At 38.0% G+C, this 63,397-nt stretch overlaps 4 protein-coding genes across 7 annotated transcripts; 2 read left to right on the plus strand and 2 right to left on the minus strand.

Annotated features, from left to right (window-relative positions):
- Nucleotides 1-6,586: 6,586 nt before the first annotated feature.
- On the minus strand, nt 6,587-10,759 carry cnbpb (CCHC-type zinc finger, nucleic acid binding protein b). 3 transcript variants are annotated; one of them, XM_007229621.4, is made up of 5 exons: nt 10,632-10,759; nt 8,556-8,674; nt 8,391-8,456; nt 8,055-8,253; nt 6,587-7,660 (listed from the first exon to the last, which is right to left on the minus strand). In XM_007229621.4, exons 2-5 carry the CDS (start codon nt 8,656-8,658, stop codon nt 7,543-7,545), a joined length of 486 nt encoding a protein of 161 aa, XP_007229683.1. In that variant the 5' UTR covers nt 8,659-8,674; nt 10,632-10,759; the 3' UTR covers nt 6,587-7,542. The 3 variants fall into 3 exon arrangements, with proteins under 3 accessions (XP_007229683.1, XP_022538122.1, XP_022538123.1); XM_022682401.2 differs by having other exon boundaries at nt 8,391-8,674; XM_022682402.2 differs by lacking the exon at nt 10,632-10,759 and adding an exon at nt 10,228-10,625 and having other exon boundaries at nt 8,391-8,674.
- Nucleotides 10,760-13,793: 3,034 nt separating this feature from the next.
- On the plus strand, nt 13,794-43,779 carry raf1b (Raf-1 proto-oncogene, serine/threonine kinase b). Of its 2 annotated transcripts, none has more exons than XM_022682404.2 (17): nt 13,794-14,158; nt 25,168-25,391; nt 25,541-25,656; nt 26,179-26,281; nt 26,615-26,772; nt 29,245-29,337; nt 31,560-31,713; nt 31,833-31,857; nt 32,924-33,030; nt 33,271-33,388; nt 35,056-35,140; nt 35,671-35,847; nt 37,015-37,061; nt 37,799-37,917; nt 39,310-39,441; nt 40,529-40,663; nt 41,558-43,779. In XM_022682404.2, the coding sequence occupies exons 2-17, from the start codon at nt 25,191-25,193 to the stop codon at nt 41,696-41,698; spliced, it is 1,911 nt and encodes a 636-aa protein (XP_022538125.2). In that variant the 5' UTR covers nt 13,794-14,158; nt 25,168-25,190; the 3' UTR covers nt 41,699-43,779. The 2 variants fall into 2 exon arrangements, with proteins under 2 accessions (XP_022538125.2, XP_007229685.3); XM_007229623.4 differs by lacking the exon at nt 13,794-14,158 and adding an exon at nt 15,443-15,868.
- Nucleotides 43,780-44,975: 1,196 nt separating this feature from the next.
- Nucleotides 44,976-54,381, minus strand: mkrn2 (makorin, ring finger protein, 2). The gene is made up of 8 exons (XM_049471648.1): nt 54,274-54,381; nt 53,162-53,290; nt 52,325-52,476; nt 51,810-52,123; nt 50,093-50,307; nt 49,243-49,353; nt 48,061-48,205; nt 44,976-45,979 (listed from the first exon to the last, which is right to left on the minus strand). The coding sequence occupies exons 1-8, from the start codon at nt 54,297-54,299 to the stop codon at nt 45,830-45,832; spliced, it is 1,242 nt and encodes a 413-aa protein (XP_049327605.1). The 5' UTR covers nt 54,300-54,381; the 3' UTR covers nt 44,976-45,829.
- A 954-nt stretch (nt 54,382-55,335) lies between these two features.
- Nucleotides 55,336-60,747, plus strand: mkrn2os.1 (MKRN2 opposite strand, tandem duplicate 1). The gene is made up of 4 exons (XM_007229626.4): nt 55,336-55,620; nt 56,050-56,096; nt 56,517-56,679; nt 57,493-60,747. The coding sequence occupies exons 1-4, from the start codon at nt 55,400-55,402 to the stop codon at nt 57,698-57,700; spliced, it is 639 nt and encodes a 212-aa protein (XP_007229688.3). The 5' UTR covers nt 55,336-55,399; the 3' UTR covers nt 57,701-60,747.
- Nucleotides 60,748-63,397: the final 2,650 nt, after the last annotated feature.

The following is a 63,397-nucleotide window of genomic DNA, read 5'->3' on the forward strand; positions in this document are numbered from 1 at the left end:
CACATTTTATCTGAACTCACCCAATTTTCGTGTGAGCAAAAGTATTGGAACAGATGAACTTTAAATAGGGTAAAGTCAAAAATACTTAATATTTAGTAATCCTTTTCTTTCAGTAACTGCATCACACCTGTGACCCACTGACATCACTAAACCTTTGCATTCTTCTTTTGTGAAGCTTCTCCTTGCAGAAGGTTTTGGGTCATTATTTTGCTGCATAATGAAGGATCTGCTGATCAGTTTGGTTTCATCTTTCATTAAACTGACAGACAAAATGTTTTTAAAGACTTCTGAGTTCAGTTTAAATCAATGAATATTAATCAGCCCGTCCCAGAAGAAGCCATGCAAGCCTTTAAGCAGATTCTTTCTTTATCCAAACTTTAGCCTCATCACCTTTGTAACGGTTAATCTTTGTCTCATCAGTCCATAATCAGTCCACAGGCTTGTCTCTGTAATTCTTGGTAAAAACCAGCCTGGTCTTCCTATTCTTTTTGTTAAAAGTGTTTTTATCTTTTCGTGAAGCCTGTGTACAGTGGTGTGAAAAAGTGCTTGCCCCCTTCCTGATTTCCTGATGTTTTGCATGTTTGTCACACTTAAATGTTTCGGAACATCTAACCAATTTAATTATTAGTCAAAGACGACACAGGTAAACACAAAATTCTATTTTTAAATGAAGGTGTTTATTTTTGATGGAGAAAAAAAATCCAAACCTACATGGCCCTGTGTGAAAAAGTAATTGCCCCCTAAACCTAATAGCTGGTCGAGCCGCCCTTAGCAGCAACAACTGCAACCAAGCGTTTGCGTTTGCGATAACTTACAGATAACTTACACTCATATTTGCAGAATTGTTGTAATTCTACCTCACTGGAGGGTTTTTGAGCATGAACGACCTTTTTAAGGTCATGCCACAGTATCTCAATAGGATTCAGGTCAGGACTTTGACTAGGCCACGTCAAATTCTTCATTTTGTTTTTTTTTTTCAGGCATTTAGAGGTGAACTCGCTGGTGTGTTTTGGATCATTGTCCTGCTGCAGAACCCAAGTTCATTTTAGCTTGAGGTCACGAACAGATGGTCGGACATTCTCCTTCAGGATCTTTTGGTAGAGAGCAGAATTCATAGTTCCATTTATCACAGCAAATCTTCCAGGTCCTGACGCAGCAAAACAGCCACAGACCATCACACTACCACCACCATGTTTTACTGTTGGTATAATGTTCTATTTCTGGAATACAGTGTTTCGCCGGATGTACTGGGACACACACCTTCCGAAGAGTTCAACTTTTGTCTCGTCGGTCCACAGAATGTTTTACCAAAAGTCTTGGGGATCATTAAGATGTGTTCTGGAAAAATTGAGACAAGCTTTAATGTTCTTTTTGCTCAGCAGTGGTTTTTGTCTAGGAACTCTGCCATGTCGGCCATATTTGCCCAGTCTCTTTCTGATGGTGGAGGCATGAACACGGACCTTAACTGAGGCAAGTAAGGCCTGCAGTGCTTTGGATGTTGTTGTGGGTTTTTTGTGACCTCTTGAATGAGTTGTCGCTGTGCTCTTGCGGTAATTTTGGGCAGCCGGTCACACCTGGGAAGGTTCACCACTGTTTCATGTCTTTGCCATTTGTGGATAATGGCTCTTACTGTGGTTCCCTGGATTCCCAAAGCTTTGGAAATGGCTTTATAGCCCTTTCCAGACTGGGTGTTGCTAGAGACAGTGTACTCAGGTGTCAGAAACCACAGTGACGGTATGGTTTAACAAAAATATTTTTTTTACACAGGGCCATGTAGGTTTTTTTTTTCTCCCTTAATAATAAACACCTCAATTAAAAAAATTGTGTTTACCTGTGTTGTCTTTGACTAATATTTAAATTGGTTTGATGTTCCGAAGCATTTAAGTGAGACAAGCATGCAAACAATCAGGAAATCAGGAAGGGGGCAAACACTTTTTCACACCACTGTACTTTTAAACATGAAGTCTCCTGTAAACAGTAGATTGTGATACCTCCCCTCTGGAAGCTGTTGCTGATGCCACTAACAGTTGTTTTAGGGTCTTTCATTACAGCATTCACAATGTTTCTGTCATCGGCTTAATACACCAGTTATGACTTTCCTTTTCAGGACATTCCATACAGTTGTACTGGCTATAAATTATATTTGTGCAATTGCTCTGATTGATTTTTCATCTTTTCTCAGCTTCACAATTGTTTGTCAAACATAGACAGCTCTCTGGTTACTCCTCTAACTATAAATGCACAGATAATACCCAAATCTGAAACTGAACGATATTTAATGCTAATAATTGTTTGAATAATCAATGTAGCAGGACTCACCTGGACAATAAAACACACCTGAGAGTTCCAATACTTTTGTTCACAAGAACAAATAGTGTGTTCAGACAAAAGGTGCTTCTGAACTTTGTATCTGGTCCAGATGATACCTGGAAATAAAAGCTAAAATGTTATTCTTTTGACTCATATTCATATTTTAATGTCAAACACAATTTTGTTTAGCCTACAGCAGAAATAATTGAATTAGCCTCACTGTTACAATACTTTTAGAGGGCACTGTATGTAGTGTTAATGTTTTGATACTTAATTCATTCACACATAAGTCATTTTTGCACAAGTGGGTGGTTGACATATTTGAGAATGAGCAAAACCATTATGGATCAGAAAGCTGTTGATGTATTGTTAAAAACAGTGTGCCAATAAACATTGTGACACATTTGGCTTTTACTTTAAAAAACAAACAGAAGAACCATGTGTTTATAATATATGCATTTCCTGGTTTTGTGCTGAAACTGGATGTTCAGGTGTGCTACAGTGAACCGCAACTGCGTCAGATTGAACTTTTCCTTTTGCGTTCAGGAGTAACTGAGTCTGAATAAGTGAATTAATCTGCAGGAATAAGTTTGTGTTTCTGTATAAATATTACATTTGTTTAAGTATTTAATAAACTTAGCTATTAGCTATAACATATGTATCTTATAGCATTATTTATGTATTTAAATGCAGTTTAAATAATATAGTGTGACAAAATAATCATATGGTGTGACAAGATAACCCTGTCACACCATATGACACTGTGTCACACCGTATGACATTTCATGTACTTAACATGACTTTAAGCAATGTGGCTTTATGCTAGCATCAAAAAACCATGTTAACTACAATATGGCAACATAGTTTTAAAGGTAATATTGACTGAAAAGTAATTTTATTTGGGCATTTTTGTGTAAAATGTGTCAGACCATATGACCTTGCAAAATGGAACTGAAGCAGGAGTGCTAGAATTACTTGATTTTTCTGAAAGAATAAAGAGCGAAAATTCACCCTGTACCTTTCAGTGTCTTTCTGAGGTGTTGTTCTTCCTCCTGAAAGAAGGAGGACCCCCACTCTCTAAAGGTCTCCAAATAATTGCCCGTTTAAAAAGAGACTATGGCTTCACAACATTTGATATTAATTTTTGGGGCAAAATGTTTTAGTTAAGTGTGTATTTAAAATATTATGCTAGAACTTTTAGCCAAGCAGAATCATAAGTAGGCATCTAGGTTATTAATATATGATTGAATAAACACAAAATAAATTAATTTGCTTGTTATTGTTCAAAATCTAACTTTGTGAAATGTGATTGGAACAGCCATATGAGCTTTTTCTGGTTTGACTGAAAATTGTAAAAAAAAAAAAAAAGTAAATGTTAATGCCATGAATGCTCTAAAAATTCATATAAAACAGCACTTTCTGAACAATATAATCACAGTGTTTGACATATTCTTCTAAAATGTACATAGATTTGACACACTAGACCAAAAAAGGCCACATCATGTCAACCACCCATATACAGATAAAATAAACCTGTACTTGTAATATTTTACCAAGTATATGTTTATATTTTTTATACACATGTAGTATCTTACCAAGAGTTCTATTTTAGCAAAAATACATCCACATTTAATCAAATACAGGTGTACTATACTTTACTCATCTTTGCAATTTTGCCTATGTAAAAGCTTCATTTAGTATTTAAATAGCCAGATTATTTTAGATATTGCGATATTCTAAGGCCTATCCTATATGATTAATTTTACGTCTAATCTATGAGAGAGAAATTGAGCACTCTTACCTTCACCTGGTGCAGATCATACAGTACTGGTTTCTCATCAGCGCTCATCTCATTCAGTGTTAGTCTGTTTGGGAGGACAGTGATCTTGGTGTTGAAAAACTGATCACAAGGTCTTTGGGTTCAGGTTACATCAAGCCTATAGATCAACCCTCAGCCTCCCGTCTCATCAAGTTCATTCTAAAACCAACAATGTTTGGACTAAAGGGATTATTATTATTATTATTATATTAATTAGTCCATCCATAAAACTCACAAGTAGTAAAGTTAGAAGTTTAAGAGTCAAGAGGTCCCTTAAGGGTAGCTCCAATTAGATTAGTTGTTCTGTTTATTTGGGTAAAGACTGCAAACACAGTTCATATATATATATATATATATATATATATATATATATATATATATATATATACACACACAATAATATAATAATAAGTTAATTTTTTATTGCACCTTCCACAAACCAATGGAGAGTGAAAGAAACAAAACATGCAACATTAAATACATCCTGTTTTAGTTTTTTAAATGTATTAAATTCAATATAGAAATAGGGATAAAATGCCATTTTAAAGTGTTTTTAAACAGTAAAGGCCAACCTTTTCCCTAAGGTTAACATTAACCCATTCAGTACATTTACTCTAAAGTCAATACTGTATGCATTGCTTTAGACTAGGCCTTCAATTATTTATTGATGAAATTAATACCATGAAAATTACCCTTGCTCAAATATCCCAAATGCCAGCTGTTGAGCCGGGCGAGTCCCATTCAGGAGCTTCTGTCTCTCTCAGTGAAAGACATTCTCGTCATGTCTTAAATTTCAACAGTGTAACTTTTTATATGGCCCTTAATCCATCAATAACAAAATGTATTATAATCAAATGTCGCTTAGTAATTATAAATGATTGACAGCAATCAGCCATAATATTAAAACCATCTGTCTTTACCACAGGACAGATTCAGACATTTGACACTTTTTAAATCGGGGATAGGTCTGGTGATGCGACTGGCCATGGCATAGTATCTCTGTCTTCTCCTGGTCTTGAGACAGCAGCAGTATGCAGACGAGCATTGTCCTGTTGGAACTGCACTCCAAAGTATGCAATTAGAATAGGTAGTGCCACTGGTTGCAGGTCCTCATTAAGCTGTTAAATCATGTGTAATAAAGATTATATTACCCAAATTAGGACACCAGGTCTTTTGGACATGTGGCAACAAACTGTTGATCTTGACGCTGATCACAGTGACTACTCACATGGATTTGTTGTTTGTCTCAATGCAGAGATGTCTGGCGTGTTGCGTTACACACAACTTGTGTATGTTCAGCTCGGTTGGTCTTATTTTAAACATTATCATATGTTGTTTCCTCTAAACATTATTGCAACCAGATACTAAATTCTGGGTGCATAGCTTTTATGTAGTGAGGCTTCACCATCACAGTAGAAACATCAGAGGCCAGAGGCTTTTTATAGGTTGGCTATTTATATGAGGGAGTCATAGGGAAGGCCCGTCGCTGAAATTGATCCTAACTTTCGACAGTACCCTCAGTTCTAATATAGCACAGCTTCTTCTGTTCACTTTCTTTTGAAGGAAAGATGAGCCAATTCTCAGAAAACCAGTCAACTGCTTTTCACTGAAGCTTTGGGTAGTGGTTGTATATATGATTACAGCAATTCATCTTGTAATGCTAAACATATAACCTAGATTTGGCATCGGTAGAACCTGCATTATCTTACACTTTCTTTTCCAATAAAGAGTGACTACCAATATTTATTTTTTTATAAGAATATAAAAGTCACATTATAACTACTCCAACATAGAATGAATACGTGATGTTTTAGAGTAAAATTGGTACTGGATTGGAAGCATTTAATTTTTCACTTCAATAACCAAATCAACAATGTCCCAAGCTATGTTTGCAAACATTGAGATTGCTGCACAATTTTTTCTTGTTATTACGGTTTGTACATCAAATCTTAAATTAACAAGAGAAATTATTTGGTTGAAGTGTTTTTAATAGAGTTACAAACCAAATCTGTTTATTAATGGATATCTATGTAAAACGTGTCACTTTTGATAAATAAGAAAGCTGCACTTGAGGTGAAGCTCTTATGAACTAGTTTATTTGCTAATCAGCTAATGATTACTTCCACTATGGCTTAATCATTTCAGTTAATTCATTTTTCCCCACAAACCACTATTAGGCAACTATACATGTCATGCTTATCAATTTTCATATGACAGTACACATAATGGTATACCACTGCATTTACACGAATGTTGCACCTCTAATACATATTTTTAATGTTACTGGGAGTCTCCCATATATTTTGAAAGAATTTTCTAGCCTTTTAACATGCCAGTTCGTTTAAATCAAAAAGACAAAAAAGAGACAGCAAAACTGTATGATGTGAAAAAGATTAAAGTCCATGGATATTTTTAGTGGTGCTGAAAACACAAGATCAAAAGAGACAACTCAGAAAATAAGCTTTAGTCTCACTCCCCTTCTTCCTCCAGCTTTATTGATAGTTTAAAAGTACATTTCTATGTTCTAGGACTTCAGTTGCATTTACCTTCCCACTTAAAAACTGAGTACAAGCAAATGATATTTTTTTACAGTAGTCTAAGTGATATTGTACAAAAATAACATTTTTGATTTCTGTGAAAACATTCACCTTTACTCCCAACTCCAAATCTTATTTATCCCTCCTACGCATATTGCGTTTTAAGTTTTGTTTTTATTTTCATTTTTCCATCTGCGCTGCAATCATGGGTTCATACACCTGATATTTCTCGAACAACTTATATGCTCTGCACAGTCCAACAACTTGCGCATAACAAAGAATGTAGTTTTCTGAAATAATTCCATGTTTATCCTCAGAATGTGCTGTAAACTTGCTCGTCATTAGCATGTTTCATTAATGTGTTCTCCACTTAGCTGCGTACTGCTGGTTGGGCCCGGACAGATCTGACCGCTGAGTCCTGTACTGCTTCATCCAGGTCAATCACTCTTAGCCTAAGCCATCCCCACTGATAAAACCACAAACGCAAAAATCATCCCCAGAAGTTCACACTTCTTTTTTTCCCCCTCCTCAATCTCTCAACGAGGCTTCGTTCGACGAGCTCGGAGAGACTGAATCGACATCATTTCTTTCCACTAAACTCATTCATCCCTGTTAACCAGTGGCATGGAAAGGGGGTTCTTTAACAAAGCATTATACATAACACCTCTACCAAACTAAACATAAACTTTTTTTGTATTAAATGCAAGAAAGTGGAAATTTTGTTTTCTTTTTCCACCCCTTTCCTCCTTTTACGTGTCAAGAGCTCACTGGCCTGGGACTAGCCTCTATCTGCCAACCTTTGGCCAGTGAAGAGGATTCAGAGAAAATAATACAACCATCAATCAGAAAAAAGGAGGGGCAACCAAGGAAATGGGATTAAGCAGTGGCCTCGATGGTGCATTCTTTTGCCAGGTGACCGGATTTGCCGCAGTTGTAGCAGTTGACTTCGCTCGCCTTACTGCACTGCACAGCAACGTGGCCGATCTCGCCACACCTATAAGAAATACATAATTTGACAGATCAATACATTTGACTAAGGAACAAAACATTTAACTTCATCAAAGCTAATTCATTAAGTAAAACATTAAAAAATAAAAGGGCATTTGTGGTTCTAAGGAGTTAAGAAAGGTTAAAAAGGTTAACTGCCAGAAACTGTTGTACACTTGCATGTATACATTCCCATCACAATTCGTTATTCTAACACCTTTGTACTTTATTGGCTACTGTACTGTGTGAAATAATAGTCATCTATTTACCTACCTACAAAAATGTAATTCTAATACTTCCTGCTCAAACATGTTAATTGAGCTGTCAGGCATATGAAAAAAAAGTGTTCAATAAAACTTCAATAGCATCATATGTAAGTATTATAATGTTATTATTTTCACCTGTAGCACTTGACTTTTTCACAGCCTTTCTGAATGTGTCCAAATCCTCCACAAGAGTAACACTTCTGCTCATTGGCGTGGTCACAGTCGCGAGCCACATGGCCGGCCTTGCCACAGTTGTAGCACACCTGCTCCCTCTCCTTTTTGGGCTCCTTGCAGTCTCTGGAGATGTGGCCTCCCCTGCCACAGTTGTAGCAGGCTGCAAAACATGTCCATAAAAGTTAGTAACCAAGCTAGCCTCTTTTTATTTTAAGTTTATTATTTCTTAGATGAAGAATTAAAAAAATATATACAAGTTTTAACAAAATATAATAAGCACTTCACAGTTAACCTTACCATCCTCAGTTCTTTCACAGTCTCGAGCAACATGGCCAGGCTCTCCACAGCGGTAACAGAAAAGATCTAGAACCAAAAAATGGAAATTTAGTGATAATCGTCTAAACAGTGCAGAAATATCAATACGCAAGCCTATAAACAGCAAGTAATATGAGAAGCTCTCACCTTTTCCTCTTCCGCGACCTTTGCCACGTCCCCGTCCAGCATTTGGACAGTTCTTGATCCAGTGGCCAGTGCGGCCGCACCCAAAGCACTCGTTGCTGCTCATCCTTTCAACCTATGAACTAAAAGTGTTGAAAAAAGATTCCATGTTACACTGTACCTGTTGTAGGACTGACTGAGAATGGAATGGGACAGGGCAGAGTGAGCACATGGGCAGGCTGAAAAACCATGTGTTGAAATTAGCTGCTTTGGGGGGTGTAAGCAAATGGGCAATGACATCAGTCAGTCAGTCATTACCACATGTCTCCATGTGTCAGTTGGGCTTAATATATTTGTTTGAAAGTGTATGACAACTTAAGAAGCATAAAAGGTAAGTAACAGTAGGAAACAACAAAAAAAGTCTAAGCACCTTAACACTGCAGTGATGTCAAAATAGCTAACTTGCAAGATTGAAGTCATTCTATTTTAGAATTGAAGTTATTATTTTTTTTTTCAGAACACAAACAGCAAATACATATTTAAATACAGATTTAACTAGAACCAGTAATTCTGATTTTGAACTCTGATATAATAGCATGCACAGGTTTAATGCAGTGTCCTTTTAGAGTACAGCAACCTGACTAGGTAGCTTCCCAGATAGCAAAAGTATGCAGAATCAACGTTCATTTTTCCAGCTCTAATTCACTTTTGTGAAAACAGACTCAGTGTTATGGTTTTATATTATATTATATATGTATTGTTTGCATTAAACATGCTTTTTAATTTACATTAAATATGCAGATCTTATTTGTATACTATTTTTATAGCCTGCACTGTTCTGTGACAAAAGGGACACTTAAATTAAAACAAGTATTATTGCACCAATTATTATTTAACGGAAGCACTGTATGTGTAGAAGAGCCTCAACTATTCAATGCCTTTAAGTAAACGTTGCTTCAATGTCAGGATTTCAACACTATCAAAAAGAACATTAGGCAAGGGACGTAAAAGTTATTTTAAAGGTTGTTTTTCAATAACCAACATTATAAGACCTAATAAAACTAAATAATATTTATTAAATTGCCTTTACTGTCAAATAGAATTATGTTAATCTTCTGCATATATAAAAAACTGCAAAGATACTGCAAAACACCATATTACTCTTACTGTTAGAATACAGTCGACACTAAAATACACAGCTTAGGTTAATGGAACAAAAAAAACACGTTTATTTAAAGTTCTTTGCTACCTTCTACTCAGCTTTTGTATATATAAATATAACTGCAAAATGCCACATTGATATTACTGTTCAGTGACAGTAAAATATCAGCCAGATGTTTAATAAATAATGAAACTAAGACACAAATGAGATAATAAAATTATCAATGTCAGAACTTAAACACTAACCGATGAATACAAGGGAATACGTTAAATAAATGTTCTTTGCTATGAGAGTCAGCATGCTGCTGTGGAAACTGAGGGGAAACTATGCTAAGCTAACAGTCCGCTGAAGTGCCAGTCCGTTTAGGTCACCGCTCAAGTTGTTTTTGCCCTTTTTCAAGCAGTAGAATAAGAGTTTTTTTCGCTTTCAAATCGGGATAAACTGACCTAGTGAAAGAAATACAGGAATAAACCCCCTTTTCTGACAGAACTGACATTATTTCATTATTTCTCTCCTTCTCCTCTGTCGACTCACCGCGTTCAGGTTGGTTTCGGTCGGTTCCCCGCAGAGTTCCACCCACGGACCCCCGTAAACACTGCCAGTCCCGCGGCGTCGTGTTAAAGCTATTCCTCGGAAACCCGCCTCCTCCCTCAGCCCCACTCCCTCAGGATTATTAAAAAGCCCACGGAGACATTTTAGCTCCGTATCAGCTCAGCCATCGTCTCCCTTTTCCCGCGCAGAGCCTGAAAAAACACGCACGGTAGGCCGAAAACGTGCGTTCACATGTTTACCTCCTCCACACATTCCGCCACAGCGGCTTGGTTCGGCTCTGTTCGCCGTTTCTCGGCTGTTCTACCAGAGCGCCGACCCCCTCGGACCGGGCCGCGGGGCCGCGCACCGTGTATTTTTGCCGTTTTCGTCCTTTTAAAGCCACTCACCTCGGCTACGTGAGTCGTCGCTGTTTATGTTCGGTTCCTCCTCTCCGCGCTGCGCCACACGCGGTTTGCGCACGGCCCGCTCGCGCTCCCCCTCCCGCGCGCTCCCGCCCATCGCGTTTTTGCGCACGGCCCGCAGGGCAGGCGGCTCTCCAGCGGGGTTCGGTTTCTTACCCCGCCTCTATTCAGACAAGTCCCGCCCTCCTGCGCTCGGATTGGCTGCAAGCATCATGCCCCCTGCGTTTGGATGGGCTAAAAGTTCATATTCACACTCACAGCCATGAAATGGGTTTACTGTGTTTATTACTTTTAAATATTCGTTTTTAAATGATGTTTAATAATAAATAGTAAGAACACTACTGGTAAAAAGTTTTAGAACACCCCCATTTTTCCCCTTTATTTTTGCCATTTAAGCTCTTGGGGTTCAATCAATAACTGGAAACGGCAAAAAATTCACCATACAAAATTTTGTACACTTAGTAAACTGCCAAGGCCTTTAAGGAAAACAAATAGTAAATTACTGAAACTAGACTCTAACGACTCTTGGAAACTGAAGGAAACTGGTACAGGATAAGGTCTGGCTGACTCACTTGGCAACGTCTTTATCTTAGCTTAACATTGGACTCAATTTCAGCAGTGAAGGGAAAACGTAGATTTTTAACAAGTGAAGTTCAGCAATAAAGTCATTACTGAGAAAATAAAGTCATTACTGGGCCATGCAGCACTGGACAACTTATAAAATAGCAGTGTTCTAAAATTTTGACTGGTACTGTGTATAAATTCAATCTTGTTTTTCTCCCTTTTTTATTTTTTTGTGACTTCGGTCAGCGTAAATCAACCCTATGTTCCACCCTGTTATTTTACCTCAACACAAACATAGTGACAAACAAAAACTTTAAACAATCAATACATTCTTCAAAATTTAGTTTAGTGGCTGCCTAATAAACTCACAGTTTGGAGGTATAACAATAGTTAAAAAAAAACATTTAAAATTATGATAAACAATTAATAATAATAATAATAATTTAATGTTTAATTTAAATTAAACCTAAGAAAGTATGTTTGTAAAAAGTGCATTGGGCCTGGCTACCTAATAAACTCACAGTTTGGAATAATAATAATAAAAATATATATATAAAATATATGATCAACAATTAATAATAATAATAAAGTGTTGGAACACAAAACTTTTTTTCTCTTTTACTCTTTTTAGAGGTTTTTAAATCTCCAAATCAACTTTGGTGAAAATTATGCACAGCTTGTGAGCGAACTAGCCAATACCAGCACAGGGGGCGTGGCTTGTGCGAATACAGGTGGGAAAAATAACACCACCTGAAATTCGTTGATTCAAACAGAAGCAAAACGTAAACAAACGTAACCCGCAGTGGGGTGTGTGTGTGTGTGTGTGTGTGTGTGTGTGTGTGTGTATGTGTGTGTGTGTGTGTGTGTATGTGTGTATGGGGCAGTGTTTACTCTGTACTATATTTAATTTCATGATGGAAAACCTTAAATTAGTGCTAATAGTGGCGATAAAAGCCGAGTATCCGACAGAGTTTCCACACAGCTGGATGATTTCAACAAGAACTGACAGAATTTCTCCAGTGTATACTGACGCTAATGTAAACAGAAGGAAAGGCAGTTGTAAAAACTCATTTCTTGAGTCAAAATTAATTAATAATGCTAAAATGTTGCTATTTTTGGGATCTAAGAATAGCATCGTTGACTAAATAATGACTGGGCTGCACCTTAATCCGTTTATTCCTTCTTAGGGAGTCTTGTAGCAAAAATAATTGCAGTACACGTTTATTGTCATTTTAATAAAATTACCATTTTATGCCACCAATATAAGCATAGCAAAATAGCATAATAATTATGAAATTACCCTGGTTAAAACATCAATTAACTTTTAATTATTAAGAACATTCACACATTGGAAAACATCGCTGCAGATCAATAAAAACGTATATTTCGATATTTTTTGTCTATTGCTTGAACCATGGAGTTGTTCTCTGCACTGTGTAAATAATTGTGAAATAATCAATTGAAATTCTTGAAAAATAATTTGAAGAATATTTATTCACCTTCGACACAAACAACAGAGAAAAATAAGCTTTAGTAAAAACGTTTTTTAACCTAATGCCTCAATTCATGATTATTTACAAAATTTTAAGGCATACGTGTAATAATGAATAACAATTTATAAATGTCAATTTATAAATTAGTTTAGACATTACTTAAACATTTAACAATGTTTATTATTTGTCATCCTGTTATTTGTGACCCTGTGACCCTTATTTTAAAGTGTTACCAATAGGTCTAAATTTATAAGTCAATAAATGTGACAAGCCGACCTGTAGCAAATTGATGCTTAAATTATTAAATTAGGTTATTGTGGGTTAAGGTTTGCTCATGCGTATATATGAGTACTAAAGCATAAATCATGCACAATTTTATTCAGAATGGAACATAAAGAGAGATAGAGACAGTGAGAGAGATAGAGACAGTTAGAGAGATAGAGACAGTGAGAGAGAAATAGACAATGAGACAGAGAGGAGAGAGAAAGAGAGAGAGACAGTGAGAGAGATAGAGAAAGTAAGAGAGAGAAATAGACAGGAAGAGAGAGGAGAGAGAGAGAGGAGAGAGAGAGGAGAGAGAGACAGTGAGAGATATAGAGACAGTGAGAGATATAGAGACAGTGAGAGAGAAATAGACAGAGAGAGAGAGAGAGAGAGAGAGACAGTGAGAGAGAAATAGACAGGGAGAGAGAGAGGAGAGAGAGAGAGAGAGAGGAGAGCGAGACAGTGAGAGAGATAGAGACAGTGAGAGAGATAGAGACAGTGGGAGAAAGGAGAGAGAGAGAGAGAGATAGACCGTGAGGAGTCATCTTACTGATGGGACAGAATCTCACCCAGATCAATACAGCTGGTGCTGTGGTCATCGTCTACTGTTAAGGTGGTTTTGCCCATCCCAGCTTGCAGCACTATGGTAGGATTTTTTTGTATTTGTTTAGCAATGATCTGTTAACATAATTCAAAGTTAAGTTCACAATGTATATAAATCAGTTTGTTTAGCTAAATTTGTACTCAAATCCTTTTTTGTTTGGTGTGCAGGTCTACGCCTGTTCTGCAGTTGGTGCAGGCTTGAGGGAAGGCCTTAAATCTCAGTGGTGAGGATGTCGTCCCGCTGTCTCCGCCTCTGTCTCCGCCTCTGTCTCCATCCCTCTGGCCATGTGAGCTGGGTGCATTAGTGATGTCCTGGGATTTCCAGACAGGGCTTTCATTTACCTGCGAGTTGCATCTGCATTGGATTTGCTCTGGTTGTAATTCCTTCTGTTTTTTGTTACCTTTAATTAACAATGTTCTGGGTGCTTTTTTTTAAAGAGATGGTGAACTGAATTATTTATTGTTTTTTCTTTGTATCATCAGCATTTTTTTTATAGATTATGGATGGGGATCATCAAAGTGAGCAATGGTTCATGGTTCTTGGTTTGACTATCATGGACTGCTTCACCTGACCATTGAATCATTCTGGTATGTAGCATTTGCATGTGGAGGTACTAGATCTTGCATTGTTGCATGTTATTGTGGTCTATTTGTGGCCTTATCTGACATACTAGAAGCTGAAGCATGAATTAAGTATATATATACATATATATACACATGTGTATTTATACTATATATATATATATATATATATATATATATATATATATATATATATATATATATATATATATATATAGTATAAATACACATTTAAATATATTTATGTATTGTATACTTATACACAGTATATATATAGTAATAAAACTGTTAGGCTAGATTTAAGTGCAGTAATAAGTAATATACTCGGACATTAACGCAAAAGCAAAAAGTGACAATACACAAGGTGAATAATGTAGTTGACCAAAGAAAAACACGTACCTCAATTTTTTTCTGTGCAAATATCTGTGCAGAAAAGTCCAATAAATTTAAAAAAAGGAAGGACAATGCAACACTATATTTCTATATATATATTTGAATAAATATAGAATAAAGTACAGAATAGAGTTATAGTACAAGCAGTCCTGTTTAAGATGTACATGTGGCCAGATGATGGCGCTTCTCATTCACGCAAAACATCAGCTTTCCATTTGGGCTGAATGAGCTGATTTTATGAGAACACAATAATACTTCTGGCTTTATTACTTTTCAAGTCAAAGCTATTCTTTCTCCATATTTCATTTTTGGACAAGAAGCAGAAAGATAACATAAACAAGAAATGACAGAACAATTTAAACATCTAAATAATTTATAACCTTATTACAGTGTCCATTCAAAATATCTGCTTCAAATGTCTCTGCAGAAATTTACAGGACACGTGTCTGCACCTCCTGCACAAGATCCAAACCATATCGCTTCATCTGTTAAACATGGTGGAGGGAGGGATGTAGAATCTGCAAGATGTTTCACCTTTACCAAATTAAATTTTAGAAGTCTGAGAGTTTTCTTCCTTCACTATCCAAATATTTGAGAATACTTAAATGATGTTGAAGTCTGGCAGCAGCTTCTGCATTTTGTTGGTTGCTTCTCAGTAAACATTTCTTGACCCTCTTCATTTCCTAATCTTTTCAGTATGTCTTTTTATCTTTTCATGTACTTAACTGCCTTGACTGGAAATCAAATAATGAAAAGACTTTTCCACAGCACTGTGCATTAAAACCATTAAAACAAACGTTAATAAATAAAGATAATAAAGAATTTAGCTGTGCTAGGAATTTACAGATATCTGAAGTTTAGTTAAATCTGGTTTCTCAAATATATCTTAAATCGGTTTTGGATATTTTTGGACACTTGTTATAAAATTTACCCTGAAAAAAGTGAAAGTGAGATGACGTCATGCCGTCGCCACCTCCCGCGCCAGCCCCGTAATCATGGCGGAGCTGCCCGAGCTGCTCTCCGAGCTTCTCTCTGAGGTCTGAGCGGTTACGGGGGTTCTGATGGGTCCGGTTCGGGAGAAGCTCCGGGCGGTTTAACGGAACCGGGTTGAACATGCGGAGCGAGCAGCTTAAGCACGAGAGCAGCGCGCGAGTTCCTGCAGCTGCGGATGAGTTACTGATCCTCCGGTCGGACCGGCGACCAGCTGCGCCCGGAGCCTCCGCGCGCTCCTGCTAGTCCTGCTGTGAACCACAGCCTGACTGAGTTCAGTACCTGCAGCTTCACCTCCCTGCAGAGCACGAGCGACCGGAGAGACACAGCGAGGTACTGCAGCGTTCCACCTGTTTCACACCTGTAGACTCCTGTACTGTAGACTTACAAACTTTGCAGGCTTGTAAACTTGTATGCCTTTGTGCTTATCTACTTGTAGACTTGTGTGCTTGCAGTCTTGCAAACCTTGTAGGCTTGTATACTTCCGGACCTGCAGGCAGACATTGTACAGGTGCTGGTCAACGAATTAGAATAATTTGAAATAGTGCAATCATGAAATTCTTTGAATGCATTTTTTGTGCAGAAAGCAAATCAGGTGTTCACCGCACCTGTCCTACTCGTTAGACTAATCACAGAACTCGTTACCTGGAAAAAATTTGCTCAGCTGAGCTTTCCAAAAGGCCCATTTAGGCCATTTAACTGTGACACTGTTGTTTTATTGAATTAGAATAATGGAGAAACCGTTTCATTGAATTAGAATAAATGCTCAAATTTTTGTTTTCTGTGAAGAGTGTTCACTGTGCAGTATAAAGTCAGGGTTGAGTAGAATTTCTAAGTTGTAAAATCAATCATGGGTAAGCAGTGCGACCTCTCAACCGGAATAGTGGCTCAAATTCAAGCCCTTCGCCAACAAGGCTTGACCCAAACTAAAATTGCTGAGCAGCTCGGCATCAGCCAGTCTTCCGTCTGCAAAGCTCTCAAGAAAAACTGCAGCAAGCGCACCAACTGTTCCGGCGTCCGAAAAACTTCTGCTCGCGACAACAAGCAGCTGAGAAATATCGCAGTCAGCAACCGGTTCAAGTCCACTTCGGAGCTCACCGACTTGTGGAACAAGCAGACCGGCGCTGACGTCTCCAGATCAACCACTTACCGTCATCTGCGCGAACGCGGCTTCAAATCTCGCGTTCCAGCAGTAAAACCGATGCTGAACAAGAAACAAATGGAGAAACGGCTGAAGTGGGCCAAAGAACACGGCGAGTGGACTGCTGAAGACTGGCAGAAAGTGGTCTTCAGTGACGAATCACGCTTCTGCATCTCCTTCGGTGACCAAGGTCCTCGTGTCTGGTGTCGTGGTGGCGAAACCTACAACCACGAGTGCGTGAAAAGATCCGTCAAGTTTCCCCAGAGCGTTATGGTCTGGGGATGCATGTCCGCTCGAGGTGTAGGGAAACTCTGCTTCCTCAAGAAGACTGTCAATGCTGCCGTATATCAAGATGTTCTGGAAACGTTCCTGATTCCGACTGTTTAGGAACAGTTCGGCGAAGAAGACTTCATATTTCAACAGGATCTTGCACCGGCTCATGCGGCAAAGTCGACCAAAGATTGGTTCACTAAAAACAGCTTGAAGTTTTGGCATGGCCGGCCAACTCGCCTGACCTCAATGTCATTGAAAACCTTTGGGCCATCGTCAAGCGGAAAATTCGCGACAGAAAGCCTACTACGCTGGACCAACTGAAGCAGAACATCGCCACTGCCTGGGAAGCTGTGAGTGCAGAAACTTGCGACAAGCTGGTCAAATCGATGCCGCGGAGACTTCAGGCAGTCATACAAGCCAAGGGGGCAGCCACAAAATACTGAGAAAGTGATGATTGTAATTATAATAAAAATTATTCTAATTCAATGAAACGGTTTCTCCATTATTCTAATTCAATAAAACAACAGTGTCACAGTTAAATGGCCTAAATGGGCCTTTTGGAAAGCTCAGCTGAGCAAATTTTTTTCCAGGTAACGAGTTCTGTGATTAGGACAGGTGCGGTGAACACCTGATTTGCTTTCTGCACAAAAAATGCATTCAAAGAATTTCATGATTGCACTATTTCAAATTATTCTAATTCGTTGACCAGCACCTGTAGACATTTGTACTTATGTACTTGTAGACTTGTAGGTTGGTGTACTTGTATACTTGTGTACTTGTTTTCTTGTACACGTGTGTACTTGTAGACTTGCATACTTGTAGACTTGCATACTTGTAGACTTGCAGACTTAACAGGCTTATAAATGTGTAGAATTTCAGACTTTTGCACTTGTAGACTTGTGTACTTGTAGACTTTGCATAATTGATAGACTTTTATACTTGAATACAGACAGAGTTCACAAACTTTACAGGCCTGTATACTTGTCAGCTTGCTGACTCATAGGTTTGCAGACTTGTAGATTTGCAAACTTGCAGACATTGCAAACTTTGCATACTTGTTAACTTGTAGACTTGCAGCTTTGTGTACTTGTGTGTTTGTAGACTTGCAGACTTTTAGACTTGTATACTTGCAGACGTTGCACACTTAACAGGCTTATAAATGTGTAGACTTGCAGGCTTGTGCACTTGCACTTGTCTTGTAGAATTATGTACTTATGTACTTGTAGACTTGAGTACATGTAGACTTTGCAGACTTGTTAGACTTGTATACTTGAAGACAGACAGACTTCGCAAACTTTACAGGCTTGTATACTTGCTAACTTGTATACTTGCACACTTGTAGACTTGTGTACATGTAGATTTGAAGACTTGCAGACATTGCAAACTTTGCATACTTGTAGACTTGCAGCCTTGTGTACTTGAAGACTTGCAGACATAGCAGACTTAAAGGCTTGCAGATTTGTATACGTTGCAAGTTTTATACTTGTAGACTTGCAAGATGGCAGACTTGCAGGTGAGCAGACTTGTAGAATTAAACAGTGTTTCTTCGAGCAGCCACGCAGAGCATTCTGATAGAATTAACTAAACAGCTCTGAGTCCGTGGTTTCGGTTTAACTAAGCTTTAAGCTAAAAACAAAGCTTAAAACCTACTTTAAATCTCTACAGGATGCTTACAATGAAAAGAGCAAGGAACCATTCTTGTTTATCCACGAACCTTCCAAAACCTTGATATGGTTGACATCATGCAAATGTTATTTTTTCTTTTGGATTTGCTTGTTTGGGTTCTCCAAAAACCTTAAACAGTAGTTAATTTCTTGATTACTTAGACAAATATTTGACATGCTTTGATGTGTCTAACACAATCACCTTTGCAAAAAAAGTTTCTTTAATGGTTCTTTATTGAAGGCAGTGCTTATAGAAAACTGACATCTATGAACACAATTTTAGCAATAAGTGTTCTGTGCAACCTTAAGAAAACGTTATCTGAAGATGTCTGTGTGTGTCGAACCTCCACAAAAAGAAGTGGGTGACACTAGGTACAGTAAACTATATATATAAAAAAAAACTGCTGCACCTAATCCAGTTAAACAGGAAAATTTACACTGTTTGTGCTTTGTGTTCTTTAATGACTAATGTATTTAGAGTATTTAAAAGTGTATTTTGCATTACAATAACACAATTCATCCGAATGCAATAGAATATTGTCATATTGCCCAATCTTACTCAACAGAGATCCCATAAATTGGATACTGATATGGAAGCTGTTGGTTGAAATTTAAACAGCAACAATTTAAGCAATTTTCTGCCAACACTGACATGATTATGGTATACTGTACACTGTAATTTGTCATCCTTATATAGATGCAAAGCTTTGTTTAACCTTTTTATATCCTTTAAGCATTATGTGGGAATGTGTTAAAGGCAGGGGACGGGTAAATAAATGTGTCTTCTGTGTAAGATTTCTTCATGACCTTTTCTCTGTGTTTGTACAGGCTGATTGTGCACTTTTGCACCAAAACAAATGTTTCTTCTCTTTGGCCTACAGTTCTCCTACAGCATGACTTGCTTTTCTAATGCTAAGATGACTGGGTTGACTGGTATACAGCAACCATTCAACCATTCACAAGTCCTAATTGATAGGGCATGGACTTGGCTCAGGCCTAGCTAGATGTACTGTAGCTGCCAACATCAATGCAGCAATGTACTCGCTAAAGAGTTTTCCCCTCCCCTCAGCTCCCCTGAGGCCCCAGTTATTATTCCTTCTCAACTACTAGGAAGTAGAGCAAACATTAGCTATTTTAGCACTTGGCCTCATGCCTAATGTTCAAGTGGTCTGAAAGCTAATGGAGAGTTTAGAGTGGTGAACTGGGTTGTGTTCTGAGCTCTGTTGTTAAAAAGCACAATGGAGCTTTGAACCCTGTAATGCTTTATGTTGTTGGAAAATCTCTGTTTTCGTAATTAAATAAATGAGATTTTCACAATATGATAAACGTGTAAGAAGTATTATGATTTTACGGTGTCAGAGAGTACTATAATTCACTATTCTCCCTTATGTTTATGTTTTTTCTTACATTGGCCGTTAAAGAAATAGAAACAGGATATTCATTAGTTTTACAAAAGTTTTGTTATACTCATTGTTCCAGTATTACTGAAAGTTTATGTAAAATCTTTCCATTTTTACAGTAAATAAATGAGAAAGTTGCATGTAAGGTATGATCAGTGATAAAAGATTGATCTGCTGATTTCTCAGTTAATCAAATGATTGGTTGTTTTTTAAATTATAAAAATAGTATCAAATTGGTGGGGTTCTCTGCTCTATCAGATATTAATAGGGCTGTCTCTTGGCAAGAGATTGGCAACACAATACTTATTATGATATCATTAGCAAGGTAATATATAGAGATTGTTTAAATCTATTTTTTATACTAGTAGTGTAAAGAAAACACCATCATATTTATAAAGAGTAAAAGAAAAGTATACTAATTATAGTCAATCAGAACAGTGGAATTTACAGCATTAAATGAGCCACTTCTGACACCAATCTGTACTTCAGATTGGTCTGAAATCAATAAAAAAAACAATAGAAATCAATACTGTGTATTAAGTATTGCAAAACAAAATATCATGAACATTAATATATATCAGTATTTTCTGACATTCCTAGGTGTTAAGCAAATGTACAGTGTATGTTAACCATACATTTTTATATCATTCTCTTCCTAACAACTATATACTAGTGCAACCCTAGAATCTTTTCACATGAGTAAGGGGTCATTGGCCTTCATGTGCCAGCCAAAATCTGGAATGAATGCAGGCTAAGATTTTTGTTTGTTTAAAGTGAAATGTTCCCTCAGACTTCTTACTTTTGTTCCCTTTAGTTGTTTATTTGTTTTAACATCTCAGAAGTGCCATCTGCTTTCAGTGTTGGACGGAACAGTTGTACACACCCATGCTCTCTAGTATGGAACCGCTGAATCAGTGCCACCCCAGGATTTGCTATGGCTTTCCTAATTTACAGATGCAGAGCGAGTAAAGTATGTATTGTACATTTTAGCAGATGTGGTCTTCTTAGGCTTAAGTTCTTATTGCTGCTGCGTTTGGAACTGCTCTGGCTTGGCCTAGTTGACTTGTCCTGAATCGGTCTGCTCATTAAACAGTCAAAATACACTAATTGTCAAAAAATACTACTCACCCCGGATTGCTGCAATGATTAAAGGTGTGGTCTAACTAGACAATGGGTCTTGCCACTAAAGTGGGTATAAAAGTACTTCTGTCATTGGCCTATGAAACACTGTCGTAGGCTGATTTGGAGTGGTGTACCTCCTGGTGAAAGATCTTTGGCTGCTAGACATAACTCTTACATGTTTCCCCAACTGCTTATGTGATTATTCAGGGCCGCTGCTAAGGTTTTGGAGGCCCTAAGCATAGCTGGTCAGGGAGCCCCCCCCCCCCCCCCCCCCCAAAAAAAAAAAAAAAAAAAACACACACACACACACAAACACAAAAGGTTTACGCAAAATTTTACTATTTATTAAAATTACACATGTAACTGTGAATATTTACAACGTTATAAGTAAGGCCAATAACAGTGAAGAACAGCACAAGAGTACTATTTATAATGTATAAATAATAAATGAAACGATGCATGTCTATTTTAAGCAGTGGACACGTCATTTACACAAGCCAGCCTTAAAGGTTATGAAATTATCGTTTATATTCGTGGTGTATTTATATCAGCCTGTCAGAATCTATAGAGCTGTCTGATCCTGCTGTCATACAGACCATTTGGATAGTGCACTGACGGCATTAGTCAATAGGTAGGCTACTCTGTTTATTAATTTTTTAATAAAGTCACTAAAAATCTTCAAACTACACTACTACTATTTGCAAACGTGCCACGTGCCTTGCAATACCCAGATTAGTTTCTAGTTAAGCGTTTAAAGCTACCAAATCAGCAAAGCCAACGTAGCTCAGGCAACACCACTGAACATGAAGTAATCAAAACTATTTAAACCTTTATCATCGAAGTTACTCACCAGAAAGGGATGCATGGGCCTCATCTTTCTGCTTCTTTTTCTTCTTCTCAGCTCCAGACTCAAACCGTCGCTTCATAGTTGAATTACCATTTAGTAGCAACTTCGCGCGGTGAACTTGTCTCCTGCCAAACTCAAGTAGCGTTGCTACTTTAGTTAGGACTAAGGTTGCCAGATAAGTTACGATTTTCCTATTTGTTTATTTTATTTTAAGTTTTTAACTTACACAAATATTGCACTGGACAAGTTTTTGTATAGAATGGCCACATACACTTTAAAAATGGTTAAACATGCGCAAGATTTAGCGCCTCCATGCATTTTTTGATTATTTATTTGACTGGAAAATGTCACATCTGGCAACAACCAACAGAGCAAACCGAGCCGTGCCATTTCAGGCAATAGGGGTGGGGGCATTATATTATGCACAAAAATAATAACGTGCCGCTTTTAAGTAGTAGAGTAGGTGCCCCATGCAATGTTTAAAGACAAAAAAGATGAGCGTATCATAAATAATTCACATTGGGTTTTAAATTTAATAATGTCATAATTTCAACACATTTCATTCTCAGTCAATTTGGCTCCCTGCAACTGCAAAATGGTTGAGGCCTAACGCTGGCTGCGTTGTCTGCGTATGCAGAGCGGCGGCCCTGGATTATTTGGGGAATCATTGCATACAACAGTTAGTTTCACACCCATAATAGTGATGCGTGGGACACTAACGGCTCAGCATTATGTATAGGACATCCTACTGCCACATGTGTTGCCCCTCATGGCAAGGCTTTCAACTGGCATTTCCTAATTCAGCAGGATAATGCTCGCCCACACACAGCAAGGGTTTCCTGGGAATGTTTCTGCCAGATTGCAACATTTTTTGCCCTGACCAGTCACCAGATTCAGCAACCTAAGGGTGTGCACAATCTACCGGCTTAGCTGCAACATATGTGGGTAAATGTGCTGCAGGAATAAAATATGGGTTTTCTCTGTTATCACTACAATAAACTTTTATAGAACTCTTTTTAAAGAGTGAAGGAATAAAAAAATCTGCATAAAAAGTTTCCGCCATGCATGCACTCCTCTAGCAAAGATAATTATTCGTTTTTCTACTTCTGCTTTTTATCTGCTGGATCAGGTTTGTGACGTTTAAGGCCCTGACTTGTAGTGAAACCACATGCTGATGGAAAGATCAACAGCGTGACTTTTGCCTTTTGGTTAGTGCACAGACCAGCTGAGCGAGTTTTAAATGTCGGACTGATGCATGAGCTGTGCACCTCTGCAGGCTGCAGGGAAAACAGGAGGAGCAGTTTAAACCGAGAACAGTTTCGTTTTGGTGGTGGTCCATTCTATCTTTTTTGTCTTGGCAATTGCTATCTTGGTTGAACGTTTTTTACGTAGCAACAGATTTTTTTTCCCGACATAAGAATGAATGGTGTGCAAAGGTCTCATCACCATTGTTATGTCAGAGTGATACAAATACACTAGTAACACCCAACTAACCACTTGGGACACCAAGCAACCATTTGGAAACATGAGACACCATAGCAACCATCACTAAGCTAACACCAGGCAACACAACAGTGATATCTCCTTGCAGCATTCTAACACCCATCTATCAAACACCTAGCAACATCATAGCAACCATCTGGAATACTATAGCCTACCTAACACATGGCAACAATGTAAACCACATACGATGCCAGCTAGCCAACTGGTTTCTATGGTAGCACAAACTGGTAGCATATTAGCAACCTCCTGGAATACCGTAGCTACCACTTAGCAATAATAAACAGCTGGAATATCATAGCAACAGTCTAGCAGGAAATTAAAACCATTCAAGCTGTTGCATCCTGTGGTCTTCTCGATTTTACACATCTTGCAATCAAATTCTTTCAGCAGTGCTCCAGAATCTAGAAGATCTAGTCTTCTCTGGACATTAGAGACAGTTACTCCAACAAAAGCAGGATTAACGCTTTATTAATACACTTGATTGATTTCTAAAGAAACAATGAATGAAGAGGTGTCCCAATACTTTTGTCCATATATTGTATGTGTAGAGCATGGGGTTATCAGCTGTGAGATTATGGTGAATAATATTCTTTTTAAGTATCATTACCATGTACAGTAGGGCAGGATGGTGAGAATGTTTTAAAATAAACCATATACTATCTTGTCTGTATTGCAAGCATCATTCTGAGCTGTTTGCAGATTAGATTGTCTCTGGAAACAAAAAGCAAGTAGAAAGTACATACAGAACCTAATGAAAGTTTAAGAATGTCCTCTAGCAAAACAAAACACTTTGCCAAAAAAAAGGCTTTGTATTAGTATGGTTAGATCGCAGTTTATCAGAACATCTTTGCGTGATAACAATCACCCTATCAGGCTCGTGGTGGTGGCACAGTGATTAAGCACTCCTGCATAGCGCTGCACTTTTTTAGCACAGCTGCAAGTGTGACAATGTGCACATCGCTTTTGGAAAGATCAGCCACTGGGATCAAGACATAATGTACAGACTTGGATTGCAGGCACGGTGGTGGTGATGTGGATTCAGACTTGTTATGTGTAGGGCTGCATGCTCTACACTTTCGAAATAAAGGTGCCAAAGAGGGTTCACACCTCTCGTTTTGTCAGCCAAAGCTACAGAAGAGCTTTTGGTTTCCTGAGGGAGGAGGCCCCAGATGGTATATGTTTTGCCAGTATCTGAGCTAGAACATCTGAGGGCCCTGAGTTACTGGTTTGATGAGACAAAAACAGCTTTTGGTTTAAAATGAGAAGCTTGTTGTGTTTGAATGTTTGTATGTCCTTTCCATCACATCTGTGAAAAATGGTGGTAGTTGAATTATGGTTTTAGGTTTAGGACGGCTTACCATCACTGATGGAACAATGAATTCTAAATTATTATACTAGTAAATTCTGAAAGTTAATGTCAGGACATCTATTCATGAACTGAACCTCAAGAAAACGTGACATATGCATTAGGGTAATGACATTTAGCACAGAAGTTGTTCTTTAGGAATTTTAATAAAAAAGTCTAGCCAATGTTTAGGTCAAATGTATGGAGAAATGTAGAGATTTCGCACATTTTCAAGGACGACTGCAAGCTTATGTAATTGACATTTGACTATTCAGTGGTTTGCAGTTGTTATTTATTTATTTATTGATCGTTGTTTTTTGGATCATTTCATCTGTAGATTGAAATCTGTGGCCCAGCATAATGGAGCACATTCAGGGAGCGTGGAGAACCCTGAGTAACGGGTTTGGATTGAAGGACTCTGTGTTTGAAGACACCGGTATGTCTCCCACCATTTCCAAGGGCTTTCCTTATCAGCGACGTTTGTCAGATGACGGGAAAATCCCAGACTCCTCAAAAGCAAGCACAATCCGTGTTTACCTGCCAAACAAGCAGCGCACCGTGGTAAGTACTAAAGTTTACTAAAGATTGATCACATTTGTGCACCAATTCTAAACCCATAGGCATTAGTTTGAAGTCTGTCTCACTTTGCACCTCTAAGAACAGGTGTGAAGGTGAGATTTTATAATCTGATTCATTTGTGTTATTGTCAGGTGAATGTTCGGCCAGGTATGACTCTGCACAACTGCCTAATCAAAGCGCTGAAAGTGCGGGGGCTTCAGCCAGAGTGCTGTGCTGTGTTCAGGCTTCATCCAGACCAGCCCAGAAGGTAAACTAGCGGTAGCTTTTTGGTAATGCTGGCATATATTGGCTAATTTTTATTTACATATCACTTTCTGGCCATTTGCCAGCTTATATCTGTTCTCTGATCTCAGTTAATAATAATAGATATTAGACACGCTCTATTGGCTGGATTACCTGACAGGAACAGAGAGTTTTTAGTGAACTGGGGAAAATCTGCTTTTAGCTACAGTGCACCAGAGAACTGGAGTTCACTACAAGAAACTTTAGCTCACTGGGATCATTAAATCATTTTAAATGTTTAGTTCTTAAACACCATCAGAAAAAAAATTTAGTTCCAATGTTAAAAGATTATTTTTTTCAATAATTTTAGAGTATTGGTTAATTCATCATGACATTTTTTGACATCCTGTTCAAACAGTAAACTATTGTGTTATTCTGCAGGGTGATATATTTTGGCTTGGAAGTTGATATAAAGAAACTATAATAATCTTCCCAATTCTGTCTTGTTCTGCCTCACGTTTAAAAACTGATCATTTTCTCAATTTAGCAAAAAATACCGTGTGGATTGGAATACAGATTCTACCTCACTGATTGGAGAAGAGCTGCTGGTGGAGGTTTTAGACCATGTACCCCTGACTACGCACAATTTTGTGAGTGTTTTAAAGTACAGTACATGCAGAAACATAATAATGTGTTGTGTCAAAATGTCTACGAAGGAATGCACTTATAATTAATTCATTTTTATGGCCAGTTTTTGAAGTCTTTTCCTGTGAGTCAAGTCTTGAGACTCTTGGGAGTAAGTGTGAGATTTAGTATAGTGTCTTTTTTGACATTCAAATAATCAGCCTTTTAATAAAGAATAACATTCAGTCAAGGAGAAATATCTTGTTAGCTTGAGAGTAAATCCAGCTTCTGTTTTAGACAGTTTTTCTTTGATGTTAATTGAAGCAACAACAAAAAGACAGTTTTATAACTTTCCACAGGTACGGAAAACGTTTCTGAAGCTGGCCTTCTGTGACATGTGCCAGAAGTTTCTCCTGCATGGCTTCAGATGCCAAACCTGTGGCTACAAATTCCATGAGCACTGCAGCACCAAAGTCCCCACCATGTGCGTCGACTGGAGCAACATTCGACAGCTGCTGTAAGTTTGAGGTTCTTTACTTTATACTGTTTTTTTTTAAACCAGGGGTGGAAAATATGTAAGACATTATTGAAGTGTGGGAAGTGTTCCAAGTCCTGCTAGAAAATACAATCTGCATCTCCATAAAGGTTGTCAGCAGAGGGATTTCCCGGGAAAACGCTGCACTGACTTCGTCCTTGATAGGACACAGTGGACCAACACCAGCAGATGACATGACTCTCCAAACCATCACTGATTGTTGAAACTTCAAGCAGTGTGGACTGTGTGTCTCTCCACTCTTTCTCCAGACTCTGATCCCTTGATTTACAAAAAGATGCTTTAAAGAGCCAGGTCATCTACTAGTGTTGGTCCACTGTGTTATATCAAGTCCAAAGTCACTTAATGCTTCTCTCTGCTGACAACGTTAATGGAGATGCAGATTTCTTTTCCCAGCAGGACTTGGCACACTAATCCATAATCATAAACAATAAAATAGATAATATATAAGTTTAACATTTTCAACTGAATTACTAAAATAAAGTTACTTTTCAAAGTTATTTAGGTTGTAATAATTTGTTCACAAGTGAATATAGGTTCAGTGAGTACAGTATCTAAAGTATAGAGTTTTGTCTGAGGATATAAAGATACAGTCGGCCTGTTCTCAGCTTGCTCACTCTTCAGTTCTGGGAATTGTACTGATGGTAGCTGTCATTAGAGCTGACAGCAGAGTTTTGCATACAGTCTGAAGCAGTACTGTGGTATACTGTACTGTGCAGATGGATATCAATGAAAATGAGCTGAGGCCTGACACACAATGGCCTATTATTCTGATAATGATTACAGCAGCAGCTGCAGTTCTGCTGTGTGTTTGCTTTTCTAACTAAACTCATCTCTCCTTTGGGTGTTTTAGTGGGACCAGTGAGTTGAAAAACAGCAATTTCTTTTTACCAGTTTTTGCATAAAGGTTGATAATTCCAGCCACACAGTATATGTTTATAGAATGTTAAGACTTAAATTTATATAGAATACAGAATTTTCTATATTTCTGCAAAAATATGACCAAAAACATTATGAAATTCCCTAAAAGTAGATAGAGAACCCAGTTAAACAAATGAGGGAAACCTATTATACTTAGTCAATTTATTTATTCAGAAAAATGATCCATATTCGTGTGTTGCAAACGTATATGAGACACACACACACACACACACACACACATCCATCTTTGCAACAATAACAATAAACAGTTTTAGCCCATTCAATTCCTCTGTACAGAACACCTAAAAATATAGGATGTTAACTGCTCACTTCAGGTCCTTCCACAACATTACAATTAAATTAAGGTCAGGACTTTGACTTGGCCCCATTACAAAACAATACCTTTATTCTTCTTGATTCATTCTTTGGTAGAACGACTTGTGGGCTTATTGTCATTGTCTAGTTGCACGACCCATCTTCTCTTGAGATTTAGTTCATGGAGAGATGTCCTGACATTTTTCTTTAGAATTCTCTGATATAATTCAGAATTCAGTCTACCATCAATGAAGGCAAGCCATCCTGGCCCAGATGCAGCAAAACAGGCTTAAACCATGATACTACCACCACCATGTTTCACAAATGGTACAAGGTTCTCACGCTGGAAAACTGTGTTTTCCGTTCTATAAACATAATGGTTTTCATTTAAACTAAAACTTTCTATTTTAGTCTCATCCATCCACAAAACATTCTTCCAATAGCCTTCTGGATATTCTTCTTCATCTTGTCCACATGATCTTTAGCAAACTGCATAAAAGCAACAATTTTCTATTGTTGAGGGCAGTGTCTTTTTGTTTGCAGGGTCTTGGGTCTCTGAATCTTATTTTAGGACTGTGAAACTGTGAAAATGTGATTTATGTTTTAGGCCACAGTTATGCAGAAACATATATAGTACAATATATGTTAACTATATATGCATGATGCACCAATTGCTGAGACAGATCTGCAAATGAACACATGCAGTTTGTCTAGTCCTTGTAGAAAAGTATTGCCAATAAATTAGGAATCACTGGACTGGATAAATATTAACGTGTCACAATGGCTTATACCAGGCGTGGGCTAGTGGGATATAAACCTTACAATATTATGCTGTGGAGGAGTAGAAATGTGTTCTCTGGAATGATTGAGCTCCGTCCAATACTTTTAAATGGGATGAGTGGGTGAGTTGGGTTTAAGCTAAGGTGCTAACATCCTGACCTACCTAATGCTTTTGTTGCTAAATGCAATCAAATCCAGACAGCAATGCTACAAAATGTAGTATTGAGCCTTCTAGGCTAGACACTAGAGACATTTACTCCAACAAAAGTGGGATAAATTCTTAAATATTCTTGATTCCAGAAGGAAACAAGAATAAAGCCCAATGTCCAAATACTTTTGTCTATATTGTCGTATGAAGTGGAATTATGAACTTCATGGAAGTTTATTGCATGCTTTTCCCATTTTCCTTTCCTCACCCAGGCTTTTCCCCACACCTGGAGAAGGTGGAACTCCTTCCCTACCATCACTTTCATCCCGGCGGATGCGAGATTCTTTATCCCGGTTTCCTGCCAGGTTAGTACCGTTGGTTCTGTCATCGCAGATGAAGGTTGCAAGGGATGTTTCTGAGGAACTCCACCATCAACATCCTGTGTAAGATATAAGATGCAGAAAAGGATAATTATTGTGACAAAAATCTGTATGTAGAATAAGAGGGCACCAAGAACCTAGCCTTGAGGAACACCTTTTTTTTTCTTTTTTTTTTTGAAGATTTGATTAGTATCAATGGAGAGCATAGTTCATGATGACCAAATAAAAAAATGTGGTGTTTATGCTGTCAGATGCGATAAGACAATAAGGCATGTTGAGGACTGAGGATAAGGCATGTTGGGGACTAAGGCGATATGGCTTTAGCATATAGCAGTTCAGGATTTGATGGTTGCTGGCTGGTTTGCTGATGAATGGAGTGGAGGGTGGACAATTTGTCGAAACGCGACCATCTTCTTATAATCCAATGGTGTACCACCTTAAAGTGGGCACAATGTCTTTGAGTGCATTGTAGAGGCATGTCTCGCAGTCAGGGATCTCTCACCAGGAGGTGCACTACCCAAAACTTAGCCTCTAAAATAATAATCGACCAATATATCAGCCGGCCAATTAATCTGGATGATTTTTTTAGATAATCAGCATCAGCCGATATGAGCACAAGAGGCCAATATTTACACAACGCACACGATATTTACACAAGGCACTGCTTTGGGCAGCTCTGTCATTCTAGCTCCTCCTGCGTCCATTTTGCCATCTTACAAGGAGGCATCAGTGAACTTAGAAGTACAGGAGTACAAAACTTCAACCTGTTGCTAACATTACATGCTGTCTCATCAGAGAAAACGGTAAGAGTTATCTTCTCTCCTTCAGCTCTCACTTACTGTTAGTGGCTGCTCTTTGTAAAATACAATCAATAATCTGCTATCATAAACAACTGAATTGATAACTGTAACCTAGATACTCAGCGTTATTTAGTATTTCTAGTTGGATGCGCTTACTGAGGCTGACTCGTTAGCTTATATTGACGGGAGTCCAAACACTAGCGTAACATGATTGACTAACCAACAAGTTTATTGGCTTTTAGATTCCGCATTATCTTTTCTCTCTCTTCGTCTTTCTCTGTGTGTGCGCATCTCTGTTGGCTTTACATATCATCCATATCTACTTGAACAATGAATAACTTGTCTTTCAATGGCTGTTTTAACTGGGAATTAAGCAAATGAAGAGTGGATGTTTCATGTTTGCACAGCACTGTCTATCACAGGTATAACTTCGTTTGGTAGCAGGTTGTGATATAAATCTAACATTAAGCATTTTCCTGCGTTTTGTGCAGTTTGCAGTTTGCAAATACCAGAAAAAAGCAGTTTTAACGTGAACACTGCAAGCACTGACGGGAACATAATGAAGCTGCTGGTGGAGGAGAGGTGCAATATTTCTCAGGGGCGTGTCTGTTAAACCAGAAATAGCCTCTCGGAAGTTAGTAGAGGAGCCTTGCAGCACAGCCATTACTGAACATATCAGGCTGTGGGAGTGCATTAGCTCTAATGAGCGGGATCTAATTAGTCCTCATATCTCGAAAAGGTTTGATTCAGAAGGGTGGATTAATCCATTTGATGCTCAGTCTGTGTTAAGTTGTGCTAAAAAATGAAAGTGCACTCTTGCAACTCATGTTCAAGAGTCTAATTATAATGTTATTGACTTACTGTACAGTATATGGACATAACCTTAGTGATTTTTAATAACCTCAGGGAGGTCTGGGTGAAATTCTACTGGAAAAATGTTGATGTCCTTCAAATTTGTGTGTAAATGTCAATAATGATTTAACTGACTTTGAAAGTTTTATTCATTTTTTGTTTATAAGTGTTGCAAAATAGTCAATAGCAAATGTAATATGCAAACTCCTCTTTCTTTTACATTTATGTTCAAGCACTATAAAAAATGTTTATTTTAGCATTTTTTAAGAATAGCATGCAGATTTATCGTGAACAAGATGCAAATATAATCTCATTATATTTTAGTTAAAGAAAAACAGTAAATCTATAAATTGGATTAATTTGATTAACCTTCCAGGACTAACCTCAGTATTGCACATCATGTTTATTTAGGAGAGCCCATTAATGTGAACACCCAGTGTTGATTTTGTAAAAAAAAAAAAAGTGTTTCATTTTATTTACATTGTATATTTTTTTTGAAGATTATTTTTTTTTATTTTAATTTAAAAAGCTATTGCCCTCTCTTTTCTATTTCAGCACCCATCACAGACACTCTACCCCTCATGCCTTCAACTACATTACACCTGTCCCGCCCCCAGAATGCTCTCTCTCGCAGAAGCAGCGCTCAACCTCCACGCCCAACGTCCACATGGTCAGCACCACCCTGCCTGTGGACGAGCTTGCAGCTGAGGTAATGCACATCTTTCTTACTGTACACATTTAACCAATAAAGGGGTTCTGTGTGTGTATATATATATCTCCTTATATCCATATTTAAGCAAAAGTTGTGCTTTGTTCTTTCTGCAACAGGATGGCTTTCAAAGACAGGACTCAGGTAAAAAGATACATACTTACATAATAATATAACATATTATCAAAAGAGTAATTGGCTGGTTTCACATGTCCTGGAGAAGGCATGTGAAATGGTTCCTCACACTCCTAGGGTTTGAAGCATTACTAGTGATATCAAGGAGTACTGTAATTTTCGCTCTATAAGGCGCACTGTATTATAAGGCACAAAATCAATGGATGTTTATTTTCTGGTCTTTTTAAATACATAAGGCACATTGGATTATAAGGCACTATAAGGAACTTATAATTAAGCAGGTCTTGCCACTAGGTTAATTAAAGCTAAGCTATGTAAACTGTAAAAAAAAAAAAAAAAGAAAGAAAGAAAAGAAAAAAAAGCGCTGGATGTTAACTTGCACAGATTTCTCTTTTAAAAACTGTTTATTTGGGTGAGTAAAGAGCTTTCATTTATTTACAGTAAGCTTAGATTCAGTACTAAGGCTGGAGCATTAGCATTAGCGACTAACCATTAGTGGGTAATGCTAATACTGTTTCAGCAGTGCTAGACAGGGTTAGAAGCAGGCTACAGGCCGATGATTCTCACCTCTGAACAGCGAAATAGCGAGAGCGGTTAGCGGGTAATGCTAATGCTACTCCACCAGTTCTAGCCGGGGTTAGCAGCAAGCTACAGGCAGATAATACTCCCCTCTAAATGGCGAAAGAGCGAGCGCGGTTAAGGGGTAATGCTAATGTTGCTCCACCAGCGCTAGCTGGGGTTAGGCTACAGGCCATTAATATTGAATAACTGAAACTCCCGTATAATGTTGTACTTCAGCAGAGTGGCTTTACAGCTTCTTACAACCTAACTGATAGAATTCATGCATAAGACTCACTGGCTTAAAAGGTACACTAAGAATTTTTGGGAAAATTATAGGATTTTAGGTGTGTACTTTATAGTGCGAAAATCCGGTAAATTTAATCAGTGATTGGGTATATGTCCTTAAATTGGGTAAAAATGGGAAAATTAAATCTCAAGATTGAAATTTGAATTTCAAATATTGGTGAAAAACAACATGTGATAACAGTGTCTCTTTTGGTCCTTTAATACACAGGGAGCCCCCCTAATCTCAGCCCAACTGGGTGGTCTCAGTCCAATCCCCCCGCTCCAGTTCACAGGGAGAAAACACCTTCGTCTAATATTCAGGAAAAACACAGAATAGTGAGTGTCGACATGTTTCTTTTTCCAATTCTTCTTATCTGTATATGCTCTGTGATGAGCTTAATTACAGTATAGAACATATGACCTGCGTCAAAGCTGACTGTTAGCAAGGATTGAACATTTTTTATAATTTTGCAGATATTAACAGAAAAAAAAACAGAATAACCATAATTGCTTTTAAATATTTTTTTTGTGTAGTTTGGTCATATAGTTGTTGGTTATCTACCCCTTGCCCCTCAGCGACCCAGGGAGAAGAGGGATTCCAGTTATTACTGGGAGATCGATGCCAGCGAGGTGGTTCTGCACTCCCGGATTGGCTCAGGGTCTTTTGGTACAGTCTATAAAGGGAAGTGGCATGGTAAGTATGAAGGCTCCTTAAGATAATGCTTGGTGTTTGGAGGTCTCCTCTGCAAAGATTTTGAACAGACAGAGCAAAACACCAGAGCTTTTCAAAGTAAAAGTCACTAATACAAATGAATTAATATTATTCAGGAGTATTAGTGAGGTCAGGATGTAAGACGATAATTACCACCCCTCATTCTGACACCCAAACTGATAGAGAACCATCATTCCAGAGAACGCTGGGAGCCCATCCCTGAAATTAGTCATGGTGCAAATTAGGTTCCTCCACAAGGTCCTATTTTATTGGTAGTACTACGCTACAGGGACTGGACAATGTGTGAGTGCGCATTTGATAAGATAAGTGAATGCATTTACATTTGGACATATAGTGAATATTTACTTGCCAGCTTATTTAATATATCGTGATTTTCCTTTATTTTCATGATTTTATTTATTTAAGAAGTGATATGAAGTATATAGCATTTACAGAAAGTTTGCAATAATTCTTTAAACAAAGTTAGGCAGGTGCATACATTTGGGCCCCAACAGAATAATTACATCTAGATCCTCATTTTGCAGAAATAACAGCCTCTAAAGAGTCTGGCTTCTGGTTGAAGGTATTTTGGATCGTTCTTCTTTACAAAACATCTCCAGTTCAGTCAGGTTTGATGGTTTCTGAGCATGAACAACCCGCTTTAAATCACACAAAATATTTTCTGTAATATTCAGGTCTGGGGACTGAGATGATCATTCCAGAACGTTGTACTTGTTCCTCTGCATGAATAGTGTTTTGGGGCATGTTTAGTGTTTAGGGTCGTTGTCTTGTTGAAGTATTCAGCCCCGGCACAACTTCAACTTTCTCACTGATTTTTTAACAAGAATCTGCTGATATGGACTAAAACCAATGCGACCCCTCAACTTTAACAAGATTCCCAGTACCTGCGCTGACCACACAGCCCCACAGCATGATGGAACTACCACTAAACTACTGTGGGTAGTAAGAGTTGTTCTTTTTTTCGTCATGCGTACGGCCCTCCAAATAACTCAATTTAAGTTTCATCAGTCCACAGCATCATATTCCAAAATGAAGCTGGCCTGTACAAATGTGCTTTAGCATACCTTAAGCGTCTCTGTTTGTGGTGCTCAGAAAAGGCTTCTTCTGCATTACTCTCCCATACAGCCTCTCCGTGTGTAAAGTGCGCTGAATAGTTGACCGATGCACAGTGACACCATCTGCAGCAAGATGATGTTGTAGATCTTTGGAGCTGCTCTGTATGTATCTGAGATTTTTTTTGAAAGGTCAATGAGCTTGCAAAATAAATTTTCCAATAATCAGTGCTAAAGGTATTCAAATTAACAAAACAACAAGGGTGCCCAAATTTATGCACCTGCCTAATTTTGTTTAAAGAATTATTGCACACTTTTTGTAAATCATATAAACCTTATTTCACTTCTTAAATATAACTGTGTTAATCTGATATATGAAATATTTAACAAAAATTCTGAACAATGATCCGAACAACCAATGATTTATAAAGGAAATTCATGATAATTATCAGGGGTGCCCAAACTTTTTCATACCACTGTACTGTACTAAAGCTTTGTTTTGAACTTTACTGATGGAATTGAATAAGGTTTTATTTCGTTTTGTATTTCCTCACCTAATGAATGCTCTTCTTTCAGGTGACGTAGCTGTGAAGATTTTGAAGGTCACAGATCCGACGCCAGAGCAGTTTCAGGCCTTTCGTAATGAGGTGGCCGTGCTAAGGTGAGAAACCTGAGGAGAAACATCAGCGAGATGTTCAGAGTAGTGAGGAAATAATTGGTCCACATGATAGGTCAGCTTTTTTGAGTTGACATTCTCCTTTAAGCCAAATTCTCATCAGGCTTCTTCGGCATCAGCAGCTGGAGTCAGAGTGAGCAAAAAGTATGCTATTCTCTCTCTGAGTGGGTAGATGGCGTTCTCTCCCCTCATCACTCTAATTTTGATGCTGACCGGCACAGGTGTCTGTTGCCTGATGTATTAGAGCTGGGGTCCTGGCACTTTCCTCTGAGTTCATTGTGAGGAGTGCATTGTTGAGGTTGCCTAGTGATGCTTAAACCATCTAAACCAGTTACCAGGGAATTTATTAATTGATTTATTTTCATTTGAAAGTGTCCCTTTACGTTATTTGGAGGTGGTGGTTGTTGTCACATTAACGTAAGAGTTAATGAGCTAGAGGGGAATTTTGTGGGATTTGGTGGCTTTTAGAAAAGAAGCAGGGCTAACTTAACATGTATTTTATATTTCCTTTACAGGAAGACCAGGCATGTCAACATCCTGCTGTTTATGGGATACATGACCAAAGACAACCTGGCCATTGTGACGCAGTGGTGTGAGGGCAGCAGCCTCTACAAACATCTGCATGTCCAGGAGACCAACCTGCAGATGTTCCAGCTGATTGATATCGCCAGGCAGGGTGCTCAAGGCATGGAGTGAGTTTAGGAGGGTTTTTGGAGTGCTGAAATCACATGTCAGTTTTTTTTGCTGTTTAGTTTGGTGTATTTTATTTGGCCTAATAATGTAAAATTATATGGCATAAAAATTTCAGATGGTTTTTAGTTTTCACTACAGTAAAATCCGCAAGGGCTTTAAGAATGTATATTGATGGGTGGTTACCTTTAATGAGCTTAAGAATACCTTTTATATTATGCTCAGACACAAAGCACTCAATGTGTTCACTGTTGATTTCCATAGATTTTCGCCTACGAAAAAAATCTATCCATCACCGTTAAGCAAAAATGAATCACTCTTTACACACCCCTACCTGATATATTTTGTATTGCTTAAAAAATATAGTCAATTATAAAATGCAATTGTATTGGGTTTTAAATAACAAAATTGTAGTTTTTAATATAGAAAAGTATTTAGAGGTTGTGGTAGACTATTCTACCCAGTCTACCCTATGCTCCCACTCACCATTCATAAGGTGGTCAACCTGGTTAAGATGTTTGAAGTGTAGCTCCTGACCAGTATAGAGTATGCTTTGCTATTTTAGATTTTGATTGTTAGCTCGTCTACAAGCATGATAAACCTGATCAAGCTAGACAACCAGCAAGACCAGCTTGGTCAAGAGCTGATTAACCAGCGGACTTACTAGTATAGCATATGTTTTTGCAGTGATGGCCATAATTTAACCACCATATTCATCAAAGACCAGCTTAAACCATCTAAACCAGTTACCAGGGAATTTATTAACTGATTTTTTTCATTTGAAAGTGTCCCTTTACATTATTTGGAGGTGGTGGTTGTTTTCACATTAACGTAAGAGTTAATGAGCCAGAGGGGATTTTTTAGAGAGCCTCACTTATTTCTATCAGTCTGCAGCATTTGTGTTTGTCATAACAAGTGAAATTTGGAGTTTTTCCACTCCATCAACAGCAAAATTAGCCTATTTTTAGACCCAGGCCAAAAGTTCACACTGACTCAAAATAGGGGTGTTTTACATGTAAACATGGAGGCATTTTTGCAGATGCTCAGAGATTGGATTGTTTGGATGGGAATATTGCAAAATTCTGCAGAATGCTGAAAAAACAAGACATAGCAGCGCTGAGTAATGGAACTGTGTCTCAAGGTTGTTAATGTTTTTCCCCTCATTTTAGTTATTTGCATGCAAAGAATATCATCCACCGGGACATGAAGTCAAACAGTATCCTTCAAAAAATGCTCAAATTGCTCTTTTTAAGTGTATTCAACCAAAAAAAAAAAAAAATAGTCGACCTGACGGAAATATTCCTGGGAAACTTTGCTGTGTGTGGACAGGCATTATCCAGCTAAAGAATGCCTGTTGGAAGCACTGGTACGAGAGGCAGTAGGATATTAGTGTCTCTTGTATCACTACTAAAGGTGACTGAGGGTGGTGTGTGATTGATGGCTCCCCTAATCTTCACACCAGTAGTTGGGGCAGTGTGTTACCTTCATACTTAAACCCTCTCCATCATCTCCCTTCAAACAGAACGTTGATTCTGACAATACAGACAGTACAGTTCCAGTCCATAGCAGTTAAGGTTTCTTCTTCACAACTCAACAGAAGACAAAGGGGACAGTGGTTGTCTGAGGGATGGCCTAGATGGCAGGCAATTTGTCCAAGTCCATTCCAGTGACTCTCCTCCTCTCTAAATTTGTTAACTGTGCACAATATTTTATATGGTGTTTTAAGAGGCATGCCTAGCAGTCATTAATCTCTCACCAAGAGCTAATAAGACCAGTCTAGACCATTGATTTGTTTTTTGTCAATCTGAATTTTTTGACCAAAAGTTTTTTTTTTTACTGATGTGTCTAAACAATTCATGTGATGTCTGTAAAGTCATATGCTAGCTCTGAGGTACAGTATTTTGTCAGTCATACTGTATTCAAACTCTATTACCCCTTAAGCTGAATCCTCAGATATCTTCCTACATGAAGGTCTGACTGTGAAGATTGGAGACTTTGGTTTGGCCACAGTGAAGACCAGGTGGAGCGGATCCCACCAATCGGGGCAGCCTTCAGGGTCCATCTTGTGGATGGTGGGTAGTAGGAACATCCTGTTCAACCAGAAAAATGCAGCCACAACACTTCGTTCAGTTCAGTTTGATGAAATGGGCCTAAGTGAGCATAGAATGCACATATTCACTTCTGTTTAAAAGTTTGGAATAACTGTTATACAGTGCTGGCCAAAAGTATTGGCACCCGTGCAATTCTGTCAGATAATACTCAATTTCTTCTAGAAAATGATTGCAATCACAAATGTTTTGGTATTAATATCTTCATGTATTTTGCTTGCAATGAAAAAACACAAAAGAGAATGAAAAAAAGGCAAATCAATTATCATTTTACCCAAAACTCCAAAAATGGGCCAAAAGTATTGGCAGCCTAATACTTGGTAGCACAACCTTTAGACAAAATAACTGCGAACAACCGCTTTCGGTAACCATAAATGAGTTTCTTACAATGCTCTGCTGGAATTTTAATGGAAAATTTATTGAATGTAATCAAGAGGAAGACAGATGGTCAAAAGCCATCAAACAAGCTGACTGCTTAAATATTTGCACCAACAGTGGCATATGGTCACCCAAAAGCAGTGTGAAAGTCTGGTGGAGACACAACAAAGCTGTGAATAGAATTCTGGGTTATTCTATCAATTATTTATTCTTAACTCTTCCTTAGATAAAACTTAAGTATTGTTGTTTTCTAAATAAATATGATCTTCTCATTTTTAGCAAATAAATACTCTAAAATAAAATAATTTAGCTTGGAATTTGGGAGAAATGTTGTCTGTAGTCTATAGAATAAAACCACAATGTTCATTTGACTCAAACATAAACCTATAAGCGGTTAAATCAGAGAAACTGATTATTTTGAAGTGGTCTCTTAACTGTATTTTACAACGTAAAAAAGAAATAAAGAAATAAAGAAAAAAAACACATTGAATGAGAAGAGTTGTATCTAAAATGTTGACTGGTACTGTATATATTTATTTTAAACTTGAAATATTATTTTTTAAATAAAAGATAGTCCAAGTTTTGGAAAATGGTAAGAAGTTAAATCGATTTTTTATGATAATTTCAAATTAAACACTTTTTTTTATTACTACCATCTAGGTGTTTTTAGGCTGCATTATGCAAGTTATTATGGAAATGAATGTATTTATTTGTTCAAAACATTTGAATTGTAACGAAACTTTTTCTTTTACTACATAATTATGCAATATACCTTAAGGGTATGTAATAAAAAAGTTTTTTTTATATAGTAAAATATAACTATTAATAATATCACAGCTGTAGAGATTAAGTAGTGCTGTAGTGTTTGTTTAGTACTGATATTGCTATTTACTCTTTCTGATATCCCAATAGATAAAAGAGTGCATATCAGAATTACTGATTTACATAGCATATTTATGCAACATTCCTGTGCTCCAGGCTCCTGAGGTCATCCGCATGCAGGACAATAACCCCTACAGTTTCCAGTCGGATGTGTATTCCTACGGGATCGTCTTGTATGAACTGATGACCGGAGAGCTGCCGTACTCCATGATTGCAAACAGAGATCAGGTAACATCATCAGCTGTATCTGAGTGAAATGTGATGATGATGATGATGATGATGATGATATGAAAGTTTTTACAATATTAGTGTAAGAAATATTAGTTTATTAAAGAAAACTGTATGATTGGTACAATATTAAAGGAGGCTCCACTACCCTGTTGCCTCTAGCCTGGATAAAAGATGAGATGTACCATGTGGTTGTGAGGTATACAGGTTCTGTATGGCATCCTGAAGCGCATTAACCCACAGATGCCCCTGCACACTTGCTGAAGCTGGCATCCTAGGTGCTTCCATAAATGCTTGATTGGGGTTCTACAGTATATGGTGATCCATATTATGTCAAGAACTGCTCAACGAAGTAAAAAAGAAAATGACTTAAGTAATTAAGGTCTGTCAACCTGAAATGTTTCAGTGTTTCTCTTTAAAAGTATCATCAAGTGCAGTCACAAAGACGATCAAAAACTTTGATTAAACTTGTTCTCATCAGTAAAGGAAGACCAAGAGTTTCCTGTGATGTACTAAATAAGTTTATCAAAGTTACCAGCCTTAGAAACCTCAAGTTTACAGCACCCCAGATTAGAGCACCTAAATGCTTCACAGAGTATTTTGGTTTGTTTAACACCTTTGTGTGTTTAAGTGATTACATAGTATTATTCTTTAACGTTAACTTCTAGTAGTGGCATGGAAGGCTGGAGATCCATGGTTTTTGAAGTTTGAGAGATATAGTTCTCACAGAGCAAGTTCAGACAGGGCCGTCACCCTGAAGCCCAGCTGCTAAATTTAGGCGCTGTTATCCCAAGGACTCGTACTGGGACCAGGCTGGTGGATAACGCGGGCCCCGGTTCTGTTTGGTTGTTTGTGGTGGATTGGACTCCCTCGCACATTCCTCTGGAGAAACCACGAGCTCATGGCCCAGCCTGGCTCGCATTGTTCTCGAGAAGCCTGGGGGGAGGGGCAGGTTTTTTGGCAACCAATACTGATTTACTTTTACCCGTTCCATTTTTCTGTTGAAGATTATCCAGGGTGTTGGTGTTAAATATTTAATGAAGTTGATTTGTCTGATTAAATCTGTGTGTATGATTCTTACTTCTAGATCATTTTTATGGTTGGAAGAGGATACCTGGCTCCAGACCTCAGCAAGCTCTACAAGAACTGCCCCAAAGCCATGAAGAGGCTGGTATCCGACTGCATCAAGAAGTCTAAAGATGACCGACCTCTGTTCCCTCAGGTAACAAACATTTTTATTTTTGTTTTAAACACAAAAAGGGAAATTGTTGGCCAAGTTTATTTTTAAAAAAAGTTGACAAAAGTTATATAAATATAAAAATTAAATAAATCATATATTTTAGGTTTCAAAAAAGTAGCTCTGATGCATACCAGGTTCATTAAGAAATAATGAATGTGAATAATTTTGTTAAATCTTAACTAAAGTGCAAGTACTTTGATAGAAAACCAGAAGTGTAGATATTTAAATATATTTACAATTAAAGGACCATTTAAGGATTATATTTTCTGTAGTAACTCATAATATGGTCTTGGTGTATTATCAGATATTAGGAAACATGCTAAGTTTAAGCGTCGACAGCTATCGTCAGCAGAGCTTCAGCCAGTATTTTTTTGAATTATGCAATACAGCACGGTACATCCCCCATTCCCACACCCTGGGTTGCCAGATATAAAAAAAACAACAGCACGCAAACAGTGTGTTGCAGCCATGGAAATGGGTGAGCTGGCTATTTTTTGCTAAGCAGGTAATCACTGATGTTCAGTGACCTCGGGAGGCATCATACAGTATGTGGGGAGAAGTGGGTGGGGCTGAGAACTCTATCCAGTGCTTGGAAATGGAACTCCTCTAGCCATTTCTCACAGTTGCTCAAATGTATTACTGATTGTTCCTTTATAAATAAATTGAACTAAAACTTACATTTTACATGTTTATCCTTACAATTACTGTTATAAATATTACTTTTATAATAAGCAATTCTTATAAAACATTTATATACAGTATATGAATGAACCCTTTAAACAGTCATCGTTAGCATTATGCTAATATGCCTTAATTTTAGTTTAATTTTATTAAAGTAAGCGTTATTGTCTGATTCTCCTTCTTCCTGTTTCTCAGATTCTGGCGTCTATAGAGCTGCTGCAGCACTCGCTGCCCAAAATCAACCGCAGCGCCTCAGAACCGTCGCTCCATCGAGCCACCCACACTGAGGACATCAACATCGGCACCCTGACCTCCACCAGACTCAACATCTTCTAGCACGGACCATACAGTTCTGTTCCTAAGCCAAAGTGCCCGAGGCCTTGTCTTATTTAGGGCCATCAGATTGGAAAGGTGGTCATATTGAAGAGTCCATGCTTTGACGCTCGTTATCAAAGGCATTTTGGCTATCTTCAGAGTCACAGGCAAATCAGATTAGCTCTCAGATCAGATCTGTTGAGATGACTGTCCACACTGTTATTTGCGAGTGATCACATTGGATTTGCCTGTCTGGACATCATAAGCAAATCTGCATGGGTAACTGTGGTTTTGAGGTCTACGTCAGTAACTCTCCTTGGACCCCTGCAATTCCCTCACTCTGGATTTGATGATGTTTTTCAGAGCATCCAGACTGAGACGCATCTGTACAAATCTGATTATAATTGTATTTGTAAAAATCAGATTTCATGTGGTCGCTGGCTGTCCAGACTGATCACAAATCTGGACAATCTAGATATGCCAAAAATCAAATCTGGGCTGGCAGTCAGAACATAGTATTAGACATCTTGCCTTATCTGAGGGTTTGCTGAAAATGTATCTGAATCCTAAATGACTGTATTTTTTTCCCAGTGCCTAAAGACAGGTTTTGGTGGAGGTTACCTCAGACTGCAGATTCTACACCAATTGGTTAGACTGGATTAGACTGGATGTACACAAGAGGTGGAAAATCCAAAAGTAAACATTTTTGTGCACAAAATCGTGTTCTAAGTGGAGGCAGCCTCATTTGATTTGTTTCCGTTCAATACAATTAAAGTTACACCACCAGAGGTAGCAAATCCAAGTCCTGAAAGTAAAAATGTACTTTAAGATTAGGGTTCAGTAGAGGCAAACTCAGACTGCACTTTCTGCTCTGACTGACTAGATGCATTTACCATATTTTTCACATTTTTCACTATAAGGTCCACCAGATTTTAAGGCGCACTATCAAAAAACATTTATTTTCTGGTCTATTTTCATACATAAGGCACATTATATGACACAAGTATGGAACAGGGGACCTGAGACCTGTAAAGCTAAGCTAAGTAAACAAAATTCTTTAAAAAAAGTGCTGGGCGTTAATTAACAGATTTCTCTCCCAAAAACTGTTTATTTGGGTAAGTAAAGCCCTTCTGTTTATTTACAGTAAGCTTAGATTTCCACTAAGGATAGCCATGGTAAGCTAATGTGGCTACTGCTAATGGTGCTCCAGCAGTGCTATCCGGGGTTACAGGCTGATAATACTCACCTCTGAATGTTGAAACAGCTAGGGCTCAGCGTGGTTAGCGGCTAATGCTAGTGTTGCTTCAGTCTCGTTGCTGGAGAACTAAACTATAACGCTGTACTTCAGCAGAGTGGCTTTACTGCTCGTTACCTCACTGGTAAGATTCATACATACGGTGCACCGGATTATAAGGTGCACTGACATTTTTTGAAAAAATTAAAGGATTTTAGGTGCTCCTTATAGTGTGAAAAATATGGTACAACTGAGATGATCTAGGTTCTAAAAGTTTTCACCCCAATGCCCAACGATAGGTTCAGTGGAAACTCTATATGATTAGATTGGATAATATTGGATTTGCACCAAAGGTGATTCTTTTTTTCCCTGTTGCACAACGATCAGGTGTCCCAACACTTTTGTCCATGTAGTATAGCTGTGTGTCAGTGGTGGTGGTGATCAGAACAGCCTGTGTGAGATACACAGCAAACTGTACATTAAGTGTCCAAGGGTCAACTCGCATTTTGTTTTGTTTTGTTTTCATACTTGGCGTATGAAAGGTGTAGATGTACAGATCAAATTGATTGATTGATATTTACTAGAAAATGTTGATGTACATATCAGATGGATCTTTATCCTTATCTGCAGACCTCTGGCTTATTTTTGATTATTTTATTTTATTAGTTGGAGTGGCTGGTGATCTCCATTTGAGACTTTGTCAAAGAGAAACTATGGACGACTGTTCCATGGAATAATTGGAATAATTATGGATTTCCATCTATTTTCGACTTGCTCTTTGACACCACGTCTAACTTGTATACTTTAAAGGCTGTTAAAGCTTTGTATTTTAATAAAAGTAAGACAAATAAAAACACAAAGAATTGGATCCAGAGTCTAAATATTTCCTTATGTACATTTGCAACATCAGGATTTCTTGAACTGTAGTTTTGTGTGCCACCTTGTGGTTGAACTTTACAAATTCAGAATCCAGTTTGACACATTTTACAGTAAACACAGTTTTGGTTGGAATTATGGCTGGGTGACAAGATGGTGTATCACGAAATTTGAAGACGCTTTTTTTTTTGATGTACGATATTTTGACACAGAATATTTTTGACATAGAATATTTTGACATAGAAAATATGCTGCTTTACAACTGCTATTCAAATAGGGATTTTACCAGTATTCAAATTCTGGCTGCACTTCCTCTAAATAAACAGTGCTCATTACACGCTGTAATAAAATTAGGGCCGTAGTCTGTTTGTCAAGCCCTGTTGATAAACCTGTTGATTCATTTATTAAGAAAAAAAGTAATTCAAACCAACCTGGCCTATGTAAAAAAGTAAATGCTGAAAAACTGCAGGTCTTACTTGTTTCAACTGTCAAACGTGGTGGTCTGCTGTTTACAAAAACAAAAATGAAGGAAAATATCTGGCCATTTTTTGGGACCTTGAGCTAAGCTGATCTGTAGCAGGACAATGATCCAAAGCACACAGGTCCACCTCAGAATAGCTAAAAAAAAAAACAGAATAAAGATTTTGGAGAGTCCCAGTTAAAGTCCAAATGAGATGCTGTGGCATAATCAATGCATGTTCTGGCTCAAACAAACCCTGCTTGATTGCAGCTGTGCCACCAAGGCTGAAATTATCATTTAAAACTGTTTCTAATATTTCCTCAGGTTATTCTTGTCTTATATTAAAATGTGTTTGCTAATCTGAAAGATTTAAGTAGGATCAAAGCAAAAACAAAGGAAATCTGTAGGGGAGCAAATACTTTTCCATAGCACTGTATATTGTGTATCACAGTAAAAAATAATGTATTACTAAATTATAAAGTTTATACTGCCCTCTCCTAGTTGAAATACTTCATAACTTAAATGTTTTTTTAATATAAAACATTTTGCCATTAAGAGTTGGTGATTAAATAAAAACACTAATGTATGTAGTTGATGTAATGAATTGGCCACATAGTGTCACACCCATCAGGGTCCAGGTCTGGAAACTTGATTATGTAAGAACTGAACACACAACTCCAGGCCCCAGAGAACAGCAAGCTGCAGGAAGAGCTCTGCGTTATAATATGTATCAGTCATACAGCGGACTCACTGCTAGTTTATTACAGTCTCACCAGAGTCACTCAACAAGACAATTCATACAACAGAATAATGCCAGCTTCATCAGGTACCATCATCACCGAGCGTACACACGACGGGACAGTTCAGTTCAGTATGAGTGTTTCTGCTGTGTTTCAGAAAGATGTCATCATATCTAAGCAGTCCTAAAAACATTTACTGAAGTTTATAGGTAAGATGAGGAGATACAAGAAAATGAATCTTCTAATATTGCAATTCTCCCAAAAATAGTAAAGTTGTGTGATTTTTTTTTTTTTCGTAAATGGATCTAAGTGCAGCAATTACACTGTTTTTTTTTTCTTCTTTTCTTTAAATACACAATAATCGTTATACTTCACACACTACTGGAGTGCAGTCATGATGTGCCAAAGGTTTTACCAGTCCCTTTTTTTTCTTTTTTTCTCATGATACATGTTTTCTTTGGACGCATTAAAAATCGCATTTTCAATCCAGCAATATTCGATCCTCATGTATCAGGAAAACATAGCAGCTTACAGAAACAATACAGGTGCCTTTAAATATGATCATATTCAGTTGCTATATGTCAAACCACAAAAAATGTACCACAGGTAAAAAGATTCTTTTCTTTTTTTTTTTGCTTTTTAGAAAAACCACTTCAAACCATAAACAGGGAAAGTTTTACCAGTGAGTACATTTTTATTGCCCAGATAATGTACACAGTTACCAAAGATATGAAACCATGGTTTCTTGAGGTCGGCCTATAGGTGTAAGTATGCGTGTGTGAGTGTCAGTGTGTGGGTGTGTTTGTATGTATAAGAGAGCGAGAAGTAGAGATCGAGCGAGCTCAGTGGGATGCTGACGTTCCACTTTCATCTCCGGCTCCAGACAGCTGCATGAAGAGTTCTCCCAGTTCGTTGACTTCATCTTCAAACTGTGGAACTCCACGATGCTCACGCTCCTCAATGAAGTCCCACAGCCGCACAGAATTCAGAAACTTGAGAAAAGAAATAAACCAAAAATTATTACATGTTTTTCAAGTTCAAATCAATGGTAGAGATTACAAAAGAGTACTGGATTATTAACTGGACTCACTTAAGTACACTTCAATTATTTTCTTCCTTAACAATTCGTCCAATTTTCTTGTTGTCAATTACCACTCACCAGATAGGACTTCCCCATCACAAGACGCATAACTTTTCTAACTTTTGCAAAACCAATGGCTCTTGAGGAGAACATTGCAGAAGAACAATAAATAAGCCCTGAAAGAAGCAGCTATCAAATTATGCCAGGTTCACACTACAAAGCTTTTATAGCAATCAGATCATTGTACCCTTCATGCTACACAGCTTGTTTTGTAATCGAGAATCACTACATGACTTATCAGTGACACAGTGACCAATTTCTTGAGCTTTCACCAGGACATAGCCACTGCAAGCATGTCTGCTTTACACAAACACATTTTGCCATCAGCCTTTTTGCAATATTAGGACTTTTCTCACTGGTGTGGCTAACTTATTTTCCTAGGTCCACTAGAACAAAAGTTCAGTGCACCCAAGTTTAACACTGCAGTTTTACAGGTTCAGCTTTTTTTTTTAATTACTGTCCATATAGGAAATATTGACTGAATAAACATTATCAAGTTCTGTATTTGAAACATAACTCTACAAGAAAGGTAACTTGGTGATAAAGAGTTGGTGTGTAAAGTGATTTTTACTGAACTGAAATTAAAACCTAAAACATCAAGATAAATGAAATATCTGAAAGTGCAAGTGTTTTAAGGGCTTCAAACTAAACACGTCATAGCTCAACTTCTTATGGACTATCCTTCATTGCAGACACATGACACTCCTTTGGCTATTAGGGGCGTCACGATTCTCTAAATCCTCGATTCGATTTTATTTCCGATTTTAGGGTCACGATTGGATTCGATTCTCGATTTTCTTTTTCTTTTTTTTTTTTTTACAGCAGAGAGGCCTATGCCAGTTTTAGATTAGTCTATGGTCATTGATTTGTTTGGTTTGATTAATCAAATTTACAATATCTTATTTTAAAAGGTGGGCTTAATATAAGTGATGCAAAGTGATACAGGTGATCTGTAATACACCACATTAGGCACTAATGGTCAAATCTAAATAATTGAATTAAGATATATATGTAATGCCATGTAGTGGCTTTTTTTGGTGGCAGCAGTGTGCAATATTAAAACACTAATGTCAACATAGCAAAATAAATAATAAAAAAAATACAGGAACATACAGGAATGTACAAAATTATAGAACAATTAGAGCCAAACTGAACTCTATCCTACTATAACAGTTAAACATGAAAAATAAGACTAAGACTTTTTCGTTTTTTTCTCTTTAACAAAAGATATTATTTAAAGAGATTAATAACTTTATCTGAGAGAAAGATGCTCCTTAAGGAACCAAAACTCTTAACATATTTGAAGCTAGACAAAACAACTGTTATTTTCAAGTTTTTCTTTAAGAAGATGAGAATGTCCACATTCTTTGGAGAAAGGGCTGCTCTTTGAGCAGTCACAATGTCCGCGGCGTCGGACACAGTGTGCTGTGCCATTTGCTTAGCGCGCGTGTGCTTAGCTTTAGGGAGGGATCATTGATCCTCTTTTTGACTTCGAGGCTCGAGACCATGACATAATTTAGATCGATTGTGATGAAATATCGAAATCGTGACACCCCTATTGGCTACTCTTAATAGTTTGGCCTTCTCAGTGCACGCACTGATCTATAATTATTTTTTACTCTGTATTTAGATGGCTATTTAAATAAATACTCCCGTATTAAAGAAAATTTATAGAATTATTATATCAGTGACACATACGGGGCGTGCTTTCATGATTGAAATTGACCTGTGATACCAGCTGGATTCCTTTTAATAATGTTATATTTATATTAAGTGCATGATGATGTGTTTGAAAGTGGAGGCATTTAATTTCAGTGGACTTCTTTTTACCCCCTCTAAAGGCTTGTCGCACTGTTGGTTTTACTGCACCATTAAGAAATTAGTTTGCACACTAGAGTCCTGTGAATAGTTTGTAGAAAAGAAGAAAATTACCCGAACGTTTCCCTCCGAGCCGAGCTGCTTCCGAGGTTTATCAGGTTCGGCACGTGTTCCATCGGGGTTGGCATGCATGTAGAAACACTTCCCTCCAAATGGACACGTTCCTCTGCCATGGTCAAAGTACTTGCACGGCTTCTTACTGCAAAACATAGTAACAGCAACAGTTGTCTGTTATATTCAGTAAATTGTGAATTGTCTTATACAGAATGCAATCATTTTTAAACAGAACTGAATCTCCTCTACCAGTGCAGATCCAGTGAAGTACAAAAACAAAAGTCATGGAAAGCTCAATAGACTGAATAGTACATTGTGATGCTGACGTCAGGATCCTAAGCAAAGGGAACGAAGAAGACTTTGATTTATTTAGTGCTTCAACTGGATCAAAAGCAGTTCACACACTGCCCTGTGGGGAAGCCTATAGCAGACATCTGAGGGGTAGTCTGGTGGATGACCTTTGGGTACCTATTTAAGTGGGAGTATTATAGGGTTTCTTCTTCTTCACCGCTCAAGAGTGTAATTACTGGCATTTTTACACCTGAAACTCTGGACCATACCAAGTGCAAACCAAGGTTATTGTGGTTGTTTCATTGTATACTGTACGTTTACTCCAGTTAGTTTATTTGGTTTATTCACACTGTTGTTTAATAAAGGACTTTACTACATCCTGTCATTGTCCACATAAGTGATAAAGTCTTCCTATACTTGACACCGCTTGGTTTGTCAATTTGGCATGTACCCTTTTCAAGTGTTGTGCCAAATTCTGCCTCCCTGCCAGATTTAGACTCGCTTTAAGCACCGGGGCACACCGCAGCAGAATGACAGGTTCCCCTCAGATTAATTTTATTTATAAAATATAAATAAGGGTATATGTACAGTTACAGTAGATACAGGAATCACCAGGGTAATCTGTTTATCCATACTGCTGCACGCACACACACCAGCACAACACCACTTCTTTTTTTTCTTTTTCTATTCTATTAATGGGTGACAACAGCCGGCCTCAACTTCCTGTAAATGGTCTCTAAGACTAAACCAACCAAAAAAATAGTTTTCACACAGCAGACCATGAATTAGCTAATCCGAACCGAGACCACCTCTTTTCAGTCCAAATCTGCATTCTTTCTTCTTTATTTCACATCACCTTTCTTTGATGGCTTTACAAAGTGTACTCCTCACCTGACGCCAGATTTGAACTCCTCAATCAGACGATTCTTCTCCTCCTGATCTTCTACCCAGTAGATGCTGGGAATAACAAAGTCTGACACCACTCGACATTCTGGACAAGACCTGCAAACAAAACGCAGCACGATATTAAAAGTAGTTCATGCAAAAATAAAGTTAATAAAGAAATAGAACGCGCTTTTCAGTGTTCAATCATAATTAATGTGTGTTATTAAGACTATATGGTCAAAAATATTAACGCATCAAACAACAGTTCCATTTAATTGCCAGTTTTCCATTAAGTAATGCACTTCATTATTTAAGGCAGTGGCTGTCCATCAACACAAGCGTCAAACGATTATTTAGTAAACAACAAAATAGTATTTTTGTGTATACTGGTAGTTTAAAACAGCTTGGCCAATCAGATTTAAGGATCGGAAGTAAAACAATTTTATGTTTCAGAGATAAATTTGTATTAATTAAGCTAAAATACATGCTATAAACATATATAAATGTAATATTGGCACTGCTGTGCTGCGGTTGTAGGCACGAGGCATAATAAATCGCTGTTTATTAAAAGATTTTAAGTTAAAGAGGATGAGAAAATATGATCTGTTTGGTTATAAACACTCTGCTAGTTAAAATAAGTTTCATTGCTGCTCTGTTTGTAGCTGCACTGTTTGGCTTGTAAGCGCTCATTGTTGCTATGTTACCTGTGTGTTGCAGAGTATTATATGGAGAGCTCCAGTTACAGTGCATTACCGGCTGATAATGGTAACGCCTTTCAGCCAATCACATTGCATTGCATACCACTAACTGTGGTATAATATGAAGTAACTTTCTGGCAGGAAGTTTTCCCACTTACTTGATGATTGGTTTCTCGAACTGCTTGGCACAGCGCCACTGCCGGATGCAGCTCAGGCAGTAGGTGTGGCAGCAGCTGGACAGGATGCCGAAGCGCCGCTCGGACGGAGACGCCTTCTCGTAGACCACCTCCATGCAGATGCTGCACACTTTGTCCTGGCTATGCTGCACAGCAAAGGCCTTCTCCATGTCCATCTCGAAGGCCATCATACACATCTGCAGAGAGAGAGCTTATGTATTACAGGCCATTGGTGTACAGTCATCTAACAGTAAAGCTGAGGAACACCGATTGGCATAATATTAATCTAATAGCAGAAGAACAGGCTAAATCAGTTATTAGAGAAAATAATGAATGAGATGTGGTCAGAAAGCACATTGAGTACCAAAGTGAGTATGCATGTTATATAATTAATACACAACCACAGCAGTTTTTAGTAGCTAAAATGGCATTGTACCTGTACTGGAAAATGTTGTAGATTAAATTTCAGGAAAGTGGTATTAAGCCACCTTTACATGGTCATAACTAAAACATTGACATTGATTTCAGTTTTCACTGGCCGAAATTTCCTCAAATAGGAAAATCATAACTGATAACAAGATGTGTTTTTTTTTAACAAAGTATTCTAATTAATAGTTTCAGTGTCCTGAAACACCCATCCCTGTATTATCTGATTCAACCTCTATTTATTCTAAAAACAGTGTGGTCTTGTAGGTTTGTTGTAGGCTCTAAATATATTAAAACACAGACTCTCTGTGTTCTGTGCAATTATATATGGTAACCAGAGAGGTCCCTGATTCTCCAAATCTTACAGTGTGTTACTTTAAGTTTAGCATCTAAAAAAAGATCATCCTGCTCAAACTAATTAAAGATGTAACTCTTCCACATGATGAAACTCTGAGCTTGTATCAGTGTCCAAAGTAGTGACAATAACTGGTTATTGCCATTAGTAATCAATCGATATATCAACCGGCCAATTAATCAGGCCGATTACTGACATTTTTTAAAGATTGGTATTGGCCGGTATCTGGACACACAAGGCCAATTATTCAATAATGCATCCAGGCAGTGCTCTGGGCAGCCTTTAGAGCTGTGCTGTTGTGGAGCACCACTAGTTTCCCCTCTTGTCTATTCTACCATCCTACCCACAGACAGCAGAGAAGTCAGTTCAGAGTACTTAACTATTTTAATACTGTAAGTATTAATCAATTAATTAATTTAAAATCAAAACACAAAATATTGGCTTTATATATATATATATATATATATATATACACATACGCACGTATATATGTGTATATATATATGTGTATATATGTGTATATTTTCCCCCGCGATGGCCTACGAACTCACACGAGGACACGGACGATGATTGGTCGGTGACTAATGTGTAGTGTTGCCAATCCCTCGAGTACGACACGAAACAAAGATAACTGACGTCACCCTAGGAGTGATGTGGGGAGAGAGCGCCATCTACCCACCCGGAGGGAGCAGGGCTAATTTTGCTCCCTCTGAGCGCCGGCAGCTTAATGGAGGAACCCTGTTTTTTTAATGAATATATATGGCCTGGCAGATGGTAGCAGAAGCATACTGATGCCATAAACTATAATATTACGTCACAAGTCTGTAATAATCTACACAACAACTATGAAATGAGCTCATTAGTTAACGCTGGTAAATTTATATTTATGTGGAAAATATATGTGGTATATTCATCCACCTTCTCGTGTGCTGCCCTCTGCTCCTGGTCGTGCGGATGCAGAACTTGCAACCTGCAGATCTCACACATGTCTCCATGAAGATACGGGCACGTGCTGCCATACTGACACTGGCCAGCGGCAGCATACGGGCAGAGCTGTGGCTGGTGGGGCACGTCCGGGTACGGGCTGGCTGTGGCTGAACTCTCCAGCCCTGTACGAATGGCATCAAGGTAGGTGTGAGGTTTGGCCTGGGAACCTTCTCTGTAGTCCCAGCAATCCCGAACCTCTGCACTTTCTCCACTGTAAGGCTGACCTCTAGTGTCACTGGCCAGAGCTGCAGGCAGAAGATAAAAGGATGTAAAAGGATGATGTGACGACTCGCTGCAACGGTAAAAACTGCAATATGAGATTTTCTACATCATGTCACCCTTCTTAACACATCCCTTCCACTGCTAGAACATTGCCTCAGTTTATGTAACGTTTTCTGTAGCTTTATGAGGATGTAACACACACTTCCAATACTTTTCAGCCATACCTCTGTCTCTCAACACTACTGGTTTCTTAGTGTTTCTGCCTGTACTGGGTGGAGGCCCTGGTCCTGGGACAGACACTCCAGCACTACTGGGTCTGTTTGTGTGCTCCAGAGGCGGCCCTCCTCCCCGCCCCCCCGGTTTGATGTGGTCATATCTGAAACATAGACAAAATTATGCATTATGCTAATGTATGATTTTAGAGTAGTTGAGTAATTGATTAAAAGGATCCAGGAAATTCAGTCCGGCTAACTAGAGTAACTACTCCAACACGTCAAGCCTTCTCGATAATCCAGTTATAGAAGTGGTGGATAATCGTCAACCAAATCAACCGAAAGCACTTTTGATATTCAGGTGAAATTCTAAAAATAATTTATATAGAACAATAACCAAACAATAAGTCTTCCTGTGGTTTGTTGGTGTCTCTGCTGGGATTCTAAAATGTTCAGTGTTTATTCAAATTTTGAAGCTTTCAAATTGTAACTTTGTGCTTTTTTTTTTAAGCAAGACCAAATATATTATTTACTATATAAATTACACAATGATTAAAAAATTGCAGCTGCTGAAATTACTTAAAATAAATTAGTCAACAAATTGTTCAGCAGAAATTAAAATCATGATCAAATACAAAAACTACTTGTTTTAGTTGAATAATGAGTTACTGAAATTGCAGAATATCTCACGTGTCCTAGTTGGTCAAATATTTAGTGGCTTTAGGTTAGGCTTATATTTAAAAGTACATTAATATCAGTCAGAATAATTTCTTAACACAAATTCTTGACTGGCAGCATACATTAAGCGCATATGCAAGACATAAGTTAAAAAAAAAAAAAAAACATTACCTGCATCGCTCGCCATAGGCACAGACACCTTTTTGGAAAAATTTACATATCGTTGAGGGTTTGCTGTTTGCCAGATCATGTGAGAACATGCATCTGTTCCCCTCTCGACAAACACCATGAATGAAATACCTGAGAAAAGAAGAAAGGAAATATCAGAAATACATAGAAAAAACTTTTACAATATTTATCCATTTGTATTTTTTATTTTACAATCATGAGATATATGTGAACATTTATACTAACTAGAAATATATAATAGACAGTACAAGTCAAATATATATATATATATATATATATATATATATATATATATATATATATATATATATATATATATATATATATATATGCATTTTGTTCGATTTTGTAATATATACACACGAACTCCAAATCGTGACAACGCGGTATTCTTAAAAGCAGTTTGTTTTGCCATTAACTGTACTTACTTTCAGTTTTTTTTTAAGCATGTGCCTCGCATTACATAAGTATACGTAAGCTGGGTGAGGGTCATTATAATAAGTTTTTGACTACAAAATGTGAGGCCGAGCATTCCAGATTTTGTGGTGCTTACAATTCTATATAACTGATTTAAAACAAGCTGAAAACATGGTAAAAAAAGATACTGAAGCTTTAAGTGTTAAAATTATGAGATAAATATTACAACATAAACACAAAAACAGGTATTTATACAGAAATTATTAATAATTCGAACGCAGTATAACAGTTTCAGTTCAGGAAAATGTCAGAGTCCAACACACAGATCTCAGATATTTACCCCAGACAGACAGACAGACAGACAGCTAGTAATCCTGGCTCTCACACACAGCGGGCTGATCCCCAGTATCTGAGTATAATGATGGGGGAGCAGGGTCAGTAGCGCTGTGTTTACTGCGGGTAATATAGGTTATATATTAGTTATATAGTAGTAATATAGTTAGCGCTGTTAACAGAAACAGCTGCACTGATCAGTAAACCCGCAGACCGCCGTTAGCCGCTTAGCTGCTAACCGCGCACTGAGAGGCTACAGCGGCACCTCCGCCCCCCGTAGACCCGCCCGGCCCACCTGCCCTCCTCCGCCTCGCGCTCCCGAACCCCCCGTCCAGGTGAGTTACCTGCAGGTCACCTGCTTTGTAGACATATTCCCCGAAATCCACGCAGTTAATAACCCCGGCCCGGTCCCCCGCCTCTCCTGCACGCGCAGCTCCAACTCTTTCCCCGAACACCAGCGACCCGGGTTTATTAGTTCCGCCCAGTGCAGAGATTTACCCTGAACAGCACAGCACCTCTACAGCTCCTTACAGGCAGCTGGAGAACCTTTCCAGGTTCTAGCACTTACAGCCGACTGAGAGAATAATAACAAGTGGGCAAAATTGAGATCTAAGCAAAAAGTTGCTACTTTAAAGAATCTAAAGCATAAAACATATTTTGGTTCAACACTTCGACATTTGGAGGGGCAGGTGCCCAAAGTCAAAAGGGGGCGATTTTGAAACACCATACAGAAACATACTTTACAATATAACCGGTTGATTTGTAGCAAGAAATATATTCATAAAATAATGTAACATGGAATCACTACATACGTTATCATTGTCTGTATATATTGAGCTGTATATCGTGTTGTCATCTTTTTTGACAAATTAAATAGATTATCACTCAGTATATCACAATAACACATTTGACAAATAATTAAGATATTGTTGATTTATTTTCAACAGTTTACACAAAATAATGAGATTAGAAGTTCTATGGTTTTTATAACAGAGGTAGATAATAGATGACATAAAAATATATAAAATATGGCCTATTGTTTACCGATTTAATTTACATATCTTACAGGTTGAGCAAATTACGTTTTACCTTTCAATACATTGTACGTAAAATATAAATCAAGTGTCAGAAACCTATACATAAAATCTACACAGTTAACATATTTGATAAAATAAAACTAGTTTATAATATGTACATTATTCACAATCTAGATGTTTTTTATTGCGGGAACGTGTTGTTTTTTAGAAGAGATAAATAATAAATCTTATATTATCATAAAGAGATGGATCATCATATTAAAGGCAAATAAACGCGTCTTTCTTCCCGTCGTAAAATATGAACCCCGCCCCCGCTGATGTCTGATTGGCCAGTAGTTCAGACTGACCAGAACTCCAGCCGAATGCAGCCAATCGTAGCGCAGGAGAGCAGCGAGCAGGTGGGTTAGATTAAACGGGATGTGGTGAAGCTGTAATGGAGCGGGCCGTGGTGAAGTTCCGCCACTGCGGGAGAGATATCTACACCTTCGCAGATCCACAGGCCGGTACTGGAACTGGTCTGTGCCCAGTCTGTCAGCAGCCGCCGGTACTGGGACTGCTGGACGCGCCTGTCGCGCTGCCCGGTCCGTTCAGCAGCGGCCACAGAGCCCCGTGCGCGTTTCTGATAGGAGCGAGAGAGGGGCCGCGGTCTCTGGGGTGAGTCTAACTTAATCTATCCGAGTCTAACTGAATCATCCGAGTTTAACTGAATCTAACTGAGTCTATTCGAGTCTAACTGAGTCTATCCGAGTTTAACTGAATCTAACTGAGTCTATCTGAGTCTAACTGAGTCTATCCGAGTTTAACTGAATCTAACTGAGTCTATCTGAGTCTAACTGAGTCTATCTGAGTCTAACTGAGTCTATCCGAGTCTAACTGAATCATCTGAGTTTAACTGAGTCTAACTAAGTCTATCCGAGTCTAACTAAATTTAACTGAGATAACTGAGTCTAATTGAGTCTAACTGAATTTAACTGAGATTAATTAAGTCTAATTGAGTCTAATTAAGTCTAACTGAGTCGAATTGAGTCAGACTGAGATTAACTGAGTTTAATAAAGGTTTTACACTGTTCTTTACTCTTACAGAGAGTGGAATGATTCAGAGCTACACGTCGGCATCTCAAACTCAGCAGGTGAGTTACATTTAAGGTGATAGTCTGTCAGTTTTGGGTGAGAATGTATAATGAACCCTTTAAACCCCAGCCTAAAAACAGCCAAATGCTATTATTTTTTTGAATACCGGTATGACCAGCCAAACCAAGCTAGTCGACCAAAAAGACAAAGATGGTCAAACAGCATGACCAGCAACACCCCATTGGTTGACCATAATGACAAAGCTGGTCGACCAGTGTGGCTAGCATGACTGTGCTGGTTGACCAGTATGACAAGTAATTACAAGCATATCAACCAACCAATGACCTAGATTGACCAGCATGACTAAAATCTAATGCAAAATACTCTGACCAATAGCTGGTTAACCAACTTGTGTATTTGTATAGGCTATGTTATGTAGATGACGAGCATTAAGATTTTTACCTTTGTGTTGTCTCAAGGCTTGGTCTATAACTACACATTATCAGGGGTCCAGATAGACGAGCAGGGATGGGAACAGTGTGTCTGCATACAGCTGATTCCACCTTGGAGAGATTCTCTTGTAGATTCCTGGGATAAGGAATTACAGCTGTTTTCATCACTTCCAACCTGGGCTGCAGAGAGGTACACAATTCTAAACTAACAATTAATAACATTAATATGAACTATCCTTTAATTGCATTTCGTAAAACAACTTGTCCAAATTAGTAAATTTACTAGTTACCTGTTATATAATCTCAAAAGAAGAACACTGGTCAATAGAACAGCATGCTCTGGAGTGTTCACGCCCAATGCCAAACATGGGTTAGAAAAATGTAAAGCCCTCTAACATTGAGCTGTGGAGCAGTGGAAGAACTGTGTTCTCTGAAATGATGAAGTGTCATCCAGTGCTGCTGGGACGAGTTAGAGTCGTGGAACTAATCATCCTACATCAGTACCCTGGAACACTGATATGCCCAGTATACAGCAGCATACCAACATCTAGTCAAATCAAATCAATAAAGATTTATTTATATAGCACTTTTTACAACTTATATTGGTGCAAAGTAACATTAAAGAAATCTTTACAGTGCTGAAGAGAAAGAAACACTGGGAGGAACCAAGGCTCACAGACCCATCCTCCTCTTTTCAGAATGCTTACAAATTAAGGATAGTCATTATACAGCCACATAGGCCTAATGTTTTCAGGTTAACTAATATAATCGTTAATTGTGGTAATAGAAATATTTAAAGTAGTTAATGCATTAACTAATAATGATCGTTAATGCTAATATTAATCACTGTAGTTCTCTTTCATTGTGCACTTCCCTGGTTTGATCAGATCCAAGACTGATTTCATTAACACTATATAACTCTATAACTATAACTATATAACTCTGTTTATGATCAGTCATAAATGTCAATACAAAATATTAATCCAGTGTTTTTGTTTTACAGGTTCCATGAAGAGAGGGAGTTTGGGTCCTGTTGTTATGGTTTTGCTCTTAGCTTCATAAATCACATGCGATCGGTGGACGGTAAAGACTCTCTGAGCAGAGATGAGTTCACCAGCAGGCACGTTCTACCCAGGATTAAACTCGCATCCATGTTCATCAGAGTGTATGAAGAAATACTGCAGAATGGCTTTTACGTGAACAACCAGTAAGAAAGAGCGTCAGACTGGTGGAAGGAGAGACAGTGAACCAGTGACCGGGTTATCATTGGTGCCCAAGACTCATTGATGCTCATGGAGGTTCTACATTAAGGATCTCTTCTATTGTCTTGGTGCCAGTATGTATATTTCACATAATATAAATGAATCACACACAGTAAATACAGAAATGTTAGTGTGTTTAGTTAGCTACTGTTAAGTTGTTTTTTGTTATTCAGATTTTTGTTTTTACTAAACATACATTACAGGTACAGACACAATGCTCAGCACACTTTTACATACACAGAAACAGCATAGCCAATATAATAATACAAGGTCGAAGCCTACGCAGGTCAAGTCGAGTGCAGGTCCATAAGCTTTTCACTTTCTTCTCTCTATTAAGTCTCCCCATGACCTCATAAGATGCCGTTTAGTTCTTTATTTCAGTTCAGGGACATTTTTACTCCTCCAATTAGGCAATATTATCTGTGTCCAACTTTAGACATGTTTTTTTTTTTTACCCTGGGGATTTCTGTTCGATCTCCAAGGAGGCAGTAGCGAGGTTGATACAGTAGTCCCAGGCATTCTCCTGTTACTTTGAGGATACTACTCCAGAAGAAGTATATTACTGGGCATTCCCATATCATATGAGAAAATGGCATTTCCAAGATAAATCATTATCAACAACACCCATTCTAAAAAGTCTGGATTGGTTTTACCTATGCAAATATTTGTACTGAATACATTTTCCTTAAACCTCTCTAATGTCCCTGCCTACAGAATTCCCTCCAATGCATCGTCAGTAGAGTAACTTAAATCCTTGTGCCATATTATTTTGACATTCTTGCACATGTCGCTGTTTAAATGATTAGTTGTTCTATAAAATGTTGACGCTTTACGGGCTTCATACATACCTGTCAATTCTCCCTGTGTGGCCCCTCTTACCTCTCTTCCCCGTTGTCCTCCCATATTAGTATTTTACAGTAAATTTACATACTTCAGTGAGGAAAATAATTAGTCAGTCACCAATTGTTCAAGTTCTCCTGAGGCCTGTAATTGACATCATAGATAAACTATGAGAGACATAATGAAAAACTATAAGAAAATCACATTGTCTGATTTTTAAATAATTTATTTGCAAATAATAGTGGAAAATAAGTATTTGGTCACCTACAAACAAACAAGATTTCTGGCTCTCACAAACCTGTAACTTTTTTAAGAGGCTCCTTTGTCCTTCACTTATTACCTGTATTAATGGCACCTGTTTGACCTCGTTATCTCTATAAAAGGCACCTGCCCACAACCTCAAACAGTCACACTCCAAACTCCACTATGGTGAAGACCAAAGAGCTGTCGAAGGACACCAGAAACAAAATTGTAGACCTGCACCAGGCTAGGAAGACTAAATCTGCAATAGCCAGCAGCGTGGTGTGAAGAAATCTACTGTAGGATCAATAATCAGAAAAGGAAGACCTTCAAGACCACTGCTAATCTCCCTTGAGCAGGGGCTCCACGCAAGATCTCAGCTCGTGGGGTCAAAATTGTCACGAGAACGGTGAGCAAAAATCCCAGAACCACATGGGGGATCTAGTGAATGACCTGCAGAAAACTGGGACCAACGTTATAAAGGCTACTGTCAGTAACACTCTATGCTGAGTTGCATCCAAAGAACACCATACCAACTGTGAAGCATGGGGGTGGCAACATCATGCTTTGGGGCTGTTTCTCTGCAAAGGGACCAGGACGACTGGTCCGTGTACATGAAAGAATGAATAGGGCCATGTATTGTGAGATTTTAAGTGCAAATCCCCTTTCATCAGCAAGGGCATAAAGATGAAACGTGGCTGGGTCTTTCAGCATGACAATGATCCCAAGCACACTGCCAGGGCAACGAAGGAGTGGCTTCGTAAGAAGCATTTCAAGGTCCTGGAGTGGCACAGCCAGTCTCCAGTTCTCAACCCCATAGAAAACCTTTGGAGGGAGTTGAAAGTCCTTGTTGCCACAGACAGCCCCAAAACATCACTGCTCTAGTGGATATCTGCATGGAGGAATGGGCCAACATACCATACTGTAAAGACTTCCAGAAAACCTTTGACCTCTGTCATTGACAACAAAGGATATAGAACAAAGTATTGAGATAAATGTTTGTTATTGACCAAATACTTAGTTATACCATTATTGGCAAATATTTTTTTTTTCATTGTATCTCTCATAGTTGAGGGCTACCTATGATTTCATACATACTCACTCTGGCTGCAAAAAAGTACCACTGATCATAACAAAATACCATTAAAATAAAAATACTATGTATTAATATATATAAAATGTAATAATTTATATAATAATATTAATTACTACACACTATATCGTGATACTATGATGCTGAACCTCGGTTGGGCTGGTTGGGCTCACACAGTGGTCATGAATGAAACCCACACACACATGTCTGTGGTAAAAATAAAATTAGATACTTATATGATATAGTCTGTGTGGTCCACAAAATCTATATTCCTGACAGTCACAGTTGATTCAGTAAGAATCAGTGGTTCCTATGTAATTCTAAAGGACATAAATGCGTTTCTTGACCCACCTGTGGAAGCATGGGGTAGTAATACAAAAACTAGAATTTTGTGAAATGTGTAAGAGGCAAATTATCAATCAAATGATCAATTATCGATATCAACAACACATTGAATACTTGAAATATGGAATAACAATAACTTTTAACTATGAAGTAAACATTACCTTATTGGATCATTTTTGACCCACTTATGTATCTAAGGGTTGATTTATGTTTTTTGATATGGCTGATGAGTGTAAATGGATTCCTGTCACAATCTCAGTAATATACCTAGGAAATATGCAGTAACAAAATTATGTCTACAGTTTCACATAATCATTTTAATTATGACAGATTTTGGTCTCTCTGAAAATTACAAATAATAACGGTCAGCAATGTCAAAATAAGTGCTAAACATTACTATGTAATGAGATTATACAGAAATATATATATCATTTTGGCAGTGTCTTTGTATTGATTTATTAATAAAAAGTGAAATTGAGATATTTTACAATAAAAATTGTCTTATTTTCTTTTTGTTCATCTATTCACACTATGCACACTTCATACATACCTGTCAAGTCTCCTTGTGTCTCCCCTCTTACCTCTCGTCCCCGTTAGCCTCCTATATGAGTATTTTCCCGTAAATTTACATACTACACTGGGGAAAATATTTAGTCAGTCACCAATTGTTCAAGTTCTCTCACTTAAAAAGATGAGAGAGGCCTGTAATTGACATCATAGGTAAACTATGAGAGACATAATGAACAAATATGAGAAAATCACATTGTCTGATTTTTAAATTTATTTGCAAATAATAGTGGAAAATAAGTATTTGGTCACCTACTAACAAACAAGATTTCTGGCTCTCACAACTTCTTCTTTAAGAGGCCCCTTTGTCCTTCACTTATTACCTGTATTAATGGCAGCTGTTTGACCTTGTTATCTCTATAAAAGACACCTGCCCACAAGCTCAAACAGTCACACTCCAAACTCCACTATGGTGAAGACCAAAGAGCTGTAGAAGGACACCAGAAACAAAATTGTAGACCTGCACCAGGCTGGAAAGACTGAATCTGCACTATGCACACTATTTTATTTGTGTAAAGATTCCCCACCGCCTCACAGATGATAAGCTAAGCCTTACATAAGGCTCAGTTCATTGTTGGAGGCCGCACCCTGCCTAATTATGTATGCTCACTTAACCACTATCACTTTACCTCTGTAATTATGTTATCTTTAGCTAATCCAGGTTTAATATTACTCATTTTCTTCTGGTACAGTGAAGAATTCATGGTGCATCTGTGATGGAGAGTTTCTCAGGCCCCCCTGTAAAAAAACAGCCCTGAACCATCATATTTCCACCTCCATGCTCCACAACTAGCATTAGGCTCTTTTGCTTAAGTGCTGTGTTTGGTTTACAGCAGTCTTCTGTTACTATGCCCAAATAATTTAACTTTGGATTCAACTTGATTTTTGCCTTGATGTTTTTTTTACACTAAGGGTTTCCTCCATTCACTCATTTCCCATTAAACCAAATTTGCTGATGGTAGATGCTGTACCTTGAATCAATGAGAGGGACCTGCGGGCCTTGTGATGACATTTAAGGATAGTTGGCAACTCCTTTGGTCATCTTATGGGCTGCTTTTGGGCTAAATCTGTTGGTAGTTGTTAAATGCATAAATGATGTTAAATGATTTAGTGGAAAATAGCATGGCTGAATTCTAATTGCTTTAAGATATTTTCAACCCAAATGAGCCCATGGCCAAATCACAGACCCTTCAAAAGTTGTGTAAAGTTTCTTATAGCACTCAGTCTTTCACTTTAACTCATGAAGTCCATAAATGACAAACACTGAAACTCCTGAGAGCATCATAGGACAGTGAGTAAAATGTGTGTTCATCTGTCTTACCTTATTTACAGAATGCACAGGTGCTGGGTTAGAGCTTGACTGAGTTTATTTTATTTATGGTTGAATTTTGAATTTGGCATCATTTCAGAAATAATCCAAAATGGGTCCGGACTCTTATCCCTTCTCAGACTGATCTGCAACTACATCCTTTTTGAAGTTCTCAGAAAGCTCTTTGGATCTGGTCATGGTGATCCTCTCACATCAACAATCAGCAGCAAATCAAACTAAATGTCTGGGGTAAATAAGACAGACTACTATAACACTCTAACAATGTTCTTCTGCAGCTGATTCTATTTTTAGACATTTAAAGTGTTAATAACTGGAGATTCCAATGTTTCACATGTGTTTTTTACAAGATATTGCTTTCTTTTTATTTGTTTATATATAATGCCTCTATCCCTAAACATTGTTTAATTGAAGATCAAATGTCCTTATGTTTAGATACAGTGCCTTGCAAAAGTATTCGGCCCCCTTGAACTTTTCAACCTTTTGTCATGTTAGGCTTCAAACACAAAGATATGAAATTGTACATTTTTGTGAAGAATCAACAACAAGTGGGACACAATCGAGAAGTGGAACGAAATTTATTGGATATTTTAAACTTTTTTTTTTAGAAATAAAAAACTGAAAAGTGCAATATTATTCAACCCCTTTAATTCCAGTGCAGCAAACTCATTCCAGACGTTTAGTGAGGATATTCTCGATGTGCAAAACTGTTGCAGCTGTGATCGCCACCTTTTTTTGTCTCATCAGACCACAGAACCTTCTCCCAAACAATCTCAGAATCATTCAGGTGTTCATTGGCAAACTTCAGAGGGGTCTGCACATGTGCCTCCTTGAGCAGGGGGACCCTGTGGACACTGCAGGATTATAATCCATTACAGCGTAATGTGTCACCAATAGGTTTCTTGGTGACTGTGATCCCAGCGGCCTTGAGATCATTAACTAGTAAGCACTTTGTAGTTTTAGGCTGATCTCTCACCTTCCTTATGATCAAGATGCATGGGGCCCCAGATCAATGTCGATTAACAGCCATTTTGCATTTCTTCCATTTTCTTACTATTGCACCAACAGTTTTCTTCTTCTCACCCAACATCTTACTCATGGTTTTGTAGCCCATTCCAGCCAGACCAGTGCAGGTCTATGATCTTGTCCATGACATCCTAAGAAGCCTTTTTGGTCTTAGCTATGTTGTAGAGTTTAGAGTCTGACTGATTAATTCAGTCTGTGGACAGGAGTC

Source organism: Astyanax mexicanus, chromosome 24, assembly GCF_023375975.1.
Source record: "Astyanax mexicanus isolate ESR-SI-001 chromosome 24, AstMex3_surface, whole genome shotgun sequence".
Lineage (NCBI taxonomy): Eukaryota > Metazoa > Chordata > Actinopteri > Characiformes > Acestrorhamphidae > Astyanax > Astyanax mexicanus.

Bases quoted from the DNA above. Each gene is read 5' to 3' on its own strand.
- cnbpb (XM_022682401.2), bottom strand. From the start codon at position 8,658: ATGAGCAGCAACGAGTGCTTTGGGTGCGGCCGCACTGGCCACTGGATC. The intron at 8,254-8,390 runs GTAAGGTTAACT...CATGTTTTGCAG, and splicing joins CTGTGAAAGAACTGAGGATG to CCTGCTACAACTGTGGCAGG. The intron at 7,661-8,054 runs GTGAAAATAATA...TATTTCTTATAG, and splicing joins GAAAAAGTCAAGTGCTACAG to GTGTGGCGAGATCGGCCACG.
- raf1b (XM_022682404.2), top strand. From the start codon at position 25,191: ATGGAGCACATTCAGGGAGCGTGGAGAACCCTGAGTAACGGGTTTGGA. The intron at 31,714-31,832 runs GTAATGCACATC...TTTCTGCAACAG, and splicing joins TGGACGAGCTTGCAGCTGAG to GATGGCTTTCAAAGACAGGA. The intron at 40,664-41,557 runs GTAACAAACATT...CCTGTTTCTCAG, and splicing joins ACCGACCTCTGTTCCCTCAG to ATTCTGGCGTCTATAGAGCT.
- mkrn2 (XM_049471648.1), bottom strand. From the start codon at position 54,299: ATGTCTACAAAGCAGGTGACCTGCAG. The intron at 53,291-54,273 runs GTAACTCACCTG...TTCTTTTCTCAG, and splicing joins ACAAAGCAGGTGACCTGCAG to GTATTTCATTCATGGTGTTT. The intron at 49,354-50,092 runs GTAAGTGGGAAA...TTTTGTTTGCAG, and splicing joins TTCGAGAAACCAATCATCAA to GTCTTGTCCAGAATGTCGAG.
- mkrn2os.1 (XM_007229626.4), top strand. From the start codon at position 55,400: ATGGAGCGGGCCGTGGTGAAGTTCCGCCACTGCGGGAGAGATATCTAC. The intron at 56,097-56,516 runs GTGAGTTACATT...TGTTGTCTCAAG, and splicing joins CGGCATCTCAAACTCAGCAG to GCTTGGTCTATAACTACACA. The intron at 56,680-57,492 runs GTACACAATTCT...TTTGTTTTACAG, and splicing joins CCAACCTGGGCTGCAGAGAG to GTTCCATGAAGAGAGGGAGT.